Raw genomic sequence first — 72,089 nt, 5'->3', positions numbered from 1 at the left:
CACACGCACTCACTCACACGCACACACTCACGCACACTCACACTCACACACACACTCACACGCACATACTCGCACACACTCGCGCACACTCGCACACACTCGCGCACACTCGCATACACTCACACGCCCACACTTGCACACTCTTGCACACACTCACACTCACTCGCACATACTCGCACGCACACACTCGCACACACTCACACACACACTCGCACACACACACTCGCACACATTCGCACACACTCGCACACACTTGCGCTCACTCACACTCACTCGCACACACTTGCACACACTCGCACATACACTCATACACACTCGCACACACGCACACACACGCACGCACACACTCGCACACACACGCACACACACTCGCACACACACGCACACACTCGCGCACACTCGCACACACTCGCACACACACTCGCACACACTCACACACGCTCGCACACATTTGCACACACTCGCACTCACTCGCACGCACTCGCACGCACACACCCGTGCACAGTCACACACACTCGCACACACTTTCACACACACTCGCACACACTCACTCATACAAAATCGCACACACACACTCGCACACACTCGCACACACTCGCACACACTCGCACACACTTTGACACACACTCGCACACACTCACTCATACACAATCACTCACGCACACACTCGCACACACTCGCACACACTCGCACACACACCAGCACGCACTCGCACACACTTGCACACACACGCACACACACTCATACACACTCGTACACACTTGCACACACATGCACACACACTTGCACACACACGCACGCACACACTCGCACACACTCGCACGCACACACTCACACACACTCGCACACACTCACACACACAAACTCGCACACACTCGCACACACTCACTCATGTACACACTCACACACACTCGCACACACTCGCACACACACACTCATACACACTCGCACACACACTCGAACATACTTGCACACACTCACACACACACTCGCACTCATACACACTCACACACACTCGCACGCACACACTCGCACACACACTTGCACACACTCACACACACTCACACACACTCGCACACACACACTCGAACAGACTCGCACACACTCGCACATACAGTCCTACGGACTCACACACACAATCGCCACACTCGCACACACTCCTGCACACACTCGCACACACTCACACACACACGCACACACTCGCACACACACTCGCACACACACTCGCACATACACTCATACACATTCGCACACACTCGCACACACAGTCCTACACACACACTCGCAAACACTCACACACACTCACACACACACGCACTCACTCACACGCACACACTCACGCACACTCACACTCACACACACACTCACACGCACATACTCGCACACACTCGTGCACACTCGCATACACTCACACGCCCACACTTGCACACTCTTGCACACACTCACACTCACTCGCACGTACTCGCACGCACACACTCGCACACACTCGCACACACACTCACACACACACTCGCACACACACACTCGCACACATTCACACACACTCGCACACACTCGCACTCACTCACTCACACTCACTCGCACACACTTGCACACACTCGCACATACACTCATACACACTCGCACACACGCACACACACACTCGCACACACTCGCACGCACACACTCGCACACACACACACGCACACACTCGCACACACTCGCATGCACACACACACTCGCACACACTCACACACACACACTCGCACACAGTCGCACACACTCACTCATGCACACACTCACACACACTCGCACACACTCATACACACTCGCACACACACTCGAACACACTTGCACACACTCACACACACACTCGCACTCATACACAATCACACACACACTCGCTCACACACACTCGCACACACACCTGCACACACTCACACACACTCACACACACACACTCGAACAGACTCGCACACACTTGCACTTACTGTCCTACGCACTCACACACACAATCGCACACACTCGCACACACTCCTACACACACTCGCACACACTCGCACACACTCGCACACACACTCGCACACACACTCGCACATACACTCATACACATTCGCACACACACTCGCACACACAGTCCTACACACACACTCGCAAACACTCACACACACTCACACACACACTCACTCACTCACACGCACACACTCACACACACTCACACTCACACGCACACCCTCGCGCATACTCGCACACATTCGCGCGCACTGGCATACACTCACACGCCCACACTTGCACACTCTCGCACACACTCACACTCACTCGCACGCACACACTCGCAAACACAAACACTCGCACACACACACTCGCACACATTCGCACACACTCGCACACACTCGCACTCACTCACTCACACTCACTCGCACACACTTGCACACACTCGCACATACACTCATACACACTCGCACACACGCACACACACACTCACTCACACACACTCACACACAATCGAGCACACTCGCACACACACACTCGCACACACACTCACACACACTCACACACACACTCACACACACTTATACACAATCGCACACACACACTCATACACACACTCGCACACACTCGTACACACTCACTCACACACACTCGCACACACTCACACACACTTTCACACACTCGCACACACTCACACGCACACACACTCGCACACACACTCACACACACACGCACACACTCACACGCACACACTCGCACACACACCCGCACACACGCACACACGCACACACACTCGCACACACTCGCACCCACTCAATCGCACACACTCGGGCACATTTGCACACACTCGCACACACACTCGCAAACACTCGCACATACAGTCCTACAAACTCACACACACTCGCACACACTCACACACTCGCACACACTCGCACACATTCGCACGCACACACTCATGCAAACACTCACACGCACACAATTGCACACACTCTAAAACACACACTCGCGCACACACTCGCACATACACTCATACACACTCGCACACTCTCGCACACACTCGCACACACACTCGCAAACACACACTCGCACACACTCACTCATACGCACTCGCACACACACTCGCACACAATTGCACACACTCGAACACAGTCGTACTCACACACTCGCACACACACTCGCACTCACTCGCACACACAGTCCTACACACTCACACACACACTCGGAAACACTCGCACGCACTTACACATTCACTTACTCAAGCACACTCGCACACACTCACACACTCCCGCACACTAGCACACACTAGCACGCCCACACTCGCACACTCTCGCACACATTTGCGCGTACTCGCACGCACTCACACACACACACACACTCGCACAAACTCACACACACTCATACACAATCGCACACACACTCGCATACACACACTCGCCCACACCCGCACTCACTCGCACGCACTCGCACACACACACTCAAACATGCTTGCACAAACTCACACACACACTTTCACACACTCGCACACACTCACTCATACACAATCGCACACACACACTCGCACACACTCGCACACACACCCGCACGCACTCGCACACACGTGCACACACACACACACTCATACACACTCGTACACACTCACACACACACGCACACACACTTGCACACACACGCACGCACACACTCGCACACACTCGCACGCACACACACACTCACACACACTCACACACACTCTCGCACACACTTGCACACACTCACACACACATTCGCACACACACTCGCACACACTTGCACGGACACACTCGCACACACACTCGCACACACAATTCACAAAATCACTCGCACACATTCGCACACACTCAATCGCACACACTCACACACACTCGCACACACTCGCACCCATTCACTCGAGCACACTCACACACACTCGCACGCACACACTCGCACACACTCACATGCACACACTCGTGCACACTCACGCACACTCGCACGCACACACTCGCACACATTTGCACACACTCGCACTCACTTGCACGCACTTGTATGCACACACGGGCACACACTCGCACACACACACTCGCACAGACTTGCGCACACTCACACACTCGCACACACTCGCACACAGTCACACACACTCGCACGCACACACTTGCATGCACACACTTGCACACACACTCGCACACACACACTCGCACACACTCACACACACACTCGCATGCACACACGCGCACGCACACACTCGCACGCACACACTCGCACACACACTCGCACACACACACTCTCACACACTCACACACACACACTCGCACACACTCACTCACACACTCACACACACTCAAACACACGTGCACACACTTGCACACACACACACTCATGCACACTCGCACACACACTCGAACAGACTTGCACACACTCACACACACACTCGCACACACAAAAACTCACACACACACTTGCACACACTCACACACCGTCGCACACACTCACACACTCGAACACACTCGCACACACTTACACATACAGTCCTACACACTCACACACACAATCGCACACACTCGCACACACTCCTACACACACTCGTACACACTCACACACACTCGCACACACACTCGCGCACACGAGCACACACTCACACACTCATGCACACTAGCACACACTCACACACACACTCACACGCACACACTCGCGCACACTCGCGCACACTCGCACACACTCGCACGCCCACACTCGCACACTCTCGCACACATTTGCACACATTCACACTCACTCGCACGCACACACTCGCACACACTCACACACACACTCGCACACACTTATACACAATCGAACACACACACTCACACACACTCGCACACACTCACACACACTTGCACACACTCGCACACACTCACTCATGCACACTCGTGCACACTCGGGCACATTTGCACACACTCGCACACACACTCGCACACACTCACACACACTCGCTCACACTCGCACACACTCGCACGCACACACTCGCACACAGACTCACAAACACACTCGCACACATTCGCACCCGCTCACTCGCACACAAACTCGCACACACGCACACACTTACTCATACACACTCACACACACTCGCACCCACTCACTCGTGCACACTCGCGCACACTCGGGTTAATTTGCACACACTCGCACACACTCGCACACACACTCGCACACACTCGCACACACACTCGTGCACACTCACACACTTGCACACACTCGCACACACTCGCACACACTCGCACGCAAACACTTGCATGCACAAACTCGCATGCACACACTCGCACACACTCGCACACATTCGCACGCACACACTCATGCAAACACTCACACGCACACAATTGCGCACACTCTAAAACACACACTCGCGCACACACTCGCACATACACTCATACACACTCGCACACACACTCGCAAACACACACTCGCACACACTCGCACACACTTACTCATACGCACTCGCACACACACTCGCACACAATTGCACACACTCGAACACAGTCGTACTCACACACTCGCACACACACTCGCACACACTCGCACACACAGTCCTACACACTCACACACACACTCGGAAACACTCGCACGCACTTACACATTCACTTACTCAAGCACACTCGCACACTCGCACACACTCGCACGCCCACACTCGCACACTCTCGCACACATTTGCACACACTCGCACACACTCACACACACACTCGCACACACTTATACACAATCGAACACACACACTCACACACACTCGCACACACTCACACACACTTGCACACACTCGTGCACACTCACTCATGCACACTTGTGCACACTCGGGCACATTTGCACACACTCGCACACACACTCGCACACACTCGCACACAGACTCACAAACACACTCGCACACATTCGCACACACTCACTCGCACACAAACTCGCACACACGCACACACTTACTCATACACACTCACACACACTCGCACCCACTCACTCGTGCACACTCGCGCACACTCGGGTTCATTTGCACACACTCGCACAAACTCGCACACACACTCGCACACACTCACACACACACTCGCACACACTCACACACTTGCACACACTCGCACACACTCGCACGCAAACACTTGCACGCACAAACTCGCATGCACACACTCGCACACACTCGCACACATTCGCACGCACACACTCATGCAGACACTCACACGCACACAATTGCACACACTATAAAACACACACTCGCGCACACACTCGCACATACACTCATACACACTCGCACACACTCGCACACACACTCGCAAACACAAACTCGCACACACTCGCACACAATCACTCCTACGCACTCGCACACACACTCGCACACAATTGCACACACTCGAGCACAGTCGTACTCACACACTCGCACACACACTCGCACTCACTCGCACACACAGTCCTACACACTCACACACACACTCGGAAACACTCGCACGCACTTACACATTCACTTACTCAAGCACACTCGCACACACTCACACACTCGCGCACACTAGCACACACTAGCACGCCCACACTCACACACTCTCGCACACATTTGCGCGTACTCGCACGTACTCACACACACACACACTCGCACAAACTCACACACTCATACACAATCGCACACACACTCGCACACACCCGCACTCACTCGCACGCACACACACACACACTCAAACATGCTTGCACACACTCACACACACACTTTCACACACTCGCACACACTCACTCATACACAATCGCACACACACACTTGCACACACTCGCACACACACCCGCACGCACTCGCACACACGTGCACACACACACATTCATACACACTCGTACACACTCACACACACACGCACACACACGCACGCACACACTCGCACACACTCGCACGCACACACACACTCGCACACACTCACACACACACTCTCGCACACACTTGCACACACTCACACACACATTCGCACACACACTCGCACACACTTGCACGCACACACTCGCACACACACTCGCACACACACTTCACACAATCACTCGCACACATTCGCACACACTCAATCGCACACACTCACACACACTCGCACACACTCACACCCATTCACTCGAGCACACTCACACACACTCGCACGCACACACTCGCACACACTCACATGCACACACTCGTGCACACTCACGAACACTCGCACGCACACACTCGCACACATTTGCACACATTCGCACTCACTTGCACGCACTTGTATGCACACACTGGCATACACTCGCACACACACACTCGCACAGACTTGCGCACACTCACACACTCGCACACACTCGCACACAGTCGCACACACTCGCACGCACACACTTGCATGCACACACTTGCACACACACTCGCACACACTCACACACACACACTCGCATGCACACACGCGCACGCACACACTCGCACGCACACACTCGCACACACACTCGCACACACACACTCTCACACACTCACACACACACTCGCACACACTCACTCATGCACACACTCACACACACTCACACACACGCGCACACACTTGCACACACACACACTCATGCACACTCGCACACACACTCGAACAGCCTTGCACACACTCACACACACACTCGCACACACAAACTCACACACACACTTTCACACACTCACACACCGTCGCACACACTCACACACTCGAACACACTCGCACACACTTACACATACAGTCCTACACACTCACACACACAATCGCACACACTCGCACACACTCCTACACACACTCGTACACACTCACACACACTCGCACACACACTCGCGCACACGAGCACACAATCATGCACACTAGCACACACTCACATACACACTCACACGCACACACTCGCGCACACTCGCGCACACTCGCACACACTCGCACGCCCACACTCGCACACTCTCGCACACTTTGCACACATTCGCACTCACTCGCACGCACACACTCGCACACACTCACACACACACTCGCACACACTTGTACACAATCGAACACACACACTCACACACACTCACATTCACTCACACACACTTGCACACACTCGCACACACTCACTCATGCACACTCGTGCACACTCGGGCACATTTGCACACACTCGCACACACTCACACACACTCGCTCACACTCGCACACACTCGCACACACTCGCACGCACACACTCGCACACAGACTCACAAACACACTCGCACACATTCACACACGCTCACTCGCACACAAACTCGCACACATGCACACACTTACTCATACACACTCACACACACTCGCACCCACTCACTCGTGCACACTCGCGCACACTCGGGTTCATTTGCACACACTCGCACACACTCGCACACACACTCGCACACACTCGCACACACACTCGCACACACTCACACACTTGCACACACTCGCACGCAAACACTTGCATGCACAAACTCGCATGCACACACTCGCACACACTCGCACACATTCGCACGCACACACTCATGCAAACACTCACACGCACACAATTGCACACACTCTAAAACACACACTCGCGCACACACTCGCACATACACTCATACACACTCGCACACACTCGCACACACTCGCACACACACTCGCAAACACACACTCGCACACACTCACTCATACGCACTCGCACACACACTCGCACACAATTGCACACACTCGAACACAGTCGTACTCACACACTCGCACACACACTCGCACACACTCGCACACACAGTCCTACACACTCACACACACACTCGGAAACACTCGCACGCACTTACACATTCAATTACTCAAGCACACTCGCACGCACTTACACATTCAATTACTCAAGCACACTCGCACACACTCACACACTCGCGCACACTAGCACACACTAGCACGCCCACACTCGCACACTCTCGCACACATTTGCGCGTACTCGCACGCACTCACACACACACACACACACTCGCACAAACTCACACACACTCATACACAATCGCACACACACTCGCATACACACACTCGCACACACCCGCACTCACTCGCACGTTCTCGCACACACACACTCAAACATGCTTGCACACACTCACACACACACTCACACACACTCGCACACACTCACTCATACACAATCGCACACACACACTCGCACACAATCACACACACACCCGCACGCACTCGCACACACGTGCACACACACACACACTCATACACACTCATACACACTCACACACACACGCACACACACTTGCACACACACGCACGCACACACTTGCACACACTCACACACACACTCTCGCACACACTTGCACACACTCACACACACATTCGCACACACACTCGCACACACTTGCACGCACACACTCGCACACACACTCGCACACACACTTCACACAATCACTCGCACACATTCGCACACACTCAATCGCACACACTCACACACACTTGCACACACTCGCACCCATTCACTCGAGCACACTCACACACACTCGCACGCACTCACACACACTCGCTCACACTCGCACACACTCGCACGCACACACTCGCACACAGACTCACAAACACACTCGCACACATTCACACACGCTCACTCGCACAAATCTCGCACACACGCACACACTTACTCATACACACTCACACACACTCGCACCCACTCACTCGTGCACACTCGCGCACACTCGGGTTCATTTGCACACACTCGCACACACTCGCACACACACTCGCACACACTCGCACACACACTCGCACACACTCACACACTTGCACACACTCGCACGCAAACACTTGCATGCACAAACTCGCATGCACACACTCGCACACACTCGCACACATTCGCACGCACACACTCATGCAAACACTCACACGCACACAATTGCACACACTCTAAAACACACACTCGCGCACACACTCGCACATACACTCATACACACTCGCACACACTCGCACACACTCGCACACACACTCGCAAACACACACTCGCACACACTCGCACACACTCACTCATACGCACTCGCACACACACTCGCACACAATTGCACACACTCGAACACAGTCGTACTCACACACTCGCACACACACTCGCACACACTCGCACACACAGTCCTACACACTCACACACACACTCGGAAACACTCGCACGCACTTACACATTCAATTACTCAAGCACACTCGCACGCACTTACACATTCAATTACTCAAGCACACTCGCACACACTCACACACTCGCGCACACTAGCATACACTAGCACGCCCACACTCGCACACTCTCGCACACATTTGCGTGTACTCGCACGCACTCACACACACACACACACTCGCACAAACTCACACACACTCATACACAATCGCACACACACTCGCATACACACACTCGCACACACCCGCACTCACTCGCACGTACTCGCACACACACACTCAAACATGCTTGCACACACTCACACACACACTCACACACACTCGCACACACTCACTCATACACAATCGCACACACACACTCGCACACAATCACACACACACACCCGCACGCACTCGCACACACGTGCACACACACTCACACTCATACACACTCATACACACTCACACACACACGCACACACACTTGCACACACACGCACGCACACACTCGCACACACTCACACACACACTCTCGCACACACTTGCACACACTCACACACACATTCGCACACACTCGCACACACACTCACACACACACTTCACACAATCACTCGCACACATTCGCACACACTCAATCGCACACACTCACACACACTCGCACACACTCGCACCCATTCACTCGAGCACACTCACACACACTCGCACGCACACACTCGCACACATTCGCACACACTCGCACTCACTTGCACGCACTTGTATGCACACACTGGCACACACTCGCACACAGTCGCACACACTCGCACGCACACACTTGCATGCACACACTTGCACACACACTCGCACACACACTCGCACACAAACACTCGCACACACACTCGCACACACTTGCACACACTCGCACACACACTCATACAAACTCGCACACACTCGCACATATAGCCCTACACACAATCTCACACATTCACACACACACTCGCACACACTCACACACACACTTGCACACACTCGCACACACTCGTACACACTCACTCACACACACTCACACACAATCGAGCACACTCGCACACACACACTCGCACACACACTCACATACACTCACACACACACTCACACACACTTATACACAATCGCACACACACACTCATACACACACTCGCACACACTCGTACACACTCACTCACACACACTCACACACACTTTCACACACTCGCACACACTCACACGCACACACACTCGCACACACACTCACACACACACGCACACACTCACACGCACACACTCGCACACACACCCGCACACCCGCACACACTCGCACACACACTCGCACACACTCGCACCCACTCACTCGCACCCACTCGGGCACATTTGCACACACTCGCACACACACTCGCACACACACTCGCAAACACTCGCACATACAGTCCTACAACCTCACACACACTCGCACACACTCACACACTCGCACCCACTCACTCGTGCACACTCGCGCACACTCGGGCACATTTGCACACACTCGCACACTCTCACACACACTCGCACACACACTCGCACACACTCACACACTCACACACACTCAAACACACTCGCACATACAGTCCTACACACTCACACACACACTCACGCACACTCACACTCGCACACACTTGCACACACTCGAACACACTCGCACACACACACTCGCACACACTCACACACACTTGCACACACTCGCACACACACTCATACAAACTCGCACACACACGCACACACACTCGCACACACACGCACACACTCGCGCACACTCGCACATACTCGCACACACACTCGCACACACTCACACACGCTTGCACACATTTGCACACACTCGCACTCACTCGCACGCACTCGCACGCACACACCCGTGCACACTCACACACACTTTCACACACACTCGCACACACTCACTCATACACAATCGCACACACACACTCGCACACACTCGCACACACTCGCACACACTTTGACACACACTAGCACACACTCACTCATACACAATCACTCACACACACACTCGCACACACACCCGCACGCACTCGCACACACTTGCACACCCACGCACACACACTCATACACACTCGTACACACTTGCACACACATGCACACACACTTGCACACACACGCACGCACACACTCGCACACACTCGCATGCACACACTCACACACAATCGCACACACTCACACACACACACTCGCACACACTCGCACACACTCACTCATGTACACACTCACACACACTCGCACACACTCGCACACACACACTCATACACACTCGCACACACACTCGAACATACTTGCACACACTGACACACACACTCGCACTCATACACAATCACACACACACTCGCACGCACACACTCGCACACACACTTGCACACACTCACACACACACACTCGAACAGACTCGCACACACTCGCACATACAGTCCTACGCGCTCACACACACAATCGCACACACTCGCACACACTCCTACACACACTCGCACACACTCACACACACACGCACACACTCGCACACACACTCGCACACACACTCGTACATACACTCATACACATTCGCACACACTCGCACACACAGTCCTACACACACACTCGCAAACACTCACACACACTCACACACACACGCACTCACTCACACGCACACACTCACGCACACTCACACTCACACACACACTCACACGCACATACTCGCACACACTCGCGCACACTCACACACACTCGCGCACACTCGCATACACTCACACGCCCACACTTGCACACTCTTGCACACACTCACACTCACTCGCACATACTCGCACGCACACACTCGCACACACTAGCACACACTCACACACACACTCGCACACACACACTCGCACACATTCGCACACACGCGCACACACTTGCGCTCACTCACACTCACTCGCACACACTTGCACACACTCGCACATACACTCATACACACTCGCACACACGCACACACACGCACGCACACACTCGCACACACTCGCACACACACCAGCACGCACTCGCACACACTTGCACACACACGCACACACACTCATACACACTCGTACACACTTGCACACACATGCACACACACTTGCACACACACGCACGCACACACTCGCACACACTCGCACGCACACACTCACACACACTCGCACACACTCACACACACAAACTCGCACATACTCGCACACACTCACTCATGTACACACTCACACACACTCGCACACACTCGCACACACACACTCATACACACTCGCACACACACTCGAACATACTTGCACACACTCACACACACACTCGCACTCATACACAATCACACACACTCGCACACACACACTCGAACAGACTCGCACACACTCGCACATACAGTCCTACGCACTCACACACACAATCGCCACACTCGCACACACTCCTACACACACTCGCACACACTCACACACACACGCACACACACTCACACACACTCGCACTCACTCACACACACTTGCACACACTCGCACACACTCACTCATGCACACTCGTGCACACTCGGGCACATTTGCACACACTCGCACACACTCACACACACTCGCTCACACTCGCACACACTCGCACACACTCGCATGCACACACTCGCACACAGACTCACAAACACACTCGCACACATTCACACACGCTCACTCGCACACAAACTCGCACACACGCACACACTTACTCATACACACTCACACACACTCGCACCCACTCACTCGTGCACACTCGCGCACACTCGGGTTCATTTGCACACACTCGCACACACTCGCACACACACTCGCACACACTCGCACACACACTCGCACACACTCACACACTTGCACACACTCGCACGCAAACACTTGCATGCACAAACTCGCATGCACACACTCGCACACACTCGCACACATTCGCACGCACACACTCATGCAAACACTCACACGCACACAATTGCACACACTCTAAAACACACACTCGCGCACACACTCGCACATACACTCATACACACTCGCACACACTCGCACACACACTCGCAAACACACACTCGCACACACTCGCACACACTCACTCATACGCACTCGCACACACACTCGCACACAATTGCACACACTCGAACACAGTCGTACTCACACACTCGCACACACACTCGCACACACTCGCACACACAGTCCTACACACTCACACACACACTCGGAAACACTCGCACGCACTTACACATTCAATTACTCAAGCACACTCGCACGCACTTACACATTCAATTACTCAAGCACACTCGCACACACTCACACACTCGCGCACACTAGCATACACTAGCACGCCCACACTCGCACACTCTCGCACACATTTGCGCGTACTCGCACGCACTCACACACACACACACACACTCGCACAAACTCACACACACTCATACACAATCGCACACACACTCGCATACACACACTCGCACACACCCGCACTCACTCGCACGTACTCGCACACACACACTCAAACATGCTTGCACACACTCACACACACACTCACACACACTCGCACACACTCACTCATACACAATCGCACACACACACTCGCACACAATCACACACACACCCGCACGCACTCGCACACACGTGCACACACACACTCATACACACTCATACACACTAACACACACACGCACACACACTTGCACACACACGCACGCACACACTCGCACACACTCACACACACACTCTCGCACACACTTGCACACACTCACACACACATTCGCACACACACTCGCACACACTTGCACGCACACACTCGCACACACACTCACACACACACTTCACACAATCACTCGCACACATTCGCACACACTCAATCGCACACACTCACACACACTCGCACACACTCGCACCCATTCACTCGCACACACTCACATGCACACACTCGTGCACACTCACGCACACTCGCACGCACACACTCGCACACATTCGCACACACTCAATCGCACACACTCACACACACTCACACACACTCACATGCACACACTCGCACACACTCACATGCACACACTCGTGCACACTCACGCACACTCGCACGCACACACTCGCACACATTCGCACACACTCGCACTCACTTGCACACACTTGTATGCACACACTGGCACACACTCGCTCACAGTCGCACACACTCGCACGCACACACTTGCATGCACACACTTGCACACACACTCGCACACACACTCGCACACAAACACTCGCACACACACTCGCACACACTTGCACACACTCGCACACACACTCATACAAACTCGCACACACTCGCACATATAGCCCTACACACAATCTCACACATTCACACACACACTCGCACACACTCACACACACACTTGCACACACTCGCACACACTCGTACACACTCACTCACACACACTCACACACAATCGAGCACACTCGCACACACACACTCGCACACACACTCACATACACTCACACACACACTCACACACACTTATACACAATCGCACACACACACTCATACACACACTCGCACACACTCGTACACACTCACTCACACACACTCACACACACTTTCACACACTCGCACACACTCACACGCACACACACTCGCACACACACTCACACACACACGCACACACTCACACGCACACACTCGCACACACACCTGCACACCCGCACACACTCGCACACACACTCGCACACACACTCGCAAACACTCGCACATACAGTCCTACAACCTCACACACACTCGCACACACTCACACACTCGCACCCACTCACTCGTGCACACTCGCGCACACTCGGGCACATTTGCACACACTCGCACACTCTCACACACACTCGCACACACACTCGCACACACTCACACACTCACACACACTCAAACACACTCGCACATACAGTCCTACACACTCACACACACACTCACGCACACTCACACTCGCACACACTTGCACACACTCGAACACACTCGCACACACACACTCGCACACACTCACACACACTTGCACACACTCGCACACACACTCATACACACTCGCACACACACGCACACACACTCGCACACACACGCACACACTCGCGCACACTCGCACACACTCGCACACACACTCGCACACACTCACACACGCTTGCACACATTTGCACACACTCGCACTCACTCGCACGCACTCGCACGCACACACCCGTGCACACTCACACACACTTTCACACACACTCGCACACACTCACTCATACACAATCGCACACACACACTCGCACACACTCGCACACACTCGCAAACACTTTGACACACACTAGCACACACTCACTCATACACAATCACTCACACACACACTCGCACACACTCGCACACACACCCGCACGCACTCGCACACACTTGCACACCCACGCACACACACTCATACACACTCGTACACACTTGCACACACATGCACACACACTTGCACACACACGCACGCACACACTCGCACACACTCGCACGCACACACTCACACACAATCGCACACACTCACACACACACACTCGCACACACTCGCACACACTCACTCATGTACACACTCACACACACTCGCACACACTCGCAAACACACACTCATACACACTCGCACACACACTCGAACATACTTGCACACACTCACACACACACTCGCACTCATACACAATCACACACACACTCGCACGCACACACTCTTGCACACACTTGCACACACTCACACACACTCACACACACTCGAACAGACTCGCACACACTCGCACATACAGTCCTACGCACTCACACACAATCGCACACACTCGCACACACTCCTACACACACTCGCACACACTCACACACACACGCACACACTCGCACACACACTCGCACACACACTCGTACATACACTCATACACATTCGCACACACTCGCACACACAGTCCTACACACACACTCGCAAACACTCACACACACTCACACACACACGCACTCACTCACACGCACACACTCACGCACACTCACACTCACACACACACTCACACGCACATACTCGCACACACACTTGCACACACACTCGAACACACTCGCACGCACACACTCGCACACACACACTCGCACACACACTCGCACACACACACTCTCACAGGCTCGCACACACTCACTCAAGCACACACACACTCGCACACACACACTCAAACACACTCGCACACACACTCAAACATGCTTGCACACACTCACACACACACTCGCACACACTCGCACACACTCACTCATACACAATCACACACACTCGCACACACACACTCGCACACACACACTTGCACACACTCACACACTCACACACTCGCACACAAACACACACTCGAACACACTTGCACACACTCGCACATACAGTCCTACACACTCACACACAATCGCACACACTCACACACACTCCTACACACACTCGCACACACTCCTACACACACTCGCACACAATCGCACACAGTCGCACGCAAACACTTGCATGCACACACTCGCACACACTCGCACACATTCGCACACACTCACTCATACGCACTCGCACAAACACACTCGCACACACTTGCACACACTCGAACACACTCGAACACACACACTTGCACACACAGTCCTACACACTCCCACACACTCGCAAACACTCGCACACACTCCCACACACTCACTCACACACACACTCGCGCACACTCGCACATACTCACACACTCGCGCACACTAGCACACACACGCACGCCCACACTCGCACACTCTCGCACACATTTGCACGCACTCGCACTCACTCGCACGCACACACTCACACACACTCACACACACACTCGAACACACTTTCACACACACTTGTACACACTCACTCATACACAATCGCACACACACACGCACACACTCGCACACACTCATTTGCACACACTCGCACACACTCATACACACACTCGCACGCACTCGCACACACTTGCACACACACACACACACTCATACACACCCGTACACACTCGCACGCACACACACTTGCACACACACTCGAACACACTCGCACGCACACACTCGCACACACACACTCACACACACACTCGCACACACTCACACACACACACTCTCACAGGCTCGCACACACTCACTCATGCACACACACACTCGCACACACACACTCAAACACACTCGCACACACACACTCAAACATGCTTGCACACACTCACACACACACTCGCACACACTCACTCATACACAATCACACACACTCGCACGCACACACTCGCACGCATACACTCGCACACACTCGCACACACACACTCGCACACATTTGCACACACTGACTCGCACACACTCGCACACAAACTCGCACACACACTCACTCATACACACTCGCACACACTCACTCGCACACACTCACACACACTCGCACACACTCACACTCAGTCACTCGAGCACACTCACGCACACTCGCACGCACACACTCGCGCACACTCACACGCACAAACTCGCACACACTCGCACTCACTTGCACACACTCGTACGCACACAATGGCACACACTCGCACTCACTCGCTCGCACACACTTGCACACACTCACACACACAGACTCGCACACACTCGCACACACTCGCACACACTCGCACACACACACACTTGCACACACTCGCACACACTCACTCGCACACACTTGCACACAATCACACACACACTCGCATACACTCACTCATGCACACACTCACACACACTCACACACACTCGCACACACAAACTCGCACACACTCGCATTCACACACTCGCACGCACACACTCGCACACACACACTCGCACACATTTGCACACACTCACTCGCACACAAACTCGCACACACGCAAACACTCACTCATACACACTCGAACACACTTGAGCACACTCACACACACTCGCACACACACACACTCGCACACACACACTTGCACACACTCACACACACTCACACAAACTCACACACTCGCACACACTCACACACACTCGAACACACTCGCACACACTTGCACATACAGTCCTACACACTCACACACAATCGCACACACTCGCACACACTCCTACACACACTCGTACACACTTGCACACACTCGCACACACACCCGCACATACACTCATACACATAAGCACACACTCGCACACATACTCGCACACACAGTCCTACACACTCAAACACACACTCGCAAACACTCGCACACACTCACACACACTCACTCACTAACACGCACACACGCGCGCACACTCGCCCACACTCACACACTCATGCACACTAGCACACACTCACACACACTCACTCACACGCACACTCTCGCACACATTTGCACACACTCGCACTCACTCGCACACACACACTCGCACACACTCACACACACACTCGCACACACTTATACACAATCGAACACACACACTCACACACACTCGCACACACTCACACACACTTGCACACACTCGCACACACTCACTCATGCACACTCGTGCACACTCGGGCACATTTGCACACACTCGCACACACACTCGCACACACTCACACACACTCGCTCACACTCGCACACACTCGCACGCACACACTCGCACACAGACTCACAAACACACTCGCACACATTCGCACACGCTCACTCGCACACAAACTCGCACACACGCACACACTTACTCATACACACTCACACACACTCGCACCCACTCACTCGTGCACACTCGCGCACACTCGGGTTCATTTGCACACACTCGCACACACTCGCACACACACTCGCACACACTCGCACACACACTCGCACACACTCACACACTTGCACACACTCGCACACACTCGCACGCAAACACTTGCACGCACAAACTCGCATGCACACACTCGCACACACTCGCACACATTCGCACGCACACACTCATGCAAACACTCACACGCACACAATTGCACACACTCTAAAACACACACTCGCGCACACACTCGCACATACACTCATACACACTCGCACACGCTCGCACACACTCGCACACACACTCGCAAACACACACTCGCACACACTCACTCATACGCACTCGCACACACACTCGCACACAATTGCACACACTCGAACACAGTTGTACTCACACACTCGTTCACACACTCGCACACACTCGCACACACAGTCCTACACACTCACACACACACTCGGAAACACTCGCACGCACTTACACATTCACTTACTCAAGCACACTCGCACACACTCACACACTCGCGCACACTAGCACACACTAGCATGCCCACACTCGCACACTCTCGCACACATTTGCGCGTACTCGCACGCACTCACACACACACACTCGCACAAACTCACACACACTCATACACAATCGCACACACACTCGCATACACACACTCGCACACACCCGCACTCACTCGCACGCACTAGCACACACACACTCAAACATGCTTGCACACACTCACACACACACTCGCACACACTCACTCATACACAATCGCACACACACACACTCGCACACACTCGCACACAATCGCAAACACACCCGCACGCACTCTCACACACGTGCACACACACACACACTCATACACACTCGTACACACTCACACACACACGCACACACACTTGCACACACACGCACGCACACACTCGCACACACTCGCACGCACACACACACTCGCACACACACACACTCTCGCACACACTTGCACACACTCACACACACATTCGCACACACACTCGCACACACTTGCACGCACACACTCGCACACACACTCGCACACACACTTCACACAATCACTCGCACACATTCGCCCACACTCAATCGCACACACTCACACACACTCGCACACACTCGCACCCATTCACTCGAGCACACTCGCACACACTCGCACGCACACACTCGCACACACTCACATGCACACACTCGTGCACACTCATGCACACTCGCACGCACACACTCGCACACATTCGCACACACTCGCACTCACTTGCACGCACTTGTATGCACACACTGGCACACACTCGCACACACACACTCGCACAGACTTGCGCACACTCACACACTCGCACACACTCACACACAGTCGCACACACTCGCACGCACACAATTGCATGCACACACTTGCACACACACTCGCACACACACACTCGCACACAAACACTCGCACACACACACTCGCACACACTTGCACACACTCGCACACACACTCATACAAACTCGCACACACTCGCACATACAGCCCTACACACAATCTCACACATTCACACACACACTCGCACACACTCACACACACACTCGCACACACTCGCACACACTCGTACACACTCACTCACACACACTCACACACAATCGAGCACACTCGCACACACACACTCGCACACACACTCACACACACTCACACACACACTCACACACACTTATACACAATCGCACACACACACTCATACACACACTCGCACACACTCGTACACACTCACTCACACACACTCGCACACACTCACACAGACTTTCACACACTTGCACACACTCACACGCACACACACTCGCACACACACTCGCACACACACTCACACACACACGCACACACTCACATGCACACACTCGCACACACACCCGCACACACCACACACTCGCACACACACTCGCACACACTCGCACCCACTCACTCGCACACACTCGGGCACATTTGCACACACTCGCACACACACTCGCACACACACTCGCAAACACTCGCACATACAGTCCTACAAACTCACACACACACTCACACACACTCACACCCACTCACTTGTGCACACTCGCGCACACTCGGGCACATTTGCACACACTCGCACACACTCGCACACTCTCACACACACTCGCACACACTCACACAATCACACACACTCGCACATACAGTCCTAAACACTCACACACACACTCACGCACACTCGCACACACACACTCGCACACACTTGCACACACTCGAACACACTCGCACACACACACTCGCACACACTCACACACACTTGCACACACTCGCACACACACTCATACACACTCGCACACACACGCACACACACTCGCACACACACACACACACTCGCGCACACTCGCACACACTCGCACACACACTCGCACACACTCACACACGCTTGCACACATTTGCACACACTCGCACTCACTCGCACGCACACACCCGTGCACACTCACACACACTCGCACACACTTTCAAACACACTCGCACACACTCACTCATACACAATCGCACACACACACTCGCACACACTCGCACACACTCGCACACACTTTGACACACACTCGCACACACTCACTCATACACAATCACTCACACACACACTCGCACACACTCGCATACACTCGCACACACACCCGAACGCACTCGCACACACTTGCACACACACACACTCATACACACTCGTACACACTTGCACACACATGCACACACACTTGCACACACTCGCACACACTCGCACGCAAACACTCACACACACTCGCACACACTCACACACACACACTCGCACACACTCGCACACACTCGCACACACACACTCGCACACACTCGCATTCACACACTCGCACACACACACTCGCACACACACACTCGCACACATTTGCACACACTCACTCGCACACAAACTCGCACACATGCAAACACTCACTCATACACACTCGAACACACTTGAACACACTCACACACACTCGCACACACAGACACTCGCACACACACACTTGCACACACTCACACACACTCACACAAACTCACACACTCGCACACACTCACACACACTCGAACACACTCGCACACACTTGCACATACAGTCCTACACACTCACACACACAATCGCACACACTCACACACACTCCTACACACACTCGTACACACTTGCACACACTCGCACACACACCCGCACATACACTCATACACATTCGCACACACACTCGCACACACAGTCCTACACACACACTCGCAAACACTCACACACACTCACACACACACTCACTCACTCACACGCACACACTCACACACACTCACACTCACATGCACACCCTCGCGCATACTCGCACAAACTCGCGCACACTGGCATACACTCACACGCCCACACTTGCACACTCTCGCACACACTCACACTCACTCGCATGCACACACTCGCACACACACACACTTGCACACATTCGCACACACTCGCACACACTGGCACTCACTCACTCACACTCACTCGCACACCCTTGCAGACACTCGCACATACACTCATACACACTCGCACACACGAACACACACACTCACACACACACGCACGCACACACTCGCACACACTCGCACGCACACACTCACACACACTCGCACACACTCACACACACACACTCGCACACAGTCGCACACACTCACTCATGCACACACTCACACACGCTTGCACACACTCGCACACACACACTCATACACACTCGCACACACACTCGAACACACTTGCACACACTCACACACACACTCGCACTCATACACAATCACACACACACTCGCTCACAATGGCACACACTCGCACTCACTCGCTCGCACACACTTGCACACACTCACACACACAGACTCGCACACACTCGCACACACTCGCACACACACACACTCGCACACACTCACACACTCGCACACACTCACTCGCACACACTTGCACACAATCACACACACACTCGCATACACTCACTCATGCACACACTCACACACACTCACACACACTCACACACACACACTCGCACACACTCGCATTCACACACTCGCACGCACACACTCGCACACACACACTCGCACACATTTGCACACACTCACTCGCACACAAACTCGCACACACGCAAACACTCACTCATACACACTCGAACACACTTGAGCACACTCACACACACTCGAACAGACTCGCACACACTCGCACATACAGTCCTACGCACTCACACACACAATCGCACACACTCGCACACACTCCTACACACACTCGCACACACTCACACACACACGCACACACTCGCACACACACTCGCACACACACTCGCACTTACACTCATACACATTCGCACACACACTCGCACACACAGTCCTACACACACACTCGCAAACACTCACACACACACTCACTCACTCACACGCACACACTCACACATACTCACACCCACACCCTCGCGCACACTGGCATACACTCACACTCCCACACTTGCACACTCTCGCACACACTCACACTCACACACACACTCGCACACACACACTCGCACAAATTCGCACACACTCGCACACACTCGCACTCACTCACACTCACTCGCACACCCTTGCAGACACTCGCACATACACTCATACACACTCGCACACACGCACGCACACACTCACACACACACGCACGCACACACTCGCACACACTCGCACGCACACACTCACACACACTCGCACACACTCACACACACACACTCGCACACAGTCGCACACACTCACTCATGCACACACTCACACACGCTCGCACACACTCGCACACACACACTCATACACACTCGCACACACACTCGAACACACTTGCACACACTCACACACACACTCGCACTCATACACAATCACACACACACTCGCTCACAATGGCACACACTCGCACTCACTCGCTCGCACACACTTGCACACACTCACACACACAGACTCGCACACACTCGCACACACTCGCACACACTCGCACACACACACACTCAGACACACTCACACACTCGCACACACTCACTCGCACACACTTGCACACAATCACACACACACTCGCATACACTCACTCATGCACACACTCACACACACTCACACACACTCGCACACACACACTCGCACACACTTGCATTCACACACTCGCACGCACACACTCGCACACACACACTCGCACACATTTGCACACACTCACTCGCACACAAACTCGCACACACGCAAACACTCACTCATACACACTCGAACACACTTGAGCACACTCACACACACTCGCACACACACACACTCGCACACACACACTTGCACACACTCACACACACTCACACAAACTCACACACTCGCACACACTCACACACACTCGAACACACTCGCACACACTTGCACATACAGTCCTACACACTCACACACATAATCGCACACACTCGCACACACTCCTACACACACTCGTACACACTTGCACACACTCGCACACACACCCGCACATACACTCATACACATAAGCACACACTCGCACACACACTCGCACACACAGTCCTACACACTCAAACACACACTCGCAAACACTCGCACACACTCACACACACTCACTCACTAACACGCACACACGCGCGCACACTCGCCCACACTCACACACTCATGCACACTAGCACACACTCACACTCACACACACTCACTCATGCACACTCGTGCACACTCGGGCACATTTGCACACACTCGCACACACACTCGCACACACTCACACACACTCGCTCACACTCGCACACACTCGCACGCACACACTCGCACACAGACTCACAAACACACTCGCACACATTCGCACACGCTCACTCGCACACAAACTCGCACACACGCACACACTTACTCATACACACTCACACACACTCGCACCCACTCACTCGTGCACACTCGCGCACACTCGGGTTCATTTGCACACACTCGCACACACTCGCACACACACTCGCACACACTCGCACACACACTCGCACACACTCACACACTTGCACACACTCGCACACACTCGCACGCAAACACTTGCACGCACAAACTCGCATGCACACACTCGCACACACTCGCACACATTCGCACGCACACACTCATGCAAACACTCACACGCACACAATTGCACACACTCTAAAACACACACTCGCGCACACACTCGCACATACACTCATACACACTCGCACACGCTCGCACACACTCGCACACACACTCGCAAACACACACTCGCACACACTCGCACACACTCACTCATAAGCACTCGCACACACACTCGCACACAATTGCACACACTCGAACACAGTTGTACTCACACACTCGCTCACACACTCGCACACACTCGCACACACAGTCCTACACACTCACACACACACTCGGAAACACTCGCACGCACTTACACATTCACTTACTCAAGCACACTCACACACACTCACACACTCGCGCACACTAGCACACACTAGCATGCCCACACTCGCACACTCTCGCACACATTTGCGCGTACTCGCACGCACTCACACACACACACTCGCACAAACTCACACACACTCATACACAATCGCACACACACTCGCATACACACACTCGCACACACCCGCACTCACTCGCACGCACTAGCACACACACACTCAAACATGCTTGCACACACTCACACACACACTCGCACACACTCACTCATACACAATCGCAAACACACACACTCGCACACACTCGCACACAATCGCAAACACACCCGCACGCACTCACACACGTGCACACACACACACACTCATACACACTCGTACACACTCACACACACACGCACACACACTTGCACACACACGCACGCACACACTCGCACACACTCGCACGCACACACACACTCGCACACACACACACTCTCGCACACACTTGCACACACTCACACACACATTCGCACACACACTCGCACACACTTGCACGCACACACTCGCACACACACTCGCACACACACTTCACACAATCACTCGCACACATTCGCACACACTCAATCGCACACACTCACACACACTCGCACACACTCGCACCCATTCACTCGAGCACACTCGCACACACTCGCACGCACACACTCGCACACACTCACATGCACACACTCGTGCACACTCATGCACACTCGCACGCACACACTCGCACGCACACACTCGCACACATTCGCACACACTCGCACTCACTTGCACGCACTTGTATGCACACACTGGCACACACTCGCACACACACACTCGCACAGACTTCCGCACACTCACACACTCGCACACACTCACACACAGTCGCACACACTCGCACGCACACAATTGCATGCACACACTTGCACACACACTCGCACACACACACTCGCACACAAACACTCGCACACACACACTCGCACACACTTGCACACACTCGCACACACACTCATACAAACTCGCACACACTCGCACATACAGCCCTACACACAATCTCACACATTCACACACACACTCGCACACACTCACACACACACTCGCACACACTCGCACACACTCGTACACACTCACTCACACACACTCACACACAATCGAGCACACTCGCACACACACACTCGCACACACACTCACACACACTCACACACACACTCACACACACTTATACACAATCGCACACACACACTCATACACACACTCGCACACACTCGTACACACTCACTCACACACACTCGCACACACTCACACAGACTTTCACACACTTGCACACACTCACACGCACACACACTCGCACACACACTCGCACACACACTCACACACACACGCACACACTCACATGCACACACTCGCACACACACCCGCACACACCACACACTCGCACACACACTCGCACACACTCGCACCCACTCACTCGCACACACTCGGGCACATTTGCACACACTCGCACACACACTCGCACACACACTCGCAAACACTCGCACATACAGTCCTACAAACTCACACACACACTCACACACACTCACACCCACTCACTCGTGCACACTCGCGCACACTCGGGCACATTTGCACACACTCGCACACACTCGCACACTCTCACACACACTCGCACACACTCACACAATCACACACACTCGCACATACAGTCCTACACACTCACACACACACTCACGCACACTCGCACACACACACTCGCACACACTTGCACACACTCGAACACACTCGCACACACACACTCGCACACACTCACACACACTTGCACACACTCGCACACACACTCATACACACACGCACACACACTCGCACACACACGCACACACTCGCGCACACTCGCACACACTCGCACACACACTCGCATACACTCACACACGCTTGCACACATTTGCACACACTCGCACTCACTCGCACGCACACACCCGTGCACACTCACACACACTCGCACACACTTTCAAACACACTCGCACACACTCACTCATACACAATCGCACACACACACTCGCACACACTCGCACACACTCGCACACACTTTGACACACACTCGCACACACTCACTCATACACAATCACTCACACACACACTCGCACACACTCGCATACACTCGCACACACACCCGAACGCACTCGCACACACTTGCACACACACACACACACACTCATACACACTCGTACACACTTGCACACACATGCACACACACTTGCACACACTCGCACACACTCGCACGCAAACACTCACACACACTCGCACACACTCACACACACACACTCGCACACACTCGCACACACTCGCACACACACACTCGCACACACTCGCATTCACACACTCGCACACACACACTCGCACACACACACTCGCACACATTTGCACACACTCACTCACACACAAACTCGCACACACGCAAACACTCACTCATACACACTCGAACACACTTGAACACACTCACACACACTCGCACACACAGACACTCGCACACACACACTTGCACACACTCACACACACTCACACAAACTCACACACTCGCACACACTCACACACACTCGAACACACTCGCACACACTTGCACATACAGTCCTACACACTCACACACACAATCGCACACACTCACACACACTCCTACACACACTCGTACACACTTGCACACACTCGCACACACACCCGCACATACACTCATACACATTCGCACACACACTCGCACACACAGTCCTACACACACACTCGCAAACACTCACACACACTCACACACACACTCACTCACTCACACGCACACACTCACACACACTCACACTCACATGCACACCCTCGCGCATACTCGCACAAACTCGCGCACACTGGCATACACTCACACGCCCACACTTGCACACTCTCGCACACACTCACACTCACTCGCACGCACACACTCGCACACACACACACTTGCACACATTCGCACACACTCGCACACACTGGCACTCACTCACTCACACTCACTCGCACCCACTTGCACACACTCGCACATACACTCATACACACTCGCACACACACACTCGCACACACTCGCACGCACACACTCGCACGCATACACTCGCACACACTCGCACACACACACTCGCACACATTTGCACACACTGACTCGCACACACTCGCACACAAACTCGCACACACACTCACTCATACACACTCGCACACAATCACTCGCACACACTCACACACACTCACACACACTCACACTCAGTCACTCGAGTACACTCACGCACACTCGCACGCACACACTCGCGCACACTCACACGCACAAACTCGCACACACTCGCACTCACTTGCACACACTCGTACGCACACAATGGCAGACACTCACACACACAGACTCGCACACACTCGCACACACACACACTCGCACACACTCACACACTCGCACACACTCACTCACACACACTTGCACACAATCACACACACACTCACAGACACTCGCATACACTCACTCATGCACACACTCACACACACTCACACACACTCGCACACACTCACTCATGTACACACTCACACACACTCGCACACAATCGCACACACACTCATACACACTCGCACACACACTCGAACACACTTGCACACACTCACACACACACTCGCACTCATACACAATCACACACACACTCGCTCACACACACTCGCACACACACCTGCACACACTCACACACACTCACACACACACACTCGAACAGACTCGCACACACTCGCACTTACTGTCCTACGCACTCACACACACAATCGCACACACTCGCACACACTCCTACACACACTCGCACACACTCACACACACTCGCACACACTCGCACACACACTCGCACACACACTCGCACATACACTCATACACATTCGCACACACACTCGCACACACAGTCCTACACACACACTCGCAAACACTCACACACACTCACACACACACTCACTCACTCACACGCACACACTCACACACACTCACACTCACACGCACACCCTCGTGCACATTTGCACACACTCGCGCACACTGGCATACACTCACACGCCCACACTTGCACACTCTCGCACACACTTACACTCACTCGCACGCACACACTCGCACACACTCGCACACAAACACACTCGCACACACACACTCGCACACATTCGCACACACTCGCACACATTCGCACTCACTCACTCACACTCACTCGCACACACTTGCACACACTCGCACATACACTCATACACACTCGCACACACGCACACACACACTCGCACACACTCGCACGCACACACTCGCACGCATACACTCGCACACACTCGCACACACACACTCGCACACATTTGCACACACTGACTCGCACACACTCGCACACAAACTCGCACACACACTCACTCATACACACTCGCACACACTCACTCGCACACACTCACACACACTCGCACACACTCACACTCAGTCATTTGAGCACACTCACGCACACTCGCACGCACACACTCGCGCACACTCACACGCACAAACTCGCACACACTCGCACTCACTTGCACACACTCGTACGCACACAATGGCACACACTCGCACTCACTAGCTCGCACACACTTGCACACACTCACACACACAGACTCGCACACACTCGCACACACTCGCACACACTCGCACACACACACTCGCACACACTCACACACTCGCACACACTCACTCGCACACACTTGCACACAATCACACACACACTCGCATACACTCACTCATGCACACACTCACACACACTCACACACACTCGCACACACACACTCGCACACACTCGCATTCACACACTCGCACGCACACACTCGCACACACACACTCGCACACATTTGCACACACTCACTCGCACACAAACTCGCACACACGCAAACACTCACTCATACACACTCGAACACACTTGAGCACACTCACACACACTCGCACACACACACTTGCACACACTCACACACACTCACAGAAACTCACACACTCGCACACACTCACACACACTCGAACACACTCGCACACACTTGCACATACAGTCCTACACACTCACACACACAATCGCACACACTCGCACACACTCCTACACACACTCGTACACACTTGCACACACTCGCACACACACCCGCACATACACTCATACACATAAGCACACACTCGCACACACACCCGCACGCACTCGCACACACTTGCACACACACACACTCATACACACTCGTACACACTTGCACACACATGCACACACACTTGCACACACTCGCACACACTCGCACGCAAACACTCACACACACTCGCACACACTCACACACACACACTCGCACACACTCACACACACTCACACACACACACTCGCACACACTCGCATTCACACACTCGCACGCACACACTCGCACACACACACTCGCACACATTTGCACACACTCACTCGCACACAAACTCGCACACACGCAAACACTCACTCATACACACTCGAACACACTTGAGCACACTCACACACACTCGAACAGACTCGCACACACTCGCACATACAGTCCTACGCACTCACACACACAATCGCACACACTCGCACACACTCCTACACACACTCGCACACACTCACACACACACGCACACACTCGCACACACACTCGCACACACACTCGCACTTACACTCATACACATTCGCACACACACTCACACACACAGTCCTACACACACACTCGCAAACACTCACACACACACTCACTCACTCACACGCACACACTCACACATACTCACACGCACACCCTCGCGCACACTGGCATACACTCACACTCCCACACTTGCACACTCTCGCACACACTCACACTCACACACACACTCGCACACACACACTCGCACAAATTCGCACACACTCGCACACACTCGCACTCACTCACACTCACTCGCACACCCTTGCAGACACTCGCACATACACTCATACACACTCGCACACACGCACACACACACTCGCACACACTCGCACACACACACTCGCACACACTCGCACGCACACACTCACACACACTCGCACACACTCACACACACACACTCGCACACAGTCGCACACACTCACTCATGCACACACTCACACACGCTCGCACACACTCGCACACACACACTCATACACACTCGCACACACACTCGAACACACTTGCACACACTCACACACACACTCGCACTCATACACAATCACACACACACTCGCTCACAATGGCACACACTCGCACTCACTCGCTCGCACACACTTGCACACACTCACACACACAGACTCGCACACACTCGCACACACTCGCACACACTCGCACACACACACACTCGCACACACTCACACACTCGCACACACTCACTCGCACACACTTGCACACAATCACACACACACTCGCATACACTCACTCATGCACACACTCACACACACTCACACACACTCGCACACACACACTCGCACACACTCGCATTCACACACTCGCACGCACACACTCGCACACACACACTCGCACACATTTGCACACACTCACTCGCACACAAACTCGCACACACGCAAACACTCACTCATACACACTCGAACACACTTGAGCACACTCACACACACTCGCACACACACACACTCGCACACACACACTTGCACACACTCACACACACTCACTCAAACTCACACACTCGCACACACTCACACACACTCGAACACACTCGCACACACTTGCACATACAGTCCTACACACTCACACACACAATCGCACACACTCGCACACACTCCTACACACACTCGTACACACTTGCACACACTCGCACACACACCCGCACATACACTCATACACATAAGCACACACTCGCACACACACTCGCACACACAGTCCTACACACTCAAACACACACTCGCAAACACTCGCACACACTCACACACACTCACTCACTAACACGCACACACGCGCGCACACTCGCCCACACTCACACACTCATGCACACTAGCACACACTCACACTCACACACACTCACTCACACGCACACTCTCGCACACATTTGCACACACTCGCACTCACTCGCACGCACACACTCGCACACACTCACACACACACTCACACACACTTATACACAATCGAACACACACACTCACACACACTCGCACACACTCACACACACTTGCACACACTCGCACACACTCACTCATGCACACTCGTGCACACTCGGGCACATTTGCACACACTCGCACACACACTCGCACACACTCACACACACTCGCTCACACTCGCACACACTCGCACGCACACACTCGTACACAGACTCACAAACACACTCGCACACATTCGCACACGCTCACTCGCACACAAACTCGCACACACGCACACACTTACTCATACACACTCACACACACTCGCACCCACTCACTCGTGCACACTCGCGCACACTCGGGTTCATTTGCACACACTCGCACACACTCGCACACACACTCGCACACACTCGCACACACACTCGCACACACTCGCACGCAAACACTTGCACGCACAAACTCGCATGCACACACTCGCACACACTCGCACACATTCGCACGCACACACTCATGCAAACACTCACACGCACACAATTGCACACACTCTAAAACACACACTCGCGCACACACTCGCACATACACTCATACACACTCGCACACGCTCGCACACACTCGCACACACACTCGCAAACACACACTCGCACACACTCGCACACACTCACTCATACGCACTCGCACACACACTCGCACACAATTGCACACACTCGAACACAGTTGTACTCACACACTCGCTCACACACTCGCACACACTCGCACACACAGTCCTACACACTCACACACACACTCGGAAACACTCGCACGCACTTACACATTCACTTACTCAAGCACACTCGCACACACTCACACACTCGCGCACACTAGCACACACTAGCATGCCCACACTCGCACGCTCTCGCACACATTTGCGCGTACTCGCACGCACTCACACACACACACTCGCACAAACTCACACATACAGCCCTACACACAATCTCACACATTCACACACACACTCGCACACACTCACACACACACTCGCACACACTCGCACACACTCGTACACACTCACTCACACACACTCACACACAATCGAGCACACTCGCACACACACTCACACACACTCACACACACACTCACACACACTTATACACAATCGCACACACACACTCATACACACACTCGCACACACTCGTACACACTCACTCACACACACTCGCACACACTCACACAGACTTTCACACACTTGCACACACTCACACAATCACACACACTCGCACATACAGTCCTACACACTCACACACACACTCACGCACACTCGCACACACACACTCGCACACACTTGCACACACTCGAACACACTCGCACACACACACTCGCACACACTCACACACACTTGCACACACTCGCACACACACTCATACACACTCGCACACACACGCACACACACTCGCACACACACGCACACAATCGCGCACACTCGCACGCACTCGCACACACACACTCAAACATGCTTGCACACACTCACACACACACTCGCACACACTCACTCATACACAATCGCACACACACACACTCGCACACACTCACACACAATCGCAAACACACCCGCACGCACTCTCACACACGTACACACACAAACACACTCATACACACTCGTACACACTCACACACACACGCACACACACTTGCACACACACGCACGCACACACTCGCACACACTCGCACGCACACACACACTCGCACACACTCACACACACACTCTCGCACACACTTGCACACACTCACACACACATTCGCACACACACTCGCACACACTTGCACGCACACACTCACACACACACTCCACACAATCACTCGCACACATTCGCACACACTCAATCGCACACACTCACACACACTCGCACACACTCGCACCCATTCACTCGAGCACACTCGCACACACTCGCACGCACACACTCGCACACACTCACATGCACACACTCGTGCACACTCATGCACACTCGCACGCACACACTCGCACACATTCGCACACACTCGCACTCACTTGCACGCATTTGTATGCACACACTGGCACACACTCGCACACACACACTCGCACAGACTTGCGCACACTCACACACTCGCACACACTCACACACAGTCGCACACACTCGCACGCACACAATTGCATGCACACACTTGCACACACACTCGCACACACACACTCGCACACAAACACTCGCACACACACACTCGCACACACTTGCACACACTCGCACACACACTCATACAAACTCGCACACACTCGCACATACAGCCCTACACACAATCTCACACATTCACACACACACTCGCACACACTCACACACACACTCGCACACACTCGCACACACTCACTCACACACACTCACACACAATCGAGCACACTCGCACACACACACTCGCACACACACTCACACACACTCACACACACACTCACACACACTTATACACAATCGCACACACACACTCATACACACACTCGCACACACTCGTACACACTCACTCACACACACTCGCACACACTCACACAGACTTTCACACACTTGCACACACTCACACGCACACACACTCGCACACACACTCACACACACACGCACACACTCGCACACACACACTCGCACACACACTCGAACACACTTGCACACACTCACACACACACTCGCACTCATACACAATCACACACAAACACTCGCACACACACACTCGCACACACTTGCACACACTCGCACACACACTCATACAAACTCGCACACACTCGCACATACAGCCCTACACACAATCTCACACATTCACACACACACTCGCACACACTCACACACACACTCGCACACACTCGCACACACTCGTACACACTCACTCACACACACTCACACACAATCGAGCACACTCGCACACACACTCACACACACTCACACACACACTCACACACACTTATACACAATCGCACACACACACTCATACACACACTCGCACACACTCGTACACACTCACTCACACACACTCGCACACACTCACACAGACTTTCACACACTTGCACACACTCACACAATCACACACACTCGCACATACAGTCCTACACACTCACACACACACTAACGCACACTCGCACACACACACTCGCACACACTTGCACACACTCGAACACACTCGCACACACACACTCGCACACACTCACACACACTTGCACACACTCGCACACACACTCATACACACTCGCACACACACGCACACACACTCGCACACACACGCACACAATCGCGCACACTCGCACACACTCGCACACACACTCGCACACACTCACACACGCTTGCACACATTTGCACACACTCGCACTCACTCGCACGCACACACCCGTGCACACTCACACACACTCGCACACACTTTCACACACACTCGCACACACTCACTCATACACAATCGCACACACACACTCGCACACACTCGCACACACTTTGACACACACTCGCACACACTCACTTATACACAATCACTCACACACACACCCGCACGCACTCGCACACACTTGCACACACACACACACACACTCATACACACTCGTACACACTTGCACACACATGCACACACACTTGCACACACTCGCACACACTCGCACGCAAACACTCACACACACTCGCACACACTCACACACACACACTCGCACACACTCGCACACACTCGCACACACACACTCGCACACACTCGCATTCACACACTCGCACGCACACACTCGCACACACACACTCGCACACATTTGCACACACTCACTCGCACACAAACTCGCACACACGCAAACACTCACTCATACACACTCGAACACACTTGAACACACTCACACACACTCGCACACACACACACTCGCACACACACACTTGCACACACTCACACACACTCACACAAACTCACACACTCGCACACACTCACACACACTCGAACACACTCGCACACACTTGCACATACAGTCCTACACACTCACACACACAATCGCACACACTCACACACACTCCTACACACACTCGTACACACTTGCACACACTCGCACACACACCCGCACATACACTCATACACATAAGCACACACTCGCACACACACTCGCACACACAGTCCTACACACTCAAACACACACTCGCAAACACTCGCACACACTCACACACACTCACTCACTAACACGCACACACGCGCGCACACTCGCCCACACTCACACACTCATGCACACTAGCACACACTCACACTCACACACACTCACTCACACGCACACTCTCGCACACATTTGCACACACTCGCACTCACTCGCACGCACACACTCGCACACACTCACACACACACTCGCACACACTTATACACAATCGAAAACACACACTCACACACACTCGCACACACTCACACACACTCGCACACACTCACTCATGCACACTCGTGCACACTCGGGCACATTTGCACACACTCGCACACACACTCGCACACACTCACACACACTCGCTCACACTCGCACACACTCGCACGCACACACTCGCACACAGACTCACAAACACACTCGCACACATTCGCACACGCTCACTCGCACACAAACTCGCACACACGCACACACTTACTCATACACACACACTCGCACCCACTCATTCGTGCACATTCGCGCACACTCGGGTTCATTTGCACACACTCGCACACACTCGCACACACACTCGCACACACTCGCACACACACTCTCACACACTCACACACTTGCACACACTCGCACACACTCGCACGCAAACACTTGCACGCACAAACTCGCATGCACACACTCGCACACACTCGCACACATTCGCACGCACACACTCATGCAAACACTCACACGCACACAATTGCACACACTCTAAAACACACACTCGCGCACACACTCGCACATACACTCATACACACTCGCACACACTCGCACACACTCGCACACACACTCGCAAACACACACTCGCACACACTCGCACACACTCACTCATACGCAGTCGCACACACACTCGCACACAATTGCACACACTCGAACACAGTCGTACTCACACACTCGCACACACACTCATACACACTCGCACACACAGTCCTACACACTCACACACACACTCGGAAACACCCGCACGCACTTACACATTCACTTACTCAAGCACACTCGCACACACTCACACACTCGCGCACACTAGCACACACTAGCACGCCCACACTCGCACACTCTCGCACACATTTGCGCGTACTCGCACGCACTCACACACACACACTCGCACAAACTCACACACACTCATACACAATCGCACACACACTCGCATACACACACTCGCACACACCCGCACTCACTCGCACGCACTCGCACACACACACTCAAACATGCTTGCACACACTCACACACACACTCGCACACACTCGCACACACTCACTCATACACAATCGCACACACACACTCGCACACACTCGCACACAATCGCACACACACCCGCACGCACTCGCACACACTTGCACACACACGCACACACACTCATACACACTCGTACACACTTGCACACACATGCACACACACTTGCACACACTCGCACACACTCGCACGCAAACACTCACACACACTCGCACACACTCACACACACACACTCGCAAACACTCGCACACACTCACTCATGTACACACTCACACACACTCGCACACACTCGCACACACACACTCATACACACTCGCACACACACTCGAACATACTTGCACACACTCACACACACACTCGCACTCATACACAATCACACACACACTCGCACGCACACACTCTTGAACACACTTGCACACACTCACACACACTCACACACACTCGAACAGACTCGCACACACTCGCACATACAGTCCTACGCACTCACACACACAATCGCACACACTCGCACACACTCCTACACACACTCGCACACACTCACACACACACGCACACACTCGCACACACACTCGCACACACACTCGCACTTACACTCATACACATTCGCACACACACTCGCACACACAGTCCTACACACACACTCGCAAACACTCACACACACACTCACTCACTCGCACGCACACACTCACACATACTCACACGCACACCCTCGCGCACACTGGCATACACTCACACTCCCACACTTGCACACTCTCGCACACACTCACACTCACACACACACTCGCACACAAACACTCGCACAAATTCGCACACACTCGCACACACTCGCACTCACTCACACTCACTCGCACACCCTTGCAGACACTCGCACATACACTCATACACACTCGCACACACGCACACACACACTCGCACACACTCGCACGCACACACTCACACACACACGCACGCACACACTCGCACACACTCGCACGCACACACTCACACACACTCGCACACACTCACACACACACACTCGCACACAGTCGCACACACTCACTCATGCACACACTCACACACGCTCGCACACACTCGCACACACACACTCATACACACTCGCACACACACTCGAACACACTTGCACACACTCACACACACACTCGCACTCATACACAATCACACACACACTCGCTCACACACACTCGCACACAGACCTGCACACACTCACACACACTCACATACACACTCGAACAGACTCGCACACACTCGCACTTACTGTCCTACGCACTCACACACACAATCGCACACACTCGCACACACTCCTACACACACTCGCACACACTCACACACACTCGCACACACTCGCACACACACTCGCACATACACTCATACACATTCGCACACACACTCACACACACAGTCCTACACACACACTCGCAAACACTCACACACACTCACACACACACTCACTCACTCACATGCACACACTCACACACACTCACACTCACACGCACACCCTCGTGCATACTTGCACACACTCGCGCACACTGGCATACACTCACACGCCCACACTTGCACACTCTCGCACACACTCACACTCACTCGCACGCACACACTCGCACACACACACTCGCACACATTCGCACACACTCGCACACATTCGCACTCACTCACTCACACTCATTCGCACACACTTGCACACACTCGCACATACACAAATACACACTCGCACACACGCACACACACACTCGCACACACTCGCACGCACACACTCGCACACACACGCACGCACACGCTCGCACACACTCGCACGCACACACTCGCACACACTCGCACACACTCACACACACACACTCGCACACAGTCACACACACTCACTCATGCACACACTCACACACACTCGCACACACTCGCACACACACACTCATACACACTCGCACACACACTCGAACACACTTGCACACACTCACACACACACTCGCACTCATACACAATCACACACACACTCGTTCACACACACTTGCACACACACCTGCACACACTCACACACACTCACACACACACACTCGAACAGACTCGCACACACTCGCACTTACTGTCCTACGCACTCACACACACAATCGCACACACTCGCACACACTCCTACACACACTCGCACACACTCACACACAATCGCACACACTCGCACACACACTCACACACACACTCGCACATACACTCATACACATTCGCACACACACTCGCACACACAGTCCTACACACACACTCGCAAACACTCACACACACTCACACACACTCACACTCACATGCACACCCTCGCGCATACTCGCACAAACTCGCGCACACTGGCATACACTCACACGACCACACTTGAACACTCTCGCACACACTCACACTCACTCGCACGCACACACTCGCACACACACACACTCGCACACACACACTCGCACACATTCGCACACACTCGCACACACTCGCACTCACTCACTCACACTCACTCGCACCCACTTGCACACACTCGCACATACACTCATACACACTCGCACACACACACTCGCACACACTCGCACGCACACACTCGCACGCATACACTCGAACACACTCGCACACACACACTCGCACACATTTGCACACACTGACTCGCACACACTCGCACACAAACTCGCACACACACTCACTCATACACACTCGCACACAATCACTCGCACACACTCACACACACTCGCACACACTCACACTCAGTCACTCGAGTACACTCACGCACACTCGCACGCACACACTCGCGCACACTCACACGCACAAACTCGCACACACTCGCACTCACTTGCACACACTCGTACGCACACAATGGCACACACTCACACACACAGACTCGCACACACTCGCACACACACACACTCGCACACACTCACACACTCGCACACACTCACTCGCACACACTTGCACACAATCACACACACACTCACAGACACTCGCATACACTCACTCATGCACACACTCACACACACTCGCACACACTCACTCATGTACACACTCACACACACTCGCACACACACACTCATACACACTCGCACACACACTCGAACACACTTGCACACACTCACACACACACTCGCACTCATACACAATCACACACACACTCGCTCACACACACTCGCACACACACCTGCACACACTCACACACACTCACACACACACACTCGAACAGACTCGCACACACTCGCACTTACTGTCCTACGCACTCACACACACAATCGCACACACTCGCACACACTCCTACACACACTCGCACACACTCACACACACTCGCACACACTCGCACACACACTCGCACACACACTCGCACATACACTCATACACATTCGCACACACACTCGCACACACAGTCCTACACACACACTCGCAAACACTCACACACACTCACAAACACACTCACTCACTCACACGCACACACTCACACACACTCACACTCACACGCACACCCTCGTGCACATTTGCACACACTCGCGCACACTGGCATACACTCACACGCCCACACTTGCACACTCTCGCACACACTCACACTCACTCGCACGCACACACTCGCACACACTCGCACACAAACACACTCGCACACACACACTCGCACACATTCGCACACACTCGCACACATTCGCACTCACTCACTCACACTCACTCGCACACACTTGCACACACTCGCACATACACTCATACACACTCGCACACACGCACACACACACTCGCACACACTCGCACGCACACACTCGCACGCATACACTCGCACACACTCGCACACACACACTCGCACACATTTGCACACACTGACTCGCACACACTCGCACACAAACTCGCACACACACTCACTCATACACACTCGCACACACTCACTCGCACACACTCACACACACTCGCACACACTCACACTCAGTCACTCGAGCACACTCACGCACACTCGCACACACACACTCGCGCACACTCACACGCACAAACTCGCACACACTCGCACTCACTTGCACACACTCGTACGCACACAATGGCACACACTCGCACTCACTCGCTCGCACACACTTGCACACACTCACACACACAGACTCGCACACACTCGCACACACTCGCACACACTCGCACACACACACACTCGCACACACTCACACACTCGCACACACTCACTCGCACACACTTGCACACAATCACACACACACTCGCATACACTCACTCATGCACACACTCACACACACTCACACACACTCGCACACACACACTCGCACACACTCGCATTCACACACTCGCACGCACACATTCGCACACACACACTCGCACACATTTGCACACACTCACTCGCACACAAACTCGCACACACGCAAACACTCACTCATACACACTCGAACACACTTGAGCACACTCACACACACTCGCACACACACACACTCGCATACACACACTTGCACACACTCACACACACTCACACAAACTCACACACTCGCAAACACTCACACACACTCGAACACACTCGCACACACTTGCACATACAGTCCTACACACTCACACACACAATCGCACACACTCGCACACACTCCTACACACACTCGTACACACTTGCACACACTCGCACACACACCCGCACATACACTCATACACATAAGCACACACTCGCACACACACTCGCACACACAGTCCTACACACTCAAACACACACTTGCAAACACTCGCACACACTCACACACACTCACTCACTAACACGCACACACGCGCGCACACTCGCCCACACTCACACACTCATGCACACTAGCACACACTCACACTCACACACACTCACTCACACGCACACTCTCGCACACATTTGCACACACTCGCACTCACTCGCACGCACACACTCGCACACACTCACACACACACTCGCACACACTTATACACAATCGAACACACACACTCACACACACTCGCACACACTCACACACACTTGCACACACTCGCACACACTCACTCATGCACACTCGTGCACACTCGGGCACATTTGCACACACTCGCACACACACTCGCACACACTCACACACACTCGCTCACACTCGCACACACTCGCACGCACACACTCGCACACAGACTCACAAACACACTCGCACACATTCGCACACGCTCACTCGCACACAAACTCGCACACACGCACACACTTACTCATACACACTCACACACACTCGCACCCACTCACTCGTGCACACTCGCGCACACTCGGGTTCATTTGCACACACTCGCACACACTCGCACACACACTCGCACACACTCGCACACACACTCGCACACACTCACACACTTGCACACACTCGCACACACTCGCACGCAAACACTTGCACGCACAAACTCGCATGCACACACTCACACACACTCGCACACATTCGCACGCACACACTCATGCAAACACTCACACGCACACAATTGCACACACTCTAAAAAACACACTCGCGCACACACTCGCACATACACTCATACACACTCGCACACGCTCGCACACACTCGCACACACACTCGCAAACACACACTCGCACACACTCGCACACACTCACTCATACGCACTCGCACACACACTCGCTCACAATTGCACACACTCGAACACAGTTGTACTCACACACTCGCACACACACTCGCACACACTCGAACACACAGTCCTACACACTCACACACACACTCGGAAACACTCGCACGCACTTACACATTCACTTACTCAAGCACACTCGCACACACTCACACACTCGCGCACACTAGCACACACTAGCATGCCCACACTCGCACACTCTCGCACACATTTGCGCGTACTCGCACGCACTCACACACACACACTCGCACAAACTCACACACACTCATACACAATCGCACACACACTCGCATACACACACTCGCACACACCCGCACTCACTCGCACGCACTCGCACACACACACTCAAACATGCTTGCACACACTCACACACACACTCGCACACACTCACTCATACACAATCGCACACACACACACTCGCACACACTCGCACACAATCGCAAACACACCCGCACGCACTCTCACACACGTGCACACACACACACACTCATACACACTCGTACACACTCACACACACACGCACACACACTTGCACACACACGCACGCACACACTCGCACACACTCGCTCGCACACACACACTCGCACACACTCACACACACACTCTCGCACACACTTGCACACACTCACACACACATTCGCACACACACTCGCACACACTTGCACGCACACACTCGCACACACACTCGCACACACACTTCACACAATCACTCGCACACATTCGCACACACTCAAACGCACACACTCACACACACTCGCACACACTCGCACCCATTCACTCGAGCACACTCGCACACACTCGCACGCACACACTCGCACACACTCACATGCACACTCGAACAGACTCGCACACACTCGCACTTACTGTCCTACGCACTCACACACACAATCGCACACACTCGCACACACTCCTACACACACTCGCACACACTCACACACACTCGCACACACTCGCACACACACTCGCACATACACTCATACACATTCGCACACACACTCACACACACAGTCCTACACACACACTCGCAAACACTCACACACACTCACACACACACTCACTCACTCACATGCACACACTCACACACACTCACACTCACACGCACACCCTCGTGCATACTTGCACACACTCGCGCACACTGGCATACACTCACACGCCCACACTTGCACACTCTCGCACACACTCACACTCACTCGCACGCACACACTCGCACACACACACTCGCACACATTCGCACACACTCGCACACATTCGCACTCACTCACTCACACTCATTCGCACACACTTGCACACACTCGCACATACACAAATACACACTCGCACACACGCACACACACACTCGCACACACTCGCACGCACACACTCGCACACACACGCACGCACACGCTCGCACACACTCGCACGCACACACTCGCACACACTCGCACACACTCACACACACACACTCGCACACAGTCACACACACTCACTCATGCACACACTCACACACACTCGCACACACTCGCACACACACACTCATACACACTCGCACACACACTCGAACACACTTGCACACACTCACACACACACTCGCACTCATACACAATCACACACACACTCGTTCACACACACTTGCACACACACCTGCACACACTCACACACACTCACACACACACACTCGAACAGACTCGCACACACTCGCACTTACTGTCCTACGCACTCACACACACAATCGCACACACTCGCACACACTCCTACACACACTCGCACACACTCACACACAATCGCACACACTCGCACACACACTCACACACACACTCGCACATACACTCATACACATTCGCACACACACTCGCACACACAGTCCTACACACACACTCGCAAACACTCACACACACTCACACACACTCACACTCACATGCACACCCTCGCGCATACTCGCACAAACTCGCGCACACTGGCATACACTCACACGACCACACTTGAACACTCTCGCACACACTCACACTCACTCGCACGCACACACTCGCACACACACACACTCGCACACACACACTCGCACACATTCGCACACACTCGCACACACTCGCACTCACTCACTCACACTCACTCGCACCCACTTGCACACACTCGCACATACACTCATACACACTCGCACACACACACTCGCACACACTCGCACGCACACACTCGCACGCATACACTCGAACACACTCGCACACACACACTCGCACACATTTGCACACACTGACTCGCACACACTCGCACACAAACTCGCACACACACTCACTCATACACACTCGCACACAATCACTCGCACACACTCACACACACTCGCACACACTCACACTCAGTCACTCGAGTACACTCACGCACACTCGCACGCACACACTCGCGCACACTCACACGCACAAACTCGCACACACTCGCACTCACTTGCACACACTCGTACGCACACAATGGCACACACTCACACACACAGACTCGCACACACTCGCACACACACACACTCGCACACACTCACACACTCGCACACACTCACTCGCACACACTTGCACACAATCACACACACACTCACAGACACTCGCATACACTCACTCATGCACACACTCACACACACTCGCACACACTCACTCATGTACACACTCACACACACTCGCACACACTCGCACACACACACTCATACACACTCGCACACACACTCGAACACACTTGCACACACTCACACACACACTCGCACTCATACACAATCACACACACACTCGCTCACACACACTCGCACACACACCTGCACACACTCACACACACTCACACACACACACTCGAACAGACTCGCACACACTCGCACTTACTGTCCTACGCACTCACACACACAATCGCACACACTCGCACACACTCCTACACACACTCGCACACACTCACACACACTCGCACACACTCGCACACACACTCGCACACACACTCGCACATACACTCATACACATTCGCACACACACTCGCACACACAGTCCTACACACACACTCGCAAACACTCACACACACTCACAAACACACTCACTCACTCACACGCACACAATCACACACACTCACACTCACACGCACACCCTCGTGCACATTTGCACACACTCGCGCACACTGGCATACACTCACACGCCCACACTTGCACACTCTCGCACACACTCACACTCACTCGCACGCACACACTCGCACACACTCGCACACAAACACACTCGCACACACACACTCGCACACATTCGCACACACTCGCACACATTCGCACTCACTCACTCACACTCACTCGCACACACTTGCACACACTCGCACATACACTCATACACACTCGCACACACGCACACACACACTCGCACACACTCGCACGCACACACTCGCACGCATACACTCGCACACACTCGCACACACACACTCGCACACATTTGCACACACTGACTCGCACACACTCGCACACAAACTCGCACACACACTCACTCATACACACTCGCACACACTCACTCGCACACACTCACACACACTCGCACACACTCACACTCAGTCACTCGAGCACACTCACGCACACTCGCACACACACACTCGCGCACACTCACACGCACAAACTCGCACACACTCGCACTCACTTGCACACACTCGTACGCACACAATGGCACACACTCGCACTCACTCGCTCGCACACACTTGCACACACTCACACACACAGACTCGCACACACTCGCACACACTCGCACACACTCGCACACACACACACTCGCACACACTCACACACTCGCACACACTCACTCGCACACACTTGCACACAATCACACACACACTCGCATACACTCACTCATGCACACACTCACACACACTCACACACACTCGCACACACACACTCGCACACACTCGCATTCACACACTCGCACGCACACATTCGCACACACACACTCGCACACATTTGCACACACTCACTCGCACACAAACTCGCACACACGCAAACACTCACTCATACACACTCGAACACACTTGAGCACACTCACACACACTCGCACACACACACACTCGCATACACACACTTGCACACACTCACACACACTCACACAAACTCACACACTCGCAAACACTCACACACACTCGAACACACTCGCACACACTTGCACATACAGTCCTACACACTCACACACACAATCGCACACACTCGCACACACTCCTACACACACTCGTACACACTTGCACACACTCGCACACACACCCGCACATACACTCATACACATAAGCACACACTCGCACACACACTCGCACACACAGTCCTACACACTCAAACACACACTTGCAAACACTCGCACACACTCACACACACTCACTCACTAACACGCACACACGCGCGCACACTCGCCCACACTCACACACTCATGCACACTAGCACACACTCACACTCACACACACTCACTCACACGCACACTCTCGCACACATTTGCACACACTCGCACTCACTCGCACGCACACACTCGCACACACTCACACACACACTCGCACACACTTATACACAATCGAACACACACACTCACACACACTCGCACACACTCACACACACTTGCACACACTCGCACACACTCACTCATGCACACTCGTGCACACTCGGGCACATTTGCACACACTCGCACACACACTCGCACACACTCACACACACTCGCTCACACTCGCACACACTCGCACGCACACACTCGCACACAGACTCACAAACACACTCGCACACATTCGCACACGCTCACTCGCACACAAACTCGCACACACGCACACACTTACTCATACACACTCACACACACTCGCACCCACTCACTCGTGCACACTCGCGCACACTCGGGTTCATTTGCACACACTCGCACACACTCGCACACACACTCGCACACACTCGCACACACACTCGCACACACTCACACACTTGCACACACTCGCACACACTCGCACGCAAACACTTGCACGCACAAACTCGCATGCACACACTCACACACACTCGCACACATTCGCACGCACACACTCATGCAAACACTCACACGCACACAATTGCACACACTCTAAAAAACACACTCGCGCACACACTCGCACATACACTCATACACACTCGCACACGCTCGCACACACTCGCACACACACTCGCAAACACACACTCGCACACACTCGCACACACTCACTCATACGCACTCGCACACACACTCGCTCACAATTGCACACACTCGAACACAGTTGTACTCACACACTCGCACACACACTCGCACACACTCGAACACACAGTCCTACACACTCACACACACACTCGGAAACACTCGCACGCACTTACACATTCACTTACTCAAGCACACTCGCACACACTCACACACTCGCGCACACTAGCACACACTAGCATGCCCACACTCGCACACTCTCGCACACATTTGCGCGTACTCGCACGCACTCACACACACACACTCGCACAAACTCACACACACTCATACACAATCGCACACACACTCGCATACACACACTCGCACACACCCGCACTCACTCGCACGCACTCGCACACACACACTCAAACATGCTTGCACACACTCACACACACACTCGCACACACTCACTCATACACAATCGCACACACACACACTCGCACACACTCGCACACAATCGCAAACACACCCGCACGCACTCTCACACACGTGCACACACACACACACTCATACACACTCGTACACACTCACACACACACGCACACACACTTGCACACACACGCACGCACACACTCGCACACACTCGCTCGCACACACACACTCGCACACACTCACACACACACTCTCGCACACACTTGCACACACTCACACACACATTCGCACACACACTCGCACACACTTGCACGCACACACTCGCACACACACTCGCACACACACTTCACACAATCACTCGCACACATTCGCACACACTCAAACGCACACACTCACACACACTCGCACACACTCGCACCCATTCACTCGAGCACACTCGCACACACTCGCACGCACACACTCGCACACACTCACATGCACACACTCGTGCACACTCATGCACACTCGCACGCACACACTCGCACACATTCGCACACACTCGCACTCGCTTGCACGCACTTGTATGCACACACTGGCACACACTCGAACACACACACTCGCACAGACTTGCGCACACTCACACACTCGCACACACTCACACACAGTCGCACACACTCGCACGCACACAATTGCATGCACACACTTGCACACACACTCGCACACACACACTCGCACACAAACACTCGCACACACACACTCGCACACACTTGCACACACTCGCACACACACTCATACAAACTCGCACACACTCGCACATACAGCCCTACACACAATCTCACACATTCACACACACACTCGCACACACTCACACACACACTCGCACACACTCGCACACACTCGTACACACTCACTCACACACACTCACACACAATCGAGCACACTCGCACACACACACTCGCACACACACTCACACACACTCACACACACACTCACACACACTTATACACAATCGCACACACACACTCATACACACACTCGCACACACTAGTACACACTCACTCACACACACTCGCACACACTCACACAGACTTTCACACACTTGCACACACTCACACGCACACAAACTCGCACACACACTCACACACACTCGCACACACTTGCACACACTCGAACACACTCGCACACACACACTCGCACACACTCACACACACTCGCACACACTCGCACCCACTCACTCGCACACACTTGGGCACATTTGCACACACTCGCACACACACTCGCACACACACTCGCAAACACTCGCACATACAGTCCTACAAACTCACACACACTCACACACTCGCACCCACTCACTCGTGCACACTCGCGCACACTCGGGCACATTTGCACACACTCGCACACACTCGCACACTCTCACACACACTCGCACACACACTCGCACACACTCACACAATCACACACACTCGAACACACTCGCACATACAGTCCTACACACTCACACACACACTCACGCACACTCGCACACACACACTCGCACACACTTGCACACACTCGAACACACTCGCACACACACACTCGCACACACTCACACACACTTGCACACACTCGCACACACACTCATACACACTCGCACACACACGCACACACACTCGCACACACACGCACACACTCGCGCACACTCGCACACACTCGCACACACACTCGCACACACTCACACACGCTTGCACACATTTGCACACACTCGCACTCACTCGCACGCACTCGCACGCACACACCCGTGCACACTCACACACACTCGCACACACTTTCACACACACTCGCACACACTCACTCATACACAATCGCACACACACACTCGCACACACTCGCACACACTCGCACACACTTTGACACACACTCGCACACACTCACTCATACACAATCACTCACACACACACTCGCACACACTCGCACACACTCGCACACACACCCGCACGCACTCGCACACACTTGCACACACACGCACACACACTCATACACACTCGTACACACTTGCACACACATGCACACACACTTGCACACACTCGCACACACACACTTGCACACACTCACACACACTCACACAAACTCGCACACTCGCACACACTCACACACACTCGAACACACTCGCACACACTTGCACATACAGTCCTACACACTCACACACACAATCGCACACACTCGCACACACTCCTACACACACTCGTACACACTTGCACACACTCGCACACACACCCGCACATACACTCATACACATAAGCACACACTCGCATCACACACACTCACTCACACGCACACTCTCGCACACATTTGCACACACTCGCACTCACTCGCACGCACACACTCGCACACACTCACACACACACTCGCACACACTTATACACAATCGAACACACACACTCACACACACTCGCACACACTCACACACACTTGCACACACTCGCACACACTCACTCATGCACACTCGTGCACACTCGGGCACATTTGCACACACTCGCACACACACTCGCACACACTCACACACACTCGCTCACACTCGCACACACTCGCACGCACACACTCGCACACAGACTCACAAACACACTCGCACACATTCGCACACGCTCACTCGCACACAAACTCGCACACACGGACACACTTACTCATACACACTCGCACCCACTCACTCGTGCACACTCGCGCACACTCGGGTTCATTTGCACACACTCGCACACACTCGCACACACACTCGCACACACTCGCACACATACTCGCACACACTCACACACTTGCACACACTCACACGCACACACACTCGCACACACACTCACACACACACGCACACACTCACACGCACACACTCGCACACACACCCGCACACACACACACTCGCACACACACTCGCATACACTCGCACCCACTCACTCGCACACACTCGGGCACATTTGCACACACTCGCACACACACACGCACACACACTCGCAAACACTCGCACCCACTCACTCGCACACACTCGGGCACATTTGCACACACTCGCACACACAATCGCACACACACACTCATACACACACTCGCACACACTCGTACACACTCACTCACACACACTCGCACACACTCACACACACTTTCACACACTCGCACACACTCACACGCACACACACTCGCACACACACTCACACACACACGCACACACTCACACGCACACACTCGCACACACACCCGCACACACACACACTCGCACACACACTCGCACACACTCGCACCCACTCACTCGCACACACTCGGGCACATTTGCACACACTCGCACACACACTCGCACACACACTCGCAAACACTCGCACATACAGTCTTACAACCTCACACACACTCGCACACACTCACACACTCGCACCCACTCACTCGTGCACACTCGCGCACACTCGGGCACATTTGCACACACTCGCACACTCTCACACACACTCGCACACACACTCGCACACACTCACACACTCACACACACTCGAACACACTCGCACATACAGTCCTACACACTCACACACACACTCACGCACACTCACACTCGCACACACTTGCACACACTCGAACACACTCGCACACACACACTCGCACACACTCACACACACTTGCACACACTCGCACTCACACTCATACACACTCGCACACACACGCACACACACTCGCACACACACGCACACAATCGCGCACACTCGCACACACTCGCACACACACTTGCACACACTCACACACGCTTGCACACATTTGCACACACTCGCAATCACTCGCACGCACTCGCACGCACACACCCGTGCACACTCACACACACTTCACACACACTCGCACACACTCACTCATACACAATCGCACACACACACTCGCACACACTCGCACACACTCGCACACACTTTGACACACACTCGCACACACTCGCACACACTCACTCATACGCACTCGCACACACACACTCGCACACACTTGCACACACTCGAACACACTCGAACACACACACTTGCACACACAGTCCTACACACTCACACACACTCGCAAACACTCGCACACACTCCCACACACTCACTCACACACACACTCGCGCACAATCGCACATACTCACACACTCGCGCACACTAGCACACACACGCACGCCCACACTCGCACACTCTCGCACACATTTGCACGCACTCGCACTCACTCGCACGCACACACTCACACACACTCACACACACACTTGAACACACTTTCACACACACTCGCACACACTCACTCATACACAATCGCACACACACACGCACACACTCGCACACACTCATTTGCACACACTCGCACACACTCATACACACACTCGCACGCACTCGCACACACTTGCACACACACACACACTCATACACACCCGTACACACTCGCACGCACACACACTTGCACACACACTTGAACACACTCGCACACACACACTCGTACACACACTCGCACACACACACACTCTCACAGGCTCGCACACACTCACTCATGCACACACACACTCGCACACACACACTCAAACACACTCGCACACACACTCAAACATGCTTGCACACACTCACACACACACTCGCACACACTCGCACACACTCACTCATACACAATCACACACACTCGCACACACACACTCGCACACACACACTTGCACACACTCACACACTCACACACTCGCACACAAACACACACTCGAACACACTTGCACACACTCGCACATACAGTCCTACACACTCACACACAATCGCACACACTCACACACACTCCTACACACACTCGCACACACTCGCACACACTCGCACACACTTTGACACACACTCGCACACACTCACTCATACACAATCACTCACACACACACTCGCACACACACCCGCACGCACTCTCACACACTTGCACACACACGCACACACACTCATACACACTCGTACACACTTGCACACACATGCACACACACTTGCACACACACGCACACACTCGCACACAAACTCACACACACGCACACACTCACACACACTCACTCATACACACTCACACACACTCACTCGCACACACTCACACACACTCGCACACACTCACACCCATTCACTCGAGCACACTCGCACACACTCGCACGCATACACTTACACGCACACACTCGTGCACACTCGTGCACACTCGCACGCACACACTCGCACGCACACACTCACATGCACACACTCGCACACACACTCACACACACTCACTCGCACACACTTGCACACACTCACACACACACACTCATACACACTCGTACACACTCGCACATACAGTCCTACACACTCTCACACAAAATCGCACACACTCGCACACACTCACACACACACTCGCACACACACTCACTCACACACACTTGCACACACTCACACACACACTCATACACACTCGCACACACTCGCACATACAGTCCTACACACTCACACACACAATCGCACACACTAGCACACACTCGCACACATTTGTACACACTCACTCACACTCACACACACACTCGCACACAATCGAACACACTCGCACACACTTGCACACACACTCGCACACACTCACACACACACTCGCACACACTTATAAACAATCGAACACACACTCATACACACACTCGCACACACTCGCACACACACACTCGCACACACTCACACACACTTGCACACACTCGCACACACTCACTCGTGCACACTCGTGCACACTCGGGCACATTTGCACACACTCGCACACACTCGCACACACACTTGCACACACTCACACACACTTGCACACACTCACACACACTCGCACGCACACACTCGCACACACACTCACAAACACACTCGCACACATTCGCACACACTCACTCGCACACAAACTCGCACACACGCACACTCATACACACTCGCACACACACACTCGAACACACTTGCACACACTCACACACACAGTCACACACACTCGCACACACTCACACACACACTCGCACACACTCGCACACACTTGCACATACAGTCCTACACACTCACACACACAATCGCACACACTCGCACATACTCGCACACACACTCGCATATACACTCATACACATTCGCACACACTCGCACACACACTCGCACACACAGTCCTACACACTCACACACACACTCGCAAACACTCGCACACACTCACACACACACTCTCTCACTCACACACACACACTCGCGCACACACTCATGCACACTAGCACACACTCGCAAGCACACAATCACACTCACACACACACTCACTCACATGCACACACTCGCGCACACTCGCACACACTCACACACACTCGCACGCACTCACACTCACTCGCACACACACACTCGCACACACTCGCACACACTCACACAGACTCGCACACACTCATACACAATCGCACACACACTCGCACACACGAACTCGCACACATTCACACACACTCGCACACACTCGAACACACATTCACACACACTCGCACAAACTTGCACACACTCGCACCCACACACTCGCACACACTTGCACACACTCGCACACACACTCATACACACTCGCACACACTTGCACACAATCGCACACACACTCATACACACTCGCACCCACACGCACAAACACTCGCACACAGTCGCACGCACACACTTGCATGCACACACTCGCACACACTCGCACACACTCGCACACACTCACTCATACGCACTCGCACACACACACTCGCACACACTTGCACACACTCGAACACACTCGAACACACACACTTGCACACACAGTCCTACACACTCACACACACTCGCAAACACTCGCACACACTCCCACACACTCACTCACACACACACTCGCGCACACTCGCACATACTCACACACTCGCGCACACTAGCACACACACGCACGCCCACACTCACACACTCTCGCACACATTTGCACGCACTCGCACTCACTCGCACGCACACACTCACACACACTCACACACACACTTGAACACACTTTCACACACACTCGCACACACTCGCACACACTCACTCATACGCACTCGCACACACACACTCGCACACACTTGCACACACTCGAACACACTCGAACACACACACTTGCACACACAGTCCTACACACTCACACACACTCGCAAACACTCGCACACACTCCCACACACTCACTCACACACACACTCGCGCACACTCGCACATACTCACACACTCGCGCACACTAGCACACACACGCACGCCCACACTCGCACACTCTCGCACACATTTGCACGCACTCGCACTCACTCGCACGCACACACTCACACACACTCACACACACACTTGAACACACTTTCACACACACTCGCACACACTCACTCATACACAATCGCACACACACACGCACACACTCGCACACACTCATTTGCACACACTCGCACACACTCATACACACACTCGCACGCACTCGCACACACTTGCACACACACACACACTCATACACACCCGTACACACTCGCACGCACACACACTTGCACACACACTTGAACACACTCGCACACACACACTCGTACACACACTCGCACACACACACACTCTCACAGGCTCGCACACACTCACTCATGCACACACACACTCGCACACACACACTCAAACACACTCGCACACACACTCAAACATGCTTGCACACACTCACACACACACTCGCACACACTCGCACACACTCACTCATACACAATCACACACACTCGCACACACACACTCGCACACACACACTTGCACACACTCACACACTCACACACTCGCACACAAACACACACTCGAACACACTTGCACACACTCGCACATACAGTCCTACACACTCACACACAATCGCACACACTCACACACACTCCTACACACACTCGCACACACTCGCACACACTCGCACACACTTTGACACACACTCGCACACACTCACTCATACACAATCACTCACACAAACACTCGCACACACACCCGCACGCACTCTCACACACTTGCACACACACGCACACACACTCATACACACTCGTACACACTTGCACACACATGCACACACACTTGCACACACACGCACACACTCGCACACAAACTCACACACACGCACACACTCACACACACTCACTCATACACACTCACACACACTCACTCGCACACACTCACACACACTCGCACACACTCACACCCATTCACTCGAGCACACTCGCACACACTCGCACGCATACACTTACACGCACACACTCGTGCACACTCGTGCACACTCGCACGCACACACTCGCACGCACACACTCACATGCACACACTCGCACACACACTCACACACACTCACTCGCACACACTTGCACACACTCACACACACACACTCATACACACTCGTACACACTCGCACATACAGTCCTACACACTCTCACACAAAATTGCACACACTCGCACACACTCACACACACACTCGCACACACACTCACTCACACACACTTGCACACACTCACACACACACTCATACACACTCGCACACACTCGCACATACAGTCCTACACACTCACACACACAATCGCACACACTAGCACACACTCGCACACATTTGTACACACTCACTCACACTCACACACACACTCGCACACAATCGAACACACTCGCACACACTTGCACACACACTCGCACACACTCACACACACACTCGCACACACTTATAAACAATCGAACACACACTCATACACACACTCGCACACACTCGCACACACACACTCGCACACACTCACACACACTTGCACACACTCGCACACACTCACTCGTGCACACTCGTGCACACTCGGGCACATTTGCACACACTCGCACACACTCGCACACACACTTGCACACACTCACACACACTTGCACACACTCACACACACTCGCACGCACACACTCGCACACACACTCACAAACACACTCGCACACATTCGCACACACTCACTCGCACACAAACTCGCACACACGCACACTCATACACACTCGCACACACACACTCGAACACACTTGCACACACTCACACACACAGTCACACACACTCGCACACACTCACACACACACTCGCACACACTCGCACACACTTGCACATACAGTCCTACACACTCACACACACAATCGCACACACTCGCACATACTCGCACACACACTCGCATATACACTCATACACATTCGCACACACTCGCACACACACTCGCACACACAGTCCTACACACTCACACACACACTCGCAAACACTCGCACACACTCACACACACACTCTCTCACTCACACACACACACTCGCGCACACACTCATGCACACTAGCACACACTCGCAAGCACACAATCACACTCACACACACACTCACTCACATGCACACACTCGCGCACACTCGCACACACTCACACACACTCGCACGCACTCACACTCACTCGCACACACACACTCGCACACACTCGCACACACTCACACAGACTCGCACACACTCATACACAATCGCACACACACTCGCACACACGAACTCGCACACATTCACACACACTCGCACACACTCGAACACACATTCACACACACTCGCACAAACTTGCACACACTCGCACCCACACACTCGCACACACTTGCACACACTCGCACACACACTCATACACACTCGCACACACTTGCACACAATCGCACACACACTCATACACACTCGCACCCACACGCACAAACACTCGCACACAGTCGCACGCACACACTTGCATGCACACACTCGCACACACTCGCACACACTCGCACACACTCACTCATACGCACTCGCACACACACACTCGCACACACTTGCACACACTCGAACACACACACTTGCACACACAGTCCTACACACTCACACACACTCGCAAACACTCGCACACACTCCCACACACTCACTCACACACACACTCGCGCACACTCGCACATACTCACACACTCGCGCACACTAGCACACACACGCACGCCCACACTCACACACTCTCGCACACATTTGCACGCACTCGCACTCACTCGCACGCACACACTCACACACACTCACACACACACTTGAACACACTTTCACACACACTCGCACACACTCACACACACTCGCACACACTCACTCATACGCACTCGCACACACACACTCGCACACACTTGCACACACTCGAACACACTCGAACACACACACTTGCACACACAGTCCTACACACTCACACACACTCGCAAACACTCGCACACACTCCCACACACTCACTCACACACACACTCGCGCACACTCGCACATACTCACACACTCACGCACACTAGCACACACACGCACGCCCACACTCGCACACTCTCGCACACATTTGCACGCACTCGCACTCACTCGCACGCACACACTCACACACACTCACACACACACTTGAACACACTTTCACACACACTCGCACACACTCACTCATACACAATCGCACACACACACGCACACACTCGCACACACTCATTTGCACACACTCGCACACACTCATACACACACTCGCACGCACTCGCACACACTTGCACACACACACACACTCATGCACACCCGTACACACTCGCACGCACACACACTTGCACACACACTTGAACACACTCGCACGCACACACTCGCACACACACACTCGTACACACACTCACACACACACACACTCTCACAGGCTCGCACACACTCACTCATGCACACACACACTCGCACACACACACTCAAACACACTCGCACACACACTCAAACATGCTTGCACACACTCACACACACACTCGCACACACTCACTCATACACAATCACACACACTCGCACACACACACTCGCACACACACACTTGCACACACTCACACACTCACACACTCGCACACAAACACACACTCGAACACACTTGCACACACTCGCACATACAGTCCTACACACTCACACACAATCGCACACACTCACACACACTCCTACACACACTCGCACACACTCCTACACACACTCGCAAACAATCGCACACAGTCACACGCACACACTTGCATGCACACACTCGCACACACTCGCACACATTCGCACACACTTACTCATACGCACTCGCACACACACACTCGCACACACTTGCACACACTCGAACACACTCGAACACACACACTTGCACACACAGTCCTACACACTCACACACACTTGCAAACACTCGCACACACTCCCACACACTCACTCACACACACACTCGCGCACACTCGCACATACTCACACACTCGCGCACACTAGCACACACACGCACGCCCACACTCGCACACTCTCGCACACATTTGCACGCACTCGCACTCACTCGCACGCACACACTCACACACACTCACACACACACTCGAACACACTTTCACACACACTCGCACACACTCACTCATACACAATCGCACACACACACGCACACACTCGCACACACTCATTTGCACACACTCGCACACACTCATACACACACTTGCACGCACTCGCACACACTTGCACACACACACTCATACACACCCGTACACACTCGCACGCACACACACTTGCACACACACTCGAACACACTCGCACGCACACACTCGCACACACACACTCGCACACACACTCGCACACACTCACACACAAACACTCTCACAGGCTCGCACACACTCACTCATGCACACACACACTCGCACACACACACTCAAACACACTCGCACACACACACTCAAACATGCTTGCACACACTCACACACACACTCGCACACACTCGCACACACTCACTCATACACAATCACACACACTCGCACACACACACTCGCACACACACACTTGCACACACTCACACACTCACACACTCGCACACAAACACACACTCGAACACACTTGCACACACTCGCACATACAGTCCTACACACTCACACACACAATCGCACACACTCACACACACTCCTACACACACTCGCACACACTCCTACACACACTCGCACACACTCACACACACTCGCACACACACTCGCACATACACTCATACACATTCGCACACACTCGGACACACTCGCACACACAGTCCTACACACTCACACACACTCGCAAACCCCACTTGCGCACACTCACACACACACACTTGCACACACTCACACACTCATGCACACTAGCACACACTCGCAAGCACACACTCACAATCACACACACACTCACTCACACGCACACACTCGCGCACACTCGCACACACTGACACACACTCGCGCACACTAGCACACACTCACTCACACACACTCGCACACACTCGCACCCACTCACTCGAGCACACTCGCACACACTCGCACGCACACACTCGCACACACGCACACACTCGTACGCACTCGTACACCCACTCGCACACACTCAAACACACACACTCGCACCCACACTCGCACACACTCGCACACACACTCGCACATACACTCATACACACTCGCACACACGCACACACACGTGCACACACAGTCACACACACTCACACACACACTCGCACACACACACTTGCACACACTCACACATTTTACACACACTCGCACACACACACACACTGGAACATACTCGCACACACTCGCACATACAGTCCTACACACTGACACACACAATCGCACACACTCACACACACTCCTACACACACTCCCACACACTCACACACACTCGCACACACACACTCGCACACACTGTCCTACACACTCACACTCGTACACACTTATGCACAATCACACACACACTCGCACACACTCGCACACACTCACTCACACTCACTCGCACACACTCGCACACACTCACTCACTCACACACACACACTCACGCACACTCGCACACATTCACTAATACACAATCGCACACACACACTCGCACACACACACTCGCACACACTGTCCTACACACTCACACTCGTACACACTTATGCACAATCGCACACACACACTCGCACACACTCGCACACACTCACTCACACGCACTCGCACACACACACGCACACACTAGCACAAACGCACACACACTCGCACACACTCATACACAATTACACACACACTCGCACACACTCACTCGCACACACTTGCACACACTCGCACACACACACTCGCACACACTTGCACACACTCGCACATACACTCACACACACTCGCACACACTCACTCGCACACACACTCGCACACACTCAAACACTCATCGCACACACTCGCACACACTCACTCGCACGCACTCGCACACAAACTCACACACACGAACACACTCACACACACTCACTCATACACACTCACACACACTCACTCGCACACACTCACACACACTCGCACACACTCACACCCATTCACTCGAGCACACTCGCACACACTCGCACGCACACACTTACACGCACACACTCGTGCACACTCGTGCACACTCGCACGCACACACTCGCACACATTCGCACACACTCGCACTCACACACTCGCACACACTCGCACACAGTCGCACACACTCGCACACACTCGCACGCACACACTCGCACGCACTCACTCACATGCACACACTCACACACACACTCGCACACACTTATAAACAATCGAACACACACTCATACACACACTCACACACACACTAGCACACATAAACTCACACACACACTTGCACACACTCACACACCCTCGCACACACTCACACACTCGAACACACTCGCACACACTTACACATACAGTCCTACACACTCACACACACAATCGCACACACTCGCACACACTCCTACACACACTCGTACACACTCACACACACTCGCACAGACACTCGCGCACACGAGCACACACTCACACACTCATGCACACTAGCACACACTCACACACACACTCACACGCACACACTCGCGCACACTCGCGCACACTCGCACACACTCGCACGCCCACACTCGCACACTCTTGCACACATTTGCACACATTCGCACTCACTCGCACGCACACACTCGCACACACTCACACACACACTCGCACACACTTATACACAATCGAACACACACACTCACACACTCGCACACACTCACACACACTTGCACACACTCGCACACACTCACTCATGCACACTCGTGCACAGTCAGCCACATTTGCACACACTCTCACACACACTCGCACACACTCACACACACTCGCTCACACTCGCACACACTCACATGCACACACTCGCACACAGACTCACAAACACACTCGCACACATTTGCACACGCTCACTCGCACACAAACTCGCACACACGCACACACTTACTCATACACACTCACACACACTCGCACCCACTCACTCGTGCACACTCGCGCACACTCGGGTTCATTTGCACACACTCGCACACACTCGCACACACACTCGCACACACTCGCACACACACTCGCACACACTCACACACTTGCACACACTCGCACGCAAACACTTGCACGCACAAACTCGCATGCACACACTCGCACACACTAGCACACATTCGCACGCACACACTCATGCAAACACTCACACGCACACAATTGCACACACTCTAAAACACACACTGGCGCACACACTCGCACATACACTCATACACACTCGCACACACTCGCACACACTCGCAAACACACACTCGCACACACTCACTCATACGCACTCGCACACACACTCGCACACAATTGCACACACTCGAACACAGTCGTACTCACACACTCGCACACACACTCGCACACACTCGCACACACAGTCCTACACACTCACACACACAATCGCACACACTCGCACACACTCCTACACACACTCATACACACTCACACACACTCGCACACACACTCGCGCACACGAGCACACACTCACACACTCATGCACACTAGCACACACTCACACGCACACACTCGCGCACACTCGCGCACACTCGCACACACTCGCACGCCCACACTCGCACACTCTCGCACACATTTGCACACATTCGCACTCACTCGCACGCACACACTCGCACACACTCACACACACACTCGCACACACTTATACACAATCGAACACACACACACACACTCGCACACACTCACACACACTTGCACACACTCGCACACACTCACTCATGCACACTCGTGCACACTCAGCCACATTTGCACACACTCACACACACTCGCACCCACTCACTCGTGCACACTCTCGCACACTCGGGTTCATTTGCACACACTCGCACACACTCGCACACACACTTGCACACACTCGCACACACTCGCACGCAAACACTTGCAAGCACAAACTCGCATGCACACACTCGCACACACTCGCACACATTCGCACGCACACATTCATGCAAACACTCACACGCACACAATTGCACACACTCTAAAACACACACTCGCGCACACACTCGCACATACACTCATACACACTCGCACACACTCGCACACACTCGCAAACACACACTCGCACACACTCACTCATACGCACTCGCACACACACTCGCACACAATTGCACACACTCGAACACAGTCGTACTCACACACTCGCACACACACTCGCAAACACTCGTACACACAGTCCTACACACTCACACACACACTCGGAAACACTCGCACGCACTTACACATTCACTTACTCAAGCACACTCGCACACACTCACACACTCGCGCACACTAGCACACACTAGCACGCCCACACTCGCACACTCTCGCACACATTTGAGCGTACTCTCACGCACTCACACACACACACACTCGCACAAACTCACACACACTCATACACAATCGCACACACACTCGCACACACTCGCACACACAGTCCTACACACTCACACACACACTCGCAAACACTCGCACACACTCACACACACACTCTCTCACTCACACACACACACTCGCGCACACACTCATGCACACTAGCACACACTCGCAAGCACACAATCACACTCACACACACACTCACTCACATGCACACACTCGCGCACACTCGCACACACTCACACACACTCGCACGCACTCACACTCACTCGCACACACACACTCGCACACACTCGCACACACTCACACAGACTCGCACACACTCATACACAATCGCACACACACTCGCACACACGAACTCGCACACATTCACACACACTCGCACACACTCGAACACACATTCACACACACTCGCACAAACTTGCACACACTCGCACCCACACACTCGCACACACTTGCACACACTCGCACACACACTCATACACACTCGCACACACTTGCACACAATCGCACACACACTCATACACACTCGCACCCACACGCACAAACACTCGCACACAGTCGCACGCACACACTTGCATGCACACACTCGCACACACTCGCACACACTCGCACACACTCACTCATACGCACTCGCACACACACACTCGCACACACTTGCACACACTCGAACACACACACTTGCACACACAGTCCTACACACTCACACACACTCGCAAACACTCGCACACACTCCCACACACTCACTCACACACACACTCGCGCACACTCGCACATACTCACACACTCGCGCACACTAGCACACACACGCACGCCCACACTCACACACTCTCGCACACATTTGCACGCACTCGCACTCACTCGCACGCACACACTCACACACACTCACACACACACTTGAACACACTTTCACACACACTCGCACACACTCACACACACTCGCACACACTCACTCATACGCACTCGCACACACACACTCGCACACACTTGCACACACTCGAACACACTCGAACACACACACTTGCACACACAGTCCTACACACTCACACACACTCGCAAACACTCGCACACACTCCCACACACTCACTCACACACACACTCGCGCACACTCGCACATACTCACACACTCGCGCACACTAGCACACACACGCACGCCCACACTCGCACACTCTCGCACACATTTGCACGCACTCGCACTCACTCGCACGCACACACTCACACACACTCACACACACACTTGAACACACTTTCACACACACTCGCACACACTCACTCATACACAATCGCACACACACACGCACACACTCGCACACACTCATTTGCACACACTCGCACACACTCATACACACACTCGCACGCACTCGCACACACTTGCACACACACACACACTCATGCACACCCGTACACACTCGCACGCACACACACTTGCACACACACTTGAACACACTCGCACGCACACACTCGCACACACACACTCGTACACACACTCGCACACACACACACTCTCACAGGCTCGCACACACTCACTCATGCACACACACACTCGCACACACACACTCAAACACACTCGCACACACACTCAAACATGCTTGCACACACTCACACACACACTCGCACACACTCGCACACACTCACTCATACACAATCACACACACTCGCACACACACACTCGCACACACACACTTGCACACACTCACACACTCACACACTCGCACACAAACACACACTCGAACACACTTGCACACACTCGCACATACAGTCCTACACACTCACACACAATCGCACACACTCACACACACTCCTACACACACTCGCACACACTCCTACACACACTCGCACACAATCGCACACAGTCACACGCACACACTTGCATGCACACACTCGCACACACTCGCACACATTCGCACACACTTACTCATACGCACTCGCACACACACACTCGCACACACTTGCACACACTCGAACACACTCGAACACACACACTTGCACACACAGTCCTACACACTCACACACACTCGCAAACACTCGCACACACTCCCACACACTCACTCACACACACACTCGCGCACACTCGCACATACTCACACACTCGCGCACACTAGCACACACACGCACGCCCACACTCGCACACTCTCGCACACATTTGCACGCACTCGCACTCACTCGCACGCACACACTCACACACACTCACACACACACTCGAACACACTTTCACACACACTCGCACACACTCACTCATACACAATCGCACACACACACGCACACACTCGCACACACTCATTTGCACACACTCGCACACACTCATACACACACTTGCACGCACTCGCACACACTTGCACACACACACTCATACACACCCGTACACACTCGCACGCACACACACTTGCACACACACTCGAACACACTCGCACGCACACACTCGCACACACACACTCGCACACACACTCGCACACACTCACACACAAACACTCTCACAGGCTCGCACACACTCACTCATGCACACACACACTCGCACACACACACTCAAACACACTCGCACACACACACTCAAACATGCTTGCACACACTCACACACACACTCGCACACACTCGCACACACTCACTCATACACAATCACACACACTCGCACACACACACTCGCACACACACACTTGCACACACTCACACACTCACACACTCGCACACAAACACACACTCGAACACACTTGCACACACTCGCACATACAGTCCTACACACTCACACACACAATCGCACACACTCACACACACTCCTACACACACTCGCACACACTCCTACACACACTCGCACACACTCACACACTCGCACACACACTCGCACATACACTCATACACATTCGCACACACTCGGACACACTCGCACACACAGTCCTACACACTCACACACACTCGCAAACCCCACTTGCGCACACTCACACACACACACTTGCACACACTCACACACTCATGCACACTAGCACACACTCGCAAGCACACACTCACAATCACACACACACTCACTCACACGCACACACTCGCGCACACTCGCACACACTGACACACACTCGCGCACACTAGCACACACTCACTCACACACACTCGCACACACTCGCACCCACTCACTCGAGCACACTCGCACACACTCGCACGCACACACTCGCACACACGCACACACTCGTACGCACTCGTACACCCACTCGCACACACTCAAACACACACACTCGCACCCACACTCGCACACACTCGCACACACACTCGCACATACACTCATACACACTCGCACACACGCACACACACGTGCACACACAGTCACACACACTCACACACACACTCGCACACACACACTTGCACACACTCACACATTTTACACACACTCGCACACACACACACTGGAACATACTCGCACACACTCGCACATACAGTCCTACACACTGACACACACAATCGCACACACTCACACACACTCCTACACACACTCCCACACACTCACACACACTCGCACACACACACTCGCACACACTGTCCTACACACTCACACTCGTACACACTTATGCACAATCACACACACACTCGCACACACTCGCACACACTCACTCACACTCACTCGCACACACTCGCACACACTCACTCACTCACACACACACACTCACGCACACTCGCACACATTCACTAATACACAATCGCACACACACACTCGCACACACACACTCGCACACACTGTCCTACACACTCACACTCGTACACACTTATGCACAATCGCACACACACACTCGCACACACTCGCACACACTCACTCACACGCACTCGCACACACACACGCACACACTAGCACAAACGCACACACACTCGCACACACTCATACACAATTACACACACACTCGCACACACTCACTCGCACACACTTGCACACACTCGCACACACACACTCGCACACACTTGCACACACTCGCACATACACTCACACACACTCGCACACACTCACTCGCACACACACTCGCACACACTCAAACACTCATCGCACACACTCGCACACACTCACTCGCACGCACTCGCACACAAACTCACACACACGAACACACTCACACACACTCACTCATACACACTCACACACACTCACTCGCACACACTCACACACACTCGCACACACTCACACCCATTCACTCGAGCACACTCGCACACACTCGCACGCACACACTTACACGCACACACTCGTGCACACTCGTGCACACTCGCACGCACACACTCGCACACATTCGCACACACTCGCACTCACACACTCGCACACACTCGCACACAGTCGCACACACTCGCACACACTCGCACGCACACACTCGCACGCACTCACTCACATGCACACACTCACACACACACTCACACACACTTATAAACAATCGAACACACACTCATACACACACTCACACACACACTAGCACACATAAACTCACACACACACTTGCACACACTCACACACCCTCGCACACACTCACACACTCGAACACACTCGCACACACTTACACATACAGTCCTACACACTCACACACACAATCGCACACACTCGCACACACTCCTACACACACTCGTACACACTCACACACACTCGCACAGACACTCGCGCACACGAGCACACACTCACACACTCATGCACACTAGCACACACTCACACACACACTCACACGCACACACTCGCGCACACTCGCGCACACTCGCACACACTCGCACGCCCACACTCGCACACTCTTGCACACATTTGCACACATTCGCACTCACTCGCACGCACACACTCGCACACACTCACACACACACTCGCACACACTTATACACAATCGAACACACACACTCACACACACTCGCACACACTCACACACACTTGCACACACTCGCACACACTCACTCATGCACACTCGTGCACAGTCAGCCACATTTGCACACACTCTCACACACACTCGCACACACTCACACACACTCGCTCACACTCGCACACACTCACATGCACACACTCGCACACAGACTCACAAACACACTCGCACACATTTGCACACGCTCACTCGCACACAAACTCGCACACACGCACACACTTACTCATACACACTCACACACACTCGCACCCACTCACTCGTGCACACTCGCGCACACTCGGGTTCATTTGCACACACTCGCACACACTCGCACACACACTCGCACACACTCGCACACACACTCGCACACACTCACACACTTGCACACACTCGCACGCAAACACTTGCACGCACAAACTCGCATGCACACACTCGCACACACTAGCACACATTCGCACGCACACACTCATGCAAACACTCACACGCACACAATTGCACACACTCTAAAACACACACTGGCGCACACACTCGCACATACACTCATACACACTCGCACACACTCGCACACACTCGCAAACACACACTCGCACACACTCACTCATACGCACTCGCACACACACTCGCACACAATTGCACACACTCGAACACAGTCGTACTCACACACTCGCACACACACTCGCACACACTCGCACACACAGTCCTACACACTCACACACACAATCGCACACACTCGCACACACTCCTACACACACTCATACACACTCACACACACTCGCACACACACTCGCGCACACGAGCACACACTCACACACTCATGCACACTAGCACACACTCACACGCACACACTCGCGCACACTCGCGCACACTCGCACACACTCGCACGCCCACACTCGCACACTCTCGCACACATTTGCACACATTCGCACTCACTCGCACGCACACACTCGCACACACTCACACACACACTCGCACACACTTATACACAATCGAACACACACACACACACTCGCACACACTCACACACACTTGCACACACTCGCACACACTCACTCATGCACACTCGTGCACACTCAGCCACATTTGCACACACTCACACACACTCGCACCCACTCACTCGTGCACACTCTCGCACACTCGGGTTCATTTGCACACACTCGCACACACTCGCACACACACTTGCACACACTCGCACACACTCGCACGCAAACATTTGCAAGCACAAACTCGCATGCACACACTCGCACACACTCGCACACATTCGCACGCACACATTCATGCAAACACTCACACGCACACAATTGCACACACTCTAAAACACACACTCGCGCACACACTCGCACATACACTCATACACACTCGCACACACTCGCACACACTCGCAAACACACACTCGCACACACTCACTCATACGCACTCGCACACACACTCGCACACAATTGCACACACTCGAACACAGTCGTACTCACACACTCGCACACACACTCGCAAACACTCGTACACACAGTCCTACACACTCACACACACACTCGGAAACACTCGCACGCACTTACACATTCACTTACTCAAGCACACTCGCACACACTCACACACTCGCGCACACTAGCACACACTAGCACGCCCACACTCGCACACTCTCGCACACATTTGAGCGTACTCTCACGCACTCACACACACACACACTCGCACAAACTCACACACACTCATACACAATCGCACACACACTCGCACACACTCGCACACACAGTCCTACACACTCACACACACACTCGGAAACACTCGCACGCACTTACACATTCACTTACTCAAGCACACTCGCACACACTCACACACTCGCGCACACTAGCACACACTAGCACGCCCACACTCGCACACTCTCGCACACATTTGCGCGTACTCGCACGCACTCACACACACACACACACTCGCACAAACTCACACACACTCATACACAATCGCACACACACTCGCATACACACACTCGCACACACCCGCACACACACACTCAAACATGCTTGCACACACTCAGACACACACTCGCACACACTCGCACACAC

The sequence above is a fragment of the Phyllobates terribilis genome, unplaced genomic scaffold (assembly GCF_046119375.1).
Source record: "Phyllobates terribilis strain yellow unplaced genomic scaffold, ASM4611937v1 Scaffold_12__6_contigs__length_324123572, whole genome shotgun sequence".
NCBI classification, from domain to species: domain Eukaryota; kingdom Metazoa; phylum Chordata; class Amphibia; order Anura; family Dendrobatidae; genus Phyllobates; species Phyllobates terribilis.
Note: the sequence above shows the minus strand (reverse complement) of the source record.